The 72,089-nt window shown below is 43.7% G+C and overlaps 1 protein-coding gene across 2 annotated transcripts; it reads right to left on the bottom strand.

Moving 5' to 3' along the window:
• Positions 1-17,303: 17,303 nt before the first annotated feature.
• On the bottom strand, positions 17,304-52,427 carry PDPN (podoplanin). 2 transcript variants are annotated; one of them, XM_070384932.1, is made up of 6 exons: positions 52,086-52,421; positions 28,523-28,641; positions 26,729-26,897; positions 20,536-20,574; positions 19,884-19,992; positions 17,304-19,108 (listed from the first exon to the last, which is right to left on the bottom strand). In XM_070384932.1, the coding sequence occupies exons 1-6, from the start codon at positions 52,150-52,152 to the stop codon at positions 19,102-19,104; spliced, it is 510 nt and encodes a 169-aa protein (XP_070241033.1). In that variant the 5' UTR covers positions 52,153-52,421; the 3' UTR covers positions 17,304-19,101. The 2 variants fall into 2 exon arrangements, with proteins under 2 accessions (XP_070241033.1, XP_070241034.1); XM_070384933.1 differs by lacking the exon at positions 20,536-20,574 and having other exon boundaries at positions 52,086-52,427.
• Between the last annotated feature and the right edge of the window lie 19,662 nt (positions 52,428-72,089).

Here is a 72,089-nt window from a genome sequence, read left to right as displayed (position 1 = left end):
GTTCACCCAACTGTTTGTTACTAGCAGGAGCCTGTGGGTTTGGTCTGATGCCTAAATCTACAGATGCAGACAAAGAGGCCCAGAGCTGGTGCGATGCTGGCTTGTTTACTGAGTGGACTCAGACCACGGCTGGAGGGCTGAACAAGCTGTAACTCAGGCCTGTGTTGCTCTTCTGGTGACCCCCTGGGTTTCGTGTCCTCCACCCAGTTGCTCACCGTGGCTGCCTTTCATACCCCCCACCACCCCCTGAGATGGTGACCCAGGCTAGGCTGGGATTAGCTGGTAACTATTTTCAGGCCTTGGGTCACTGAGGTGGTCTGACCTGAGGGCCTAGAACTTTCTCCCTGTAGACGGTTTGCACATGGGGCCCCAGGGGAGAGGGACAGCAGGATGGTTAAAAGTTTGCATGTCATGCTAAAATGATCACATTTGGAGGCCCCTCTGGGGATTGGGGTGAGACTTCTCTGTCTGCAGCAGTGATCTAGTGAGTCAGGGGTGGAAGGTTAAGGGCATACCAAGATCGTTTGGGATACAAAAGGAAGGTTTGAGAACTCTTCTTTTTATTCAATCTGTCTCTTCAAAAAAAGAAAGAAGTGAATCCTTTCTAATGTTCGCTATGAAATCTGGTGGAGGTCCATGGTTGGCCAAAAGGTTTTATCCAGATTTTTAACATTTTATAAAAAAACCAGAACGAACTTTTTTGGCCAACCCAATGTATGGAATTTATAAACATATATTGGGTTACACAAAGGTATTGAACTTTTTTTTTTATCCTACAAAAATGACAGTTTTCATGTGAATGAATCTAATACTACACTGGGAGTGAGCACTCACATTTTTTACTACTACGGATCAAAAAGTTTTGACCACACTATCAAACCAGTACTGCTTTACCCTTTAATTGCTTCTCCAAATCAGATCTTAAGCCCTGGAGTTGGGACATGAAACTTTCAATGGCTCTAGTCTCTCTGGAACACCTAGCCTTGACCCCGTGTTAGTACAGCCAGGGGCAATGGAGAAGCTTGATTAGTTTGCATTTTGCTCCAGGCATGCCTCTTGGAGTGGGAAGTATGAGAATTGTAATTTGGGACATGGGGCTTTGCAGTGTGGAATTTGAGCCCAAACCTAGGAAAGTGAGATTTCCTTCCCAGAACCTTCTTCTCTACCTTTCCCCTCTCCCACTCCTATCCCCCACCTCCTCGATCAGGTCCTTCCCTGGAGGATGTTATTAGTCTCTCTGTTGTGTCTGACTCTTTGCAACCCCATGGATTATAGCCAGCCAGGCGTCCAAGGAGCCGTGGCTGCATGGGCACAGGAGGGCCTAGAGGAGCTATCCCACAGTGAAGGTCAGGAAGGGCAGCGGTGAGGAGATACCCCTCTTCCAAGGTAAGGAGCAGCGGCTGCGCTTTGCTGGAGCAGCCATGAAGAGATACCCCACGCCCAAGGTAAGAGAAACCTAGTAAGACCGTTGTGTTGCAAGAGGGCATCAGGGGCAGACACACTGAAACCACACTCACAGAAAACTAGTCAGTCTAATCACACTAGGACCACAGTCTTGTCTAACTCAATGAAACTAAGCCATGCCCGTGGGGCAACCCAAGACGGGTGGGTCATGGTCGAGAGATCTAACAGAATGTGGTCCACTGGAGAAGAGAATGGCAAACCACTTCAGTATTCTTGCCTTGGGAACCCCATGAACAGTATGAAAAGGCAAAATCATAAGATACTGAAAGAGGAACTCCCCAGGTCAGTAGGTGCCCAATATGCTACTGGAGATCAGTGGAGAAACAACTCCAGAAAGAATGAAGGGATGGAGTCAAAGCAAAAAGAATACCCAGCTGTGGATGTGACTGGTGACAGAAGCAAGGTCCGATGCTGTGAAGAGTAATATTGCATAGGAACCTGGAATGTCAGGTCCATGAATCAAGGAAAACTGGAAGTGGTCAAACAAGAGATGGCAAGAGTGAACGTCGACATTCTAGGAATCAGCAAACTGAAATGGACTGGAATGGGTGAATTTAACTCAGGTGACCATTATATCTACTACTGTGGGCAGGAATCCCTCAGAAGAAATGGAGTAGCCATCATGGTCAACAAAAGAGTCTGAAATGCAGTATTGGATGCAATCTCAAAAACGACAGAATGATCTCTGTTCGTTTCCAAGGCAAACCATTCAATATCACAGTAATCCAAGTCTATGCCCCAACCAGTAACGCTGAAGAAGCTGAAGTTGAATTGTTCTATTAAGACCCACAAGACCTTTTAGACCAACACCCAAAAAAGATGTCCTTTTCATTATAGGGGACTGGAATGCAAAAGTAGGAAGTCAAGAAATACCTGGAGTAACAGGCAAATTTGGCCTTGGAATACGGAATGAAGCAGGGCAAAGACTAATAGAGTTTTGCCAAGAAAATGCACTGGTCATAACAAACACCCTCTTTCAACAACACAAGAGAAGACTTTATACATGGACATCACCAGATGGTCAACACCGAAATCAGATTGATTATATTCTTTGCAGCCAAAGATGGACAAGCTCTATACAGTCAGCAAAAACAAGACCAGGAGCTGACTGTGGCTCAGACCATGAACTCCTTATTGCCAAATTCAGACTGAAATTGAAGAAAGTAGGGCAAACCACTAGACCATTCAGATACGACCTAAATCAAATCCCTTATGATTATACGGTGGAAGTGAGAAATAGATTTAAGGGCCTAGATCTGATAGATAGAGTGCCTGACGAACTATGGAATGAGGTTCGTGACATTGTACAGGAGACAGGGATCAAGACCATCCCCGTGGAAAAGAAATGCAAAAAAGCAAAACGGCTGTCTGAGGAGGCCTTACAAATAGCTGTGAAAAGAAGAGAAGTGAAAAGCAAAGGAGAAAAGGAAGGATATAAGCATCTGAATGCAGAGTTCCAAAGAATAGCAAGAAGAGATAAGAAAGCCTTCTTCAGCGATCAATGCAAAGAAATAGAGGAAAACAACAGAATGGGAAAGACTAGGGATCTCTTCAAGGAAATTAGAGATACCAAGGGGACATTTCATGCAAAGATGGGCTTGATAAAGGACAGAAATGATATGGACCTAACAGAAGAAGAAGATATTAAGAAGAGGTGGCAAGAATACACAGAACTGTACAAAAAAGATCTTCACGACCCAGATAATCACGATGGTGTGATCACTGACCTAGAGCCAGACATCCTGGAATGTGAAGTCAAGTGGGCCTTAGAAAGCATCACTACTAACAAAGCTAGTGGAGGTGATGGAATTCCAGTTGAGCTATTTCACATCCTGAAAGATGATGCTGTGAAAGTGCTGCACTCAATATGCCAGCAAATTTGGAAAACTCAGCAGTGGCCAGAGGACTGGAAAAGGTCAGTTTTCATTCCAATCCCAAAGAAAGGCAATGCCAAAGAATGCTCAAACTAACACACAATTGCACTCATCTCACACGCTAGCAAAGTAATGCTCAAAATTCTCCAAGCCAGGCTTCAGCAATACGTTAACCGTGAACTTCCTGATGTTCAAGCTGGTTTTAGAAAAGGCAGAGGAACCAGAGATCAAATTGCCAACATCCGCTGGATCGTGGAAAAAGCAAGAGAGTTCCAGAAAAACATCTGTTTCTGCTTTCTTGACTATGCCAAAGCCTTTGACTGTGTGGATCACAATAAACTGTGGAAAATTCTTCAAGAGATGGGAATACCAGGTCACCTGACCTGCCTCTTGAGAAACCTATATGCAGGTCAGGAAGCAACAGTTAGAACTGGACATGGAACAACAGACTGGTTCCAAATAGGAAAAGGATTCGTCAAGGCTGTATATTTATTTAACTGTAAGTTTATTTAACTGTAAGTTTATTTAACTTCTATGCAGAGTACATCATGAGAAGCGCTGGGCTGGAAGAAACACAAGCTGGAATCAACATTGCCGGGAGAAATATCAGTAACCTCAGATATGCAGATAACACCACCCTTATGGCAGAAAGTGGAGAGGAACTCAAAAGCCTCTTGATGAAAGTGAAAGTGGAGAGTGAAAAAGTTGGCTTAAAGCTCAACATTCAGAAAACGAAGATCATGGCATCTGGTCCCATCACTTCGTGGCAGGTAGATGGGAAAACAGTGGAAACAGTGTCAGACTTTATTTTTTTGGGCTCCAAGATCACTGCAGATGGTGACTGCAGCCATGAAATTAAAAGACGCTTACTCCTTGGAAGAAAAGTTATGACCAACCTAGATAGCATATTCAAAAGCAGAGACATTACCTTGCCAACAAAATTCGTCTAGTCAAGGCTATGGTTTTCCCTGTGGTCATGTATGGATGTGAGAGTTGGACTGTGAAGAAGGCTGAGCGCCGAAGAATTGATGATTTTGAACTGTGGTGTTGGAGAAGACTCTTGAGAGTCCCTTGGACTGCAAGGAAATCCAACCAGTCCATTCTGAAGGAGATCAGCCCTGGGATTTCTTTGGAAGGAATGATGCTAAAGCTGAAATTCCAGTACTTTGGCCACCTCATGCGAAGAGTTGACTCATTGGAAAAGAGTCTGATGCTGGGAGGGATTAGGGGCAGGAGGAGAAGGGGATGACAGAGAATGAGATGGCTGGATGGCATCACTGACTCGATGGACGTGAGTCTGGGTGAACTCCGGGAGTTGATGATGGACAGGGAGGCCTGGTGTGCTGCGATTCATGGGGTCGCAAAGAGTTGGACATGACTGAGCGAATGAACTGAACTGAACTGAGGCTCCTCTGTCCATGGAATTCTACAGGTAAGAATACTGGGGTGGGTTGGCGTTCCCTTCTGCTGGGTATCTTCCTGACACAGGGATTGAGCCCAGGTCTCCAGCATTGCAGGTGGATTCTTCACCACCTGAACTACTTGGAGGATGGGGTCATGTCAAAGGCATCCAGAGCTCCACTTGCCTCACACCTGAGTTCTGGGTGGCCCTCTGGGTGGGGTGTGAGTGCAGAATGTGCTCCTGCCATGGCTTCATGGCTGCAGAACTCACAGTAGCAATGATTTGACCTCCCTCAGCAGGAAAGGTGTCCCATGAGTTGGGTTACACCAAAGAGTAAGATTTTATGAAGCCAGATCCCAGGTCTGTGACATAAACATGGAGGAGTGTGCAGGAAGCAGGTGGTGGCTTCCATGGCATGACTTCAGGTACCCCAGCAGGGTCTCCATTCAGAAGATCTTTCATGTCGTGGTCCCTGTGTGGGTTAGAAAAAATTTTCCAGACATGAAGTGGAATGAGAAGAGAATAGAGTTTATTAGCACGTAAGACTCTATTAGAAGAGTGGGCTGGCTCAAGGGAGAGTAGACCCCTTTCACAGGCTAGTAGCCAATTTATAGCCTCACAAGAGAGAAAATTCCTACCAGAAGAGTGGCATTAGGTGATTGGTTAGGATGCTATAGGGTAGTGAATAGGGTCGGTATTTTACCTAACATGGGGTCAGGAACTGGCCAGTTTAGATCAGGAGGCTCATGGCAACAGTTGCTATGGGGCTGCGTTAATTTCAAAAATTTTGTCCTGTGACCTTGGTACAAGGCTCCACACTATGACCTTGGTATGGGGCTCCACATCTTACTCCCTGTCCCAGTGCCTAAGTTTCCACCATCAGTGTTACTCCTTCGATATTCCTAGATTTTGAAAACAATTTATTTGTCTAGATGAGACATAAATATTCATCTGAGTGAGCTTCTATAGATAAAATACCTTATACTGGAGCCCTATAGTGAAAAAGCCATGGATGTGGGGCTGCAGCTTCTTCACCGCTATGGCATGGCCTTGGGTAATTTCAATCATTCCAACTTTTGGCTTCCCCACCTAAAATAAAGTGTTAGTTGCTCAATCATGTCCAACTCTGCGACATCATGGACTGCAGCCCTGAGGCTCCTCTGTCTATGGAATTCTCCAGGCAAGAATACGGGAGTAGGTAGCCATTCCCTTCTCCAGGGGATCTTCCTGACCCAGGGATTGAAGCCAGGTCTTCCGCATTGCAGGCCGATTCTTTACTGTCTGAGCCACCAGAGAAGCCCTAAGAAAGGGCAACAGTGATACATGTCTCTATCATGTGCTTGGTTGCGAGGGTTGCCTAATAAATAACAACACGTTTGGCTGTTTTATATTGCTTTATAATTTATAAAACACTTCCACACATACTATTTTCCTCAGATGCAGTGTTATAAGCTGGGGTGGACTGTGTTATTTTAATTTTTACAGAGTAAACTGCAAATCTGATTTTTCCATCCTTTCTTTTTTTTAAGATTTTTTTTTTATGTGGACCACCTTTAAAGTCTTTATGAATTTGTTACAATATTGTTTCTGTTTCTGTTTGTTGTTTTTTTGGCCACTAGGGATGTGGGATCTCAGCTCCCTGACCAGGGATCAAACCCGAATCCCATGCATTGGAAGGCGAAGTCTTAACCTTTGGACAGCCGGGGAAGTCCCAGATTTTCCCATCCTTGACCTTGAAGATGGTTCTTTCTACTCTATTTTTTTCCTTTTAGGTGGATCTGTTAGTAGTCGACTGAGGACTGCTGCTGCTACTGCTGCTAAGTCGCTTCAGTCGTGTCCGACTCTGTGCGACCCCAAAGACGACAGCCCATCAGGCTCTACCTTCCCTGGGATTCTCCAGGCAAGAATACTGGAGTGGGTTGCCATTTCCTTCTCCAATGTATGAAAGTGAAAATTGAAAGTGAAGTCACTCAGTCTTCGACTTAGCGACCCCATGGACTGCGTGCAGCCTACCAGGCTCCTCTGTCCATGGGATTTTCCAGGCAAGAGTACTGGAGTGGGGTGCCTGCAGACCTATGGAAATGGAGGCAAGACTAGGAGCCTGGGGTGGGGGGAGGAGTAGGTAAAGAGGAGGGAGGTAAGTGGCACAGAGAAGTTCTTAATTTTGTCACAACCATCTCTGGTGTTGTGTAGCCACGTGACCACTGTTTGACAACAACCTGCGAAAACCATTGCCATTGTAAGTTGGAGGTCTATGACTGCAGAGAGCCTCTCAGACCCCAAACAGTTTCTCCTTTAGCCACCAGACCCAAAGGATTATTATTATTGGCACATTTGATGAGTCATTAGAATAATTCCATCTCCTTGTTAGCACCGATGGCAGTGCCTGACTCATAAAAGGTGCTGGGTGAATATCTGTTGAATGCTCACTCAGTAGACTTTGGGGTTTTATTGTCATTGAAGCCTTTCTGGGTTAGTCACCACAAAGGGTGGTGAGGTGAGTATGGCTGGACTCGCCTTTGTGTTCCACTCATCCTGCAGGGGTTGACTTTGCCTATTGTTTTAGGTCACATTTCTTTCACCATGGATTCTTCCAATCTGAGTGCAAAGTTGGAATGACAGTATGGGGAGGTTTAGTAACATCTGTCTGTCCCAGAGGAAGTGTAGTGGCTGCCAAACCATTGTTTGTTAGAATCAAGGGAATGGCTCAAGGTCAGAGTGGAAGAGGTGTGTGTCACTTTCCATCTGGGATGGGCTGGATGGGCAGAGGGGAGCTGCCCTTGCAGATGGGTTACTCGGCGGGGATGGTAGGGGGATGTTTTATATTTCCTAGGGCAGCTGTAACAAATGACCACAAACTGGGTGGCTTAAAACAACAGATATTTTTTTTCTCACAGTTTCAGAGGCCACAAGTCTCAAATGAAGGAGTCTGCAGGTGAATCTCACTCTGGAGGCTCGAGGGGAGATTTCCAGCCTCCTCCTACTTCTACGGGTCCCTGGTGTTGCCAGGCTGGTGGCTGCATCACTCTGACCTCTGCCTCCATCTTCCTATGGCCTCCCTTATGCTTTACCGCTTCTGTCTGGGTTTTCCTCTTCTTCTAAGAACACTTATTACTGGATTTAAGGCCCATCCAGTTAATCAGGAAGATCTCATCTTGAGATAGAGCTTTAAGTTAATTATGTCTGCAAAGACCCTTTTTTGAAGTGAGGTCCCCTGCACAGGGACTGAAGCCCAGGGCTTGGGCATATCTTTTGGGGCCACAGTTGAACCACTACAGGTGAGGCTGGAGCCTTACCTTCTTTTTTTAAGATTTTTTTTTTTTTGTAATGTGGACCATTTTAAAAGTTTTTATTGAATTTGTTACAATATTGCTTCTGTTCATGTTTTGATTTTCTGGCCCTGAGGCATGTGGGGCCAAAGCTGCATCCCCTGCACTGGAAGGCAAAGTCGTAACCGTTGGACAGCCAAGGAAGCCTCAACTTTCTGAAAATGGTACTGATAAAATGATATGTGGAGAAATTCTCAATCAACATCAACAACTCCTTACTTTTTCTTTAAAAGAGGGAAATGTTGGATTTAATTTTTGTGTGCATAGCAGTTCTTTTTCATTTCAGAGAAAATGTCTATTATGGAATCTTTTCATTTTTAACATGTGCTTCATAAATATTTCGGACTGTGGATCACCAGAAGGATTTTTCTCAGGAGCCAACTTCATGTTTTTAAATTATTTTTCTTCTGCCAGTTAGAAAATATCTTCCAACATCTGATATATCACTTTGTACTTAGAAAAAATGCTGACTCTGAATCTCACTGTTGTATTTTTATTAGAAGTAATTAACTAGCTCTAAAAATGTTTTCATGAAATGTAGGTGAAATATTTCTATCATTTTGAAAATAATAAATGTATTTCCTTTCAATATTTTCATATAGGAAAAAAATCAGACAGTCATTTGAAGGAAAATGGATGGGTAGAGACAAAGAATTATTGTAAAGTTATTGGCCACTAAATCCGATTAATTTAGACCTTCTTTCTATGAGTATCACATTCATAAGAAAGATGCCAAGTAATTCTTAGTCAAGTCTGTATATTTAAATATCCCCCAAATTAATTCATTGAGAAAATGCTAAGGTTTGCTAAAAATACAGAGAGTAATAACAAAGTCCCATATACCTACCACTCAGCTTCAGCAAACCCTAGCATTTTCTCATATTTATTACATAATTTTTTTTAGAAATAAAAATTTGTCAAGTATCCTCATGACATCAGTTTCTTCCTTCTTCTCTTCCCAGAAGGACCATTCTCCTGAATTGGGTGCGTTTCAATGGGAAATGTGTATATCTCTGTATTTTTCTGTATGTTTAAAATATTTCCAAATTAAAACAAAATAAGTTCTGTATTTTCCACTGGCTGAAGAAACTGTGTTTTCAAAATATACTACTGTTGAGCTGATAGAGAGGCACTGATTTTAAAATGTGGTCCTTGATAGCTCAGAATCTGCCTGCAATACAGGAGACCCTGGTTTGATTCCTGGATTGGGAAGATCCCCTGGAGAAGAGAAAGGCTACCCACTCCAGTATCTCGGCCTGAAGAATTCCACGAACTGTATAGTCCATGGGGTTGCAAAGAGTTAGACATGATGGAGTGACTTTCACTTTTACTTTAAACAGTGGAGGGCCAGAGACACCTGCTCACTGCTGATGATTCAGGCATTTTGTAACTCTATAATTTTAGGCAACTGTTTGAGCCTCAGTTTTGTCGTCTGTAAAATGGGGATAATCTCTGTCTTGCCTACTTCACAGGGATGTTGTGAGAGTAAATGAGGCTATGGTAATAGAAGTAAGAAGTGATCTTTGGAATAATTGCTGCTCATGATTGAGCAGTAGCTGTGTTTTCAGACAGGCACTAAACATTTATTATTTCCTTTAAGGCTGATAACAACTCTAGGATATAAGTATTATTTTTACATAAAAAACAGTAAAGCTCTGAAACATACGGTTTTCTCATGCTCTTTCTTCCAGAACCAACTTCTGCCAACAAGGAAGAGGCAATGACTAGGAGATGGAGGACCTACAGTGGTCTGTAACCCACCTGTGACCTGGCACGGGAAGTTCTGACCAACCAAGATAATGGTGAATAACCAGGCTGTGCAGATTTCCTTGGACATTATAGGTCTTGGAAATAGAGAGTGAATCAGACCATTAGTGGCAGGAATCAAAGCTGAGAGAACACACGGAGACAGGATGCCAAAGTAGGGGGAGGCAGGTGTGTTTAAGGGGACACCACTGGACCATATGTTACGTGAGTTGTGAGTCAGTGCAAGTTGTAAATAAGCAGAAGCCAGGAAGCATAGAATAGATGCCCAGAAGACAGAATTGGTTTGTTGGTTGGTAGTGACAGGGAAAATGAGGGGTTAAATCACCCTCATATTTGTACATTGACAAACTCTCATGTGGTTGGACCAGTCAAGGTCCCAGCTGGAAACATATGGTACCCTCAAAAGAAGGATGGATAAGAGCTGGATAAAGGGACAATTTACCAATGGTGACACAGAGTTAAGGAAACCAACAAGGAACAATGAGGCTCCTAGGATTAACAACCATGGGGGTCCCACAGTCCTAATTAGGCAAGAGGAGGAATTTGTTACTGGAACCTGGCCAGACCTATAGCTTTATTCAATAGGAGCTGTGGCTTTAAATTTTATTCATTTATTTATTTAATTTTTGGCCATGCCGTGTGGCATATGGGATCTTGGTTCTCCAACCAGGGATTGAACCTCTGTCCCCTGCATTGAAGAGCATGGAGTCTTAACCAGCGGACCACCAGGCAAGTCCCAGGAGCTGTGGCTTTTGGTAAAGAAACACAACTACCAGTAACATGTTGACCGGACAAGGAAGGGAGGAATAAATACACCAACCTGGGTCTTTTTTGGGGGTGATTTTCTTCCCAAATCACCTGTCAGTGCCTCCTGCTAGCCAAACCCAACCAGAACCTGGAAAGCAAGAGAATTGGTCCATTCAGGTCTGCCTTCCTGATCACAGAGCCAGGTGAGGAAAGAAGGAGAACAGACTCAGAGCGACAAATGAAAACTGTCCAGTGCAGTGATGGAAGTGTCCAGATAATTCAGAACCCAGCACTGTTGAGAACACTCTCACTTCCTTGTGGTTGAGCTTTGCTACTGCTTGGGGGTTCCCATTGGGTTTTTCACCCTTGTTTCCACGAGTAGCCATAGAATATGAAGCCATGCATGAAGACACCTGGGTGAGTCTCTGGTCCTTGTAATCAAAAGAGCCTAGACACATAAAAGTGTTAATGCATTTCCTCCACGGTGGAAATGGGAGAGCCTGAAACCAAAGCCACCAGAATCTGGTCTAAATTCAAGCTCTTTCTACTCCACAAAAGTGGCTGTACAAATGTGATAGTGGCTCCCTGAAAAAGTGTAGAAGCTCTGAATCTCAGGTTATTTTGTGGGAAGCCACTGGGACAGATCTTAGAATGTGGTGGTTAAATGTGCAAAAAGATGCCTTGGGAAGGTCCCACTCATGGAATACAGATCAGGTAAGAGCAGGGAGAGATGGAAAGCAGATGTTTAACTTTGCGATAATGATAAGGTTCTACTCAAGGATCTTGAGAAGGGTGGCGGTGTGTACGTAAAGGGGGACAGAATTGTTCACTTGCTACGTGTGAGGCACTGCTCCAGGGGCCAAGGACGTAGCAGAGAACCTAACAGACTCCTGCTCTCCTGGAGCTTCCGGTCACTGAAGCTGTGAGAGTAGATAAGCTTTCCAAGGGAGAAGCGAATAGTGAGCCTTAGATATGCCTGTGAGGAAGAGGATGAAAGAAAGACAAGAAAAGAACCAGTGGAGCAGCAAGCAGAGGGCCAGAGGAGCAACTGGCTTGGTAACATGGTGGGCCAACCAAAAGCAAGAAGGAGGTGCACAGGGCTGACTGCTGGGGCTTGTTGCCTAGGACAAGACCAAGTAGAGGCTGCTGGCATTGATAAATGGGGGAAGCTGGGTCAGAGCAAGTCAGTGGGGTGGGTGGAAGCTAGATTGTGGGAGGTTATGGAGGCATCATTACGGTTAAGACTTACAACAGAACTGCTGTGCAAGGAGGAGAGTTGGATGCCTGGGTGGAACGAATTGGGAGATTGGGATTGGATGTATACAAGAATCTGCCTGCCAATGCAGGAGACACGAGTTTGATCCCTGGGTTGGGAATATCCCCTGGAGTAGGAAATGGCAACCCACTCCAGGATTCTTGCCTGGGAAATCCCATGGAGAGAGGAGCCTGGTGGGCTACAGTCCATGGAGTTGCGAAGAGTTGGACACGACTAAGCACACATGCATGTTTAAAACAGATAACAATGAGAACTTACTGTATTAGCTCAGGGAACTCTACTCAGTGCTCTGCGTGACCTAAAGGAAAGGAGATCCAAAATAGAGGAGATAAATATATAGGTATAGCTGATTCACTTCTCTGTATAGCAGACACTGTCATAGCAGTGTAAAGCAACTCCATGGCAATAAAAATTAATTTAAAAAAAAAGAGAATTAGATGCCTTCATAGCACTGGTAACTTGATGTGGATATCATTCTCAAACAATCTGGTCCTCAGATTTATGATCCTGAAATCTTAATTGCATAAGAATGGAGCTGATCCTAGGGCTTAAGTCATGCCATTCAGATTCATTAAAACTGATTTATAACCCCACGTGCCAGGTTGGTAATTTTCAACGAGTGAGATTCTTTTTCAGTGTTGGGTGTATTTGTGTCCATTATCGAGAGCACCCCATCCCAGCATTAAGCTGCTTGGAAAACTGAATATACTCGTCAGAGGTTGTTCAATGGTATAAATGAGAACAAAGGGAAATAGCTAATCCTGAGGTGTATGTCGGGGCTTCTCAGGTGGCACTAGTGGTAAAGAACCCGCTTGCCAATGCAAGGAGATGTAAGAGATATGGGTTCGATCCCTGGGTTGGGAAGATCCCCCTGGAGGAGGGCATGACAACCCACTCCAGTATTCTTGCCTGGAGAATCCTATGGACAGAGGAGCCTAGCAGGCTACAGTCCACAGGGTCATAAAGAGTCAGACACAACTCAAGTGACTTAGCACACACATAGGCACGCGTGAGGTGTATGTCATCCAGGCAATGATGGAAGGCTCCTCTGGTAACCCGTCTGCCTACCCCTGACCTCTAAATCTTGGAGTCCATGAATGCTCTGATCTTCGACTTGTCTTTTTCCACTGATGCTATTGGTGGTCTCATCAGTATCACTGACATCATGTATTAACGACTCCCAAATTATGTCCCCAGCCAGATCTCTGGCTTAAGCTCCAAACTCATACAGCCAGGTGGCTGCTTGAGATACCCTTACTTGGATCTCTAACAGACATCTCAAATTCTGCATGTTCAACACAGAACTGCTCGCCTCTCCCAAACCTTTTGCATCCACAGCCTTCCCTGGTGAGTGATGGCAGCTCCATTTTCCAATTGCTCAGGTCAAAATCATTGGAGTTGTCTTGAGTTCTCTGTTTTTCTCATATCCCATGTCTGGTGCATCAGATAATCCTGCGGACTTTCTTCAAAATACAACCAGATCAGACCATCTCAAGATGCCGCCACTGCTATCATCTGGGTCTGAGCCACCATCATTAAAAAAAAAAATTTTTATTTGGTTTCAAGTCTCAGTTGTGACATGAGGGAACTTCACTGGGTCATGTGCTATCTTTCCTTGTGGTGCAGGGCTCTCTAGTTAAGGTACGTGGGCTTAGTTTCTCTGCAGCACGTAGGATCTTAGTTCCCTGACCAAGGATAGAACCCACATCCCCCACACTGCAAGGCAGATTCTTAACCAGTGAACCACCAGGGAAGCTGGTAAGACAGTATCAGCTCTTGCTTAGATGATCACACTGGCTTTTTATCTGGCCAGTTCCCAACCAGAAATAAGAATGTCTTGAAATATAATTCAGATTATGCCACTCCTTTGCTCGGGACCTTCCAATGGCTTCTGTTTAGATGGGCCCCACCACCTCTCTGGGCTCATCACCTACCATTCTCCTCTCTGTCATTCTGCTCTATCATTCTGAGCTTCTCTGCTTCCCCACCACCCCCCTAACATGCTCCTACCTTGGGCCATTGATGTTTCCTTTTTGCCTGGAATGCTTTCCTTTGGATGCCCACTTGGCATCCCTCTCTTGCCTCTTCTAGGGCTTTCCTCAAACCCCAGTGGGGTCTTCCTTGTGTAACCAAAGCAACGCTGTGGTCCCTCTGCCCTGCTCTTCCTCTTCCCTCCCCCTGCTGCTTTTCTCCATCGCCTCTTCCTCCCCCTAATTTTCTACACACACTATGGTTTATCTGTTTATTTTGAGAACTGTCAGTCTCCCATGCTAGAGCGAAAGGTCCAGCAGGTTGGGAATTTTGTTGATTTTACTCGCTATGTATCCCCAGGACCCAGAGCAGGGTCTGACAATATATGTTTATTGAATGAAGGGAATGAGCAGATTATTTCTGTCCCAAGAGGGTGTATCTCTCCAGCAGTCCCAAACACCCTGTTAACCCGTCAGTGTCCTTTGTCCCTGGGTCTTGCTGGGCAAACATCCACACCCCACAACCCCTGCCAACCAGCCCTGTACAATCCACAGCCTCAGTCTCATGCCCAGATGCTCTGTGGAAGGCTGGGAAGGAAAGGAAAAGGAAGGCTCAAGCTTTCCCTTCACTTGGAACATCTTTTGCCTTCCTGAGTTTACCCACAGGGCACTGTTGTGGTTTAAGTTGTATTCAAGCACTTATTTGAGACAACCTCTCAGGTAGCATCCGGAGGGTCACCATCCCTTCAGGAACATTCCCCTTTTGACTGGCAGGAGATTATTATTATTTTTTTTTAATTTTATTTTATTTTTAAACTTTACAATATTGTATTAGTTTTGCCAAATATCGAAATGAATCCACCACAGGTATACCCGCATTCCCCATCCTGAACCCTCCTCCCTCCTCCCTCCCCTACCCTCCCTCTGGGTCGTCCCAGTGCACCAGCCCCGTGCATCGAACCTGGACTGTTTTCTCAATCCCCTGCCATCTGTGGAAAATTAAAGGCGGTAGGAGGGAAAGGGGTAGGAAAGAACATGGGAGGAACAAGGTTTCAGGAAGATGCATGGGACTCTGTGTGGTGGCCTGCAGCACTTAGGTGCAGAAAAAGCATTGGGTGCTTTGCATCTGTGTCTGATAATATGACCCCCAGGGTGAAAAGTGCTGAGGATTAATCGTTGGTGAATCCAGGCTTGCATTTTGCCTGAATCATGTGTGCTGGGCCAATGGGCCAAAATCTCACATTCCTTACAGCAGCCTTATTCTTCTCCTCCAAGAGATTTTACATTTATCCTGCATATTGCCCATGAACTGTGGTTACATCCTGTGCGTTTATTAAATTAAAAGCCCATGGATCCACTATACATCCTAACCTGGCTTTCCCCCTCAATGTTATTGAAGTATAATTGAGAAGTAAAAATTGTATAAATTTAAGGTGTACAACATGTTTTGATTGAAGATGCTGGTCAAAGGATACAAACTTTCAGTTATGCAAGATGAATAAATTCTCAAGATCAAATGTGCATTATGGTGACTATAGTTAACATCATGGACTGTAGCTTGCCAGGCTCCTTCCTGTCTATGAAATTCTCCAGGCAATACTGGAGTGGGTTGCCATTTCCTACTTCAGAAGATCTTCCTAACTCGGGGATGGAATCCATGTCTCTCGGGTCTCCTGCATCGGCAGGTGGACTCTTTACCACTGTGCCATCTGGAAAGCCATAGTTAATAATACTGCACTGTATTCTTGAATTTACTAAGACAGTGAGTGTTCTCGCCACGCACACGAAAAAGTAACATGTGAGGTGATAGACGTTAAGATAGCTTGATTGTGGTAATCATGTTACAAGGTCTATTTACATCTAACCTAGCTTCAAGCTTTGAGGAAGAGCAAAGAGAAATGCTTGCTTTCAGGGAACGCCAAGTTCACTGATGCTCACAGGTAGATAACTGTGTGCTCCAACTGTATGTGCTAAGATCCAGCTCTGTTTCAGAGAAATTCTACTTCCACTGGACTTCAGATCAGCAAAGCTTTTATGTCAGAATATGCATTATGCCCCATCAAAGCACTTGTCAGGGGCAACCCTGGATACTAAATCAATATAAATTAAAGATGGAAAGAGTAAGAGGTTAAGTTACTCATTCTTTGTTCACTAAAGCAGAACTAAGTCTTGTTTTTGGTTTCAACCTGGTTCTCCCAGGTTGAAAGAAAAAAAAAAGGGTTAAGACGATGCTTTGTGTGTGTGTTAGTTGCTAAGTCATGTCCGACTCTTTGCAACCCCATAGACTATAGCCTGCCAGGCTCTTCTGTCTGTGGAATTCTCCAGGCAAGAATACTGGAGTGGGTAGCCATTCCCTTCTCCAGGGGATCTTCCTGACCCAGGGATCGAACCCAGGTATCCTGCATTGCAGGCAGATTCTTTACAATCCGAGCCAACAGGGAAGCCCAAACGATGCTTTGCTACCTCACAGTTAACTTCAGCACTGCTTGGTCCCCAGGCATCTCTAAGAGAAGAGAGGATGGAGTTGCTTCCTTAAAGTCCCAGTGCTCTTGGCAGTCTGTTTGGTCCCAGTAGTCTCCTGCGGGTGGCGTGTATAAATTGACACTTGACATAGCGGATGGCCTGGGAGTCTGTGGGACTTTGGTGGATGTGGTTAGTTTTCTGCTAGAAAATGCATAGTTTCAAGTCCTCTCCTGTTAGTTTCACCACTTAGAAACAGGCACTCAGGATTCCAGACATCTGGCAAATTCAACAACTCTGCCTTAACAAAAACTGAGTATTATGAGGAAGGTATGATGCTAAATCCAGCCTTTATGAATAGAGACAGGGTTGGAGGGGAGAGACACAGGTGTGGCATTAGTTCCATATGAGGCGTTGTGCGTGGGGGTGCGGAGTAGGTAGACTGACAGAGGGACAGAGGGCCTGGCTGCTCCAGTCTCTAGACTCTGCAGAGTGCTTGCACTGTGGGTCAAGAAGCAGTGAGATGTCCCAGGAACAGGAATTCTGCAGCGATTGCATCCCAGGCCATAGGCAGTTAGAAAAACTTCACAAGGGTTATTACCACCTTTTCTTAGGTGGTTAAGCCTTACCCACCTGAGGTCAGGTTCCCAGGTAGGCTGGCAGGAGCAAGGTATAACTGCTTCCCTTTCCTGGCTCCAGTCTCCAGGGCAGAGACATCAGGAGCCAGGCAAAACCTTGTTAACAATTTGTGACCAGAGTGAGCAAAACTAATCCCAAAGTGCCACTTTTCCTCCCATTCCTCCACTTGACCTTAACTTTCCTACTTTGCCAGAGCCCTGGGCAAAAGGTCCAGTTATATTTCTTCCCCATGGATGTACCTCCTATGACCATTTATAATTCACTCCCAATCAAGCCAAGAGGCAGATGTTTATATAACGTGTAATCTTATCTGGAGATGTACTCAGGGGTGATCCAACCTTGATGGAGATTCCCAATCACAGATCTGACTCACTGTTATACTCAATCATCTGTTTTATTTTAAAACATGTCTACACTGCATTGAGCACAACACAGATGTGACCAGGAAACCCATAGCCCTGTCCCAGCAGGTGATAGGTCCAGTGTACGACTTGGGGTTGACTATTATTTTTCACAGTAAGAAAAAAAAAAAGAGAATAAGAAAGAGGAAATTAGCATTATTTCCAACTCCTGTTCAGAAATCTGAGTGATGAAATGGAAGGGTATTTAAGAGATTCATAAAGCATTTCCAAAGCCCATTTTCTCCATCAGCTGATGTTCAAATATTGAACCTGGGATATTGGACTAGCTGGACTTGAGTGACACAAGGGCATACTGTTTCAAATTACATCCACCCATTACTGCAAAAGGTAGGGGGACAGGCCAGGCTTTCTACTTTTTCCTGTTTTATGGACCTGATGAATTCAGAGGCTATCAGAAATGTATAACCGCAACTGTGACACAGCATCTGCTCAGCGTAAAACCTTTTTGTGTAGGGGAAAGAATTCAGTTGGCCTACGGGAAGAAATGTCCTGGCTGGATGGTGCCCATACAGAATTGTCAATCATGACCCCACTGAAATATGTGGGATCTCGTGAAAATCAGAAACAGCTTCCATTTTAAGATAAAGTCTCAAAATCCAGTTGCCTTTTAAAAATTAGCAGTCCCATTTCCTTCCTCTGAAGCAGAAAGTAAATGCTAGGAAGCCGACAGGTTTTGTTTGTCACAAGCACACGCAGGGTTTGGGGACCACTGCGGCTCAGTCCCTGGAACACCTGAGCCCCTGGCATCACTGGGCCTCCGGGGCTGAGGTCCTCATACTCCAGAACAAAGAAGCCAATAGGGAGGACTTGGGTGATCGGGAAGTGAGAAGGCCACCCCATCAGGTCTGGATCTCTATCATCTGAGGAAAATGGAAGTAAAAAATTTATACTTGTGCACAAGTATGCTTGTGTACAAACAAACCTTTGACTCATCAAGTCATCGATGGAGAAGACAGTAGAGTACACTGAGACCCTTGGTGTGAGAAACAAAATGCTTTCCCCAAAGTAAGACTTCTATTTATGATCTAAAATAGATGTCTTTGAAATGCTTTACCTGGACCAGTGAAAGCCAGTTGCTAATTACATATTATACAAGTATAAATTTTCTACTTCATTATCCATACCAAATCAGGCTCTAAAAACGGACGCCATTGGACTGGAATGTTTTAACAGATCAGAAACTGCAAAGCACTTATGCCACTAACTGACATAGCTCTATCCCCAAGGACGCCCTTGGTATAAATATTTTCAGATTCCTTTGCATTTTAACAATAACAGAGGAGAGTCAAAACAAAGGCTAATTACAAAGACAAAAACAAAGACAATTACAGCTTCTGACATTCACTGATTGTGTTGGCCATAAAGTTTGTTCAGATTTTTCTGTAAGATCTTACGGTAAAAACCTTAACAAACTTTTTGGCCAACCCAATCTATTGTCTGTTTAGTTACAAATCAGGTTTAACACAGCTTTGCTCCATTTTCTATGCATTTTGCCTTTTAAATCACACACAAAATTTATATTAAAACAATAGTTTTTTTTTCAAAAGACAAAGGCTTAGAGGAGCACGTCTTATGAATACTCTTTCCTTCGGTTAGTTTTAACGAGTGGAGGGATCACCGTGGATTTTGAGTGTGGTGGTGAAGCAATTCCACGGGTCATCTTCTCCATGTGCTCAGGGACGTCGCGGGGAGGGGATGTCGGAAACTCTTTTTTTAAATGTACTGGCAGAACAGCACAATTCTTTAGCACTTTAGGGCCTGTGAAGACAAAGAGAAAGGTGACTGTCACTTCTTTTACTGGCATTGTGCCTACTAACCTGGTGAGTCATTGTTCTGATGGTCCTTCGTCCACATCTTCCAGTTCTGGGTCCTGGGGCTCTTCTCTCCCTGCTCATCCCTCCTCTAGGCCTGATTCTCAGGATCAAATTCAGGCCTGACCTAGGGTCAGGTTCCCGAGCGTTTCCAGACACATAAATCTGCAACTGTATTGCTGCTTATGTCCCTTGACCACCCCCTCCCCGAGTTGTATAACATTTATCCTCTCCCCATTCAGTCATATCTCCCCAACAGAACTAAGAAAATGTTTTCCTCTGGCTATGAATTTGAAATGTTCTGAATTCCTAGGAAATTTTAATGGAGAAATAATTCCTTTCCTTGGGTGCATGGGTGCATGCAGGTCAGGAGTGGAGGGAGGGGCCCCAGCACCAGCGGAATTCCTCATCAGAATAGGGTCCTTGCTCTGGCACTAATGTTCTTCTGAGAACCACCTACCTCTGATGACTGGTAGTAGGGTGATTGGGTATCGTTAAAACTTGGTTGGGTTTTCCTTCAAGTTCACTGAGTTGGAAAATTAAGAGGTCAAATTGTGTCAGATTGCAATGGAAATCAACTGAAGAGCCATCTGGGGTGCTCTCTTTGCTTAGGGAGGTTGGTGGCTTCTGCACATGATCTTTATTTAGAGTGTCTATTAGTTCAAAGGTTGGAAACCACTCCCTTCATTTACCTATCACAAGAGCCTAAGGTTTATACTTACGAGTATCTTCCCATTTTCCGAACAATCACAGAGATGATTCCACCAATGACTGCGATGCCTACTAAGACCCCAACAATGATTCCAACCAGGGTCCCCACTGACAAGCCACCTGAATGAGACAGAAAAAAAAAAAGCAGAGTCCCCAGATTAACAATACAGCACCAATAAGCCACGCCATAGGCCCACCGTAGATAACAAAGGATGCTCTACATTGTTTGTCCTCTATCTATCTAGTAGGTGACTTAGAAGGGGAGAAAAGCTGGGGTTAATCTAATCACGGAAAGATTTCTGGACCTCAAGATATATCAAGAAGCATACCACTCTGACTAAGTGGCTTCACTGTTAATTACTGGGTAGCTTTTGTGTACACACAGCTAATAAATCAGCTCCTATTTCCATTCTTAGGAACCATAAATTGTGATATGACACCATTCTCCACAGCTGTTGTGAAGACTCACTTGTGGTTTGCTTATTTTCAAATACAGGCAATTCCCTTTTCTCTCTTAAGAGATTTGAAACATTTTCAAAAGGTTTTCTGCTCCCAGTTGATTACAATCCAGGAAAGAATGTTAATTCATCACAAAGATTAAAGTTCAAAGAAACCTTCTTAAAAACTCCCGTAAGAATGTTTTGATAACAAAATCTAACCCACCTTTCTGAGTGCTTTTTGGTTTTTCTCCATCTGTTTTCCCTATAAAGAGAGAGTTGCAATGATATAGAATTATTAGGAGTTAATAACTATAATTTAACAATCGGCACAAGATGGATTTACTCTAAGTGGAAGGTAGCAAAACATAAGCAAAGAGGATACTTTCTTAAGTAAATCGGATCAGGGGACTTTTAAGCAGGCTTTGATGTGATCCTGTCTTTAAAACTATTATTTATTGAATTTATGAATGCTTCTTCACACCTATGAGTCCATAGTTTTTTGGTAAACGTTACTTTTTTCACCACCCACTGTAGAGAGCAGAGTCAAGGTAACTCGCCCAGGGAGATCTTAAATAAATGGTCAAAGATTTCAGAAGTTAGGGTAACAAAAGAATCCAAGGCTGTTGATCTTTGGTCCAAAGTCAAGATCATGAAAAACTCACCCGTTGGGAGGAGGTTTATTTTGAAGAAACATCATTTTGAGAGCAAAATGTTTTGAAAGTTGTGGTTAAGACTGCGATATCACCCATCTTATGATATCAATTTCCTTTTCTTTCATAGAAAATCCAGATCTTACAGGGCACTTAAGCTTAATGAGACTACATCCTTTGTGTTTTCAGTTCATTCAGTTCAGTTGCTCAGTCATGTCTGACTCTCTGTGACCCCATGGACTGCAGCACACCAGACTTCCCTGTCCATCACCAACTCCTGGAGCTTGCACAAACTCATGTCCATTGAGTTGGTGATACCATCCAACCATCTCATCCTCTGTTCCTTTCTCCTCCCACCTTCAATCTTTCCCAGCATCAGGGTCTTTTCCAATGAGTCAGTTCTTCGCATCAGGTGGTCAAAGTATTGGGGTTTCAGCTTCAGCATCAGTCCTTCCAATGAATATTCAGGACTGATTTACTTTAGGATTGACAGGTTTGATCTCCTTTCAGTCCGAGGGACTCTCAAGAGTCTTCTCTGACACCATAGCTCAAAAGCATCAATTCTTCAGTGCTCGCCGTTCTTTATACTCCAACTCTCACAACCATACATGACTACTGGAAAAACCATACCTATGACTAGACAGACTTTTGTTGACAAGGTAATATCTCTGCTTTTTAATATGCTATTTAGGTTGGTCATAGCTTTTCTTCCAAGGAGCAAGTGTCTTTTAATTTCATGGCTGCAGTCTTTTAATTTCATTTGCAGTGATTTTGGAGCCCCCCCAAAATAGTTGGAGAAGGTGATGGCACCCCACTCCAGTACTCTTGCCTGGAAAATCCCATGGATGGAGGAGCCTGGTGGGCTGCAGTCCATGGGGTCGCAAAGAGTCGGATACGACTAAGGGACTTCACTTTCACTTTTCACTTTCATGCATTGGAGAAGGAAATGGCAACCCACTCCAGTGTTCTTGCCTGGAAAATCCCAGGGAAGGGGGAGCCTGGTGGGCTGCCATCTCTGGGGTCGCACAGAGTCAGTCACTGAAGTGTCTTAGCAGCAGCCACAGCAAAAATAGAGTCTCTCACTATTTCCATTTGTTTCCCCATCTATTTGCCATGAAATGATGGAACCAGATGCCATGATCTTAGTGTTCTGAATGTTGAGTTTTAAGCCAACTTTTTCACCCTCTTCTTTCACTTTCATCAAGAGGCTCTTTAATTCTTTTTTGCTTTCTGCCATAAGGTTGGCATCATCTGCATATCTGAGGTTATTGATATTTCCCCCGGCAGTCTTGATTCCAGCTTGTGCTTCATCCAGGCTGGCATTTCTCATGATGTACTTTGCATATAAGTTTAATAAGCAGGGTGACAATATACAGCCTTGATGTACTCCTTTCCGTATTTGGAACCAGTCTGTTGTTTCATGTCTCGTTCTAACTGTTTCTTCTTGACCTGCATACAGATTTCTCAGGAGGTAGGTAAGGTGGTCTGGTATTCCCATCTCTTGAAGAATTTTCCACAGTTTATTGTGATCCACACAGTCAAAGGCTTTGGCATAGTCAATACAGCAGAAGTAGCTGTTTTTCTGGAACTCCCTTTGTATTTATGGCACTATTATTATAGGATTTCTATCTGCAGCTAACTCTAATTTAGTGGTTCAAATGTGAATATTCTTATTTACCTAGCATGTGGATATAAGTTGCTTAACTATGAATACCTCTCTGGAAGTAAGAAATAACATTGTTTTCTTCAGATAATTTTTACACAATTCTATTAAAAAATAAAGGCCTTTTGTTTCTCCCATCAACTTGTTGGTGTACTGAGCCCTTCACTCCTCTGGGTGGTAGTTGTTTATAAAGAAAAAGTCGAGAGGCATTAATTTAATGAGACAACAGAGAGATGTGATTTAATCAGGCTCACCCCTAGAATCTTAGCTCATGATTTGCAAAATATCAGATATCCAATACTCTCCTAATCAAAAGTGAAACCAGCCAACCATCAACTCTAAGATGGTTACTTTTTCTAATGGTTGATTTGGAAAGAAAAGAAGTTATCCACTCTGTATCAGGTCCATCTTCCAAAAAAAAAAGACATCCTTTCAAGATGGCCCCAGAGTTGTCATTGTTCAATAGCTAAGTTGTGTCTGATTCTTTAAGACCCCATGGACTGCAGCGTGCCAGTCTCCCCTGTCCTCCACTATCTCTAGGAATTTGCTCAAACTAATGTCCACTGAGTCAAGTGATGCCATCCAACCATCTCATCCTCTGTCGTCCCCTTCTCCTCCTGCCCTCAATCTTTCCTAGCATCAGGGTCTGTACCAAAGAGTCAGCTGTTTGCATCAGATGGTCAAAATACTGAAGCTTCAGCAATAGTCCTTCCAATGAATATTCAGGGTTGATATCCTTTAGGATTGACTAGTTTAATCTCTGTGCAGTCCAAGGGACTCTCAAAGTCTTCTCTAACACCACAGTTTGAAAGCATCAATTCTTCAGTTCTCAGCCCTCTTTGTGGTCCAACTCTCACATCCATACATGACTACTGGAAAGACCATAACTTTGACTGCTGCTGCTAAGTCACTTCAGTCGTGTCCGACTCTGTGCGACCTCATAGACGGCAGCCTACCAGGCTCCCCCGTCCCTGGGATTCTCCAGGCAAGAACACTGGACTACATGGATGTTTTTTGGCAAAGTGATATCTCTGCTTTTTAATGTACTGTCTAGGTTTGTTATAGTTTTCCTTCCAAGTAGCAAGTGTCTTTTAACTTCATGGCCCCAGAGTACAGGTCCTTGAACCCACCTCTTCCTGCATGAGCTGAACCCATGGCTCTAGAACATTTACATGAAGCTCAAGCTGATCACACCAACTCAAAAAAGCAGTTGGGAGACTTCTGGGTTTGAGGCCTGCCCAGAACAAAGGTGTCATCCTATCAACTCCCTGAATGTTATACCTGGCTGACAACTACCAGTAGAGGCAGGTCCAACATTTGTTTTTCATGTCTTAACATGGTAGCTCATGACACAACATACTGGGCTCATAACACAACATTATCACCATCAATGACACCATTTTCCACAAAATATATTACCAAAATAAAGTTTGTGGATGATTCATCACTAAATTAAAGTTTACTAGACTTATACTCCCTAAGCCTCTTCCCAATTACACTGACTGTGATCACTCGAATGTATCATGCACATGAACATCATCAAACTTGGGCGTTTGATGGTAAAGGCATTTGCAGTCCTAATAAAATTACCTCTTAAAAAGCCAAGTGTTTGTAATTACATTTTAACTCACATGTGAAAATTTCTTGGAACACTGATGCATGAAGTAGGAATGTGCCGTAAGTCACAGTGTTTGTGAAAGGGTGGGGAAGAAGACAGACAAGAAAGTAATCATGAGTATTTTCCAGGAAATTGAGACATTTTCTTTTTAAGGAATAGGAGAAATATTCTGGTATGATATAAAAAAAATACTCAACTTGGAATGCTCCATTTGCGGCTTGCCATGAATAAGCTGTCAGCTCTTGTTACAAACGATCAATGCTTCTCCAAAATTTTGAAATGTTTCCAATGACTAATTATATTGATTCTTTCCTTGTTTAACCCTATTTAGTTCGCTCTGGTGTTTAATGTCAAGCATTTCTTTAATATCTTAGAGTAACCTTTAGGGATCATTTTCTAAGCATATTATGAAACTTTTCTATCTTTGTAGTAACGTACGCATAATATAAACATTACTATCTTCACCATTTTTAAGTATACTCTTTGATGGTATTATGTACATTTACCTGGTGTGCAACCATCAGCCCCATCCATCTCCACAACTCTTTTTCACCTTGCAAAACTGATACTCTCTACCCATCTCCATTCCCTCCCCGCACCAACCTCTGGCAACCACCATTCTGCTTTCTGTAATTTTGACTACTCTATTTACCTCATCTAAGTGGAATCACAGAGTATTTGTCTTTTGGTGACTGGTTTATTCCATTTAGTCCTCAAGGTTCATCCATGTTATAGCATGTGTGAGAATTTTCTTCTTATTAAAGGCTAACTAATATTCCATTGCATGTATATGACACATTTTGTTTACCCAGTCATCTATTCGTGGACACTTGGGTTGCTTCCATGTTTCAGCTATGGTGTATAATGCTGCTGTGACCATAGGTGTACAAATACAAAGCATTTAAAAAATCTGCAGAAGTGCTTTAGAGTTTTAAAAACCAGATTGGTGATTGGGAATTGTATATCAAACAATAAGGAATAACTTTCTAGGTGTTCAGCTGTGCAACTGGTTTTAGGAATCTTGGGTTCAGGGGAGGTCCTTATGTTTACTTTAATTTAAAGATGAAAACACCTAACTAGGTACATATGATAGGAAATTGCTCAAGTTAGCAAGCATTCATTGCAGTTACTAGATTAGTTCCTTTTCTCTTCCACCCCTATCTACTACAAAAAAAGGCATATTTAAAAAATATCCCAAATAACTGAATTTCTTTCAAGAAAGCTCTGGAAATAGGAAGCTCTTCCTCTTACTAGGTTGTAATGGCAATCATCTTTCCTCACAATCATTAGTGATGGTCTAAACCTCATAATAGTGATGCAGACTCAAAGTTGTCCTTCAGAATTTCTCCCCAAGGTGCGCCTCCATCCACATTGCTGTATATACCAGCTGCAAAGTATAACCCCAAAGCCTGGTAAGACAGGCTTAGAATAGATTCTTGCATCATGTGTACAGATATGAACTCAATGTACAGTAAGATAGTAAATGTTAGCAATGTTATTGCTGTTCAGTTGCTAAGTTGTGTCCAGCTCTTTGTGATCCCATGGACTCCAGCACACCAGGCTCCTTGGTCCTCCACTATCTCCTGGAGTTTGCTCAAATTCACGTCCGTTGAGTTGGTGATCCTATCGAACCATATCATCCTCTCCTGCTCCCTTCTCCTTTTGCCTTCAATCTTTCCCAGCATCAGGGTCTCTTCCAATGAGTTAGCTCCCTGCATCAGGTATTGGGAGCTTCAGCTTCAGCATCAATCTTTCAAATGAATACTCAGGATTTATTTAGTGTTGACTGGTATGATCTCCTCGCAGTCCGAGGGAGTCTTCTCAAGGACCACAATTCAAAAGCATCAATTCTTTGGCATTCAGCCTTCTTTATGGTCTAACTCTCATATCCTTACATGACTACTGGAAAAACCATAGCTTTGACTATACAGACTTTTGTTTAATATGCTATCCAGGTTTGGCATAACTTTCTTTCCAAGGAGCAAGTGTCTTTTAATTTCACTGTAGTCACCATTCATAGTGATTTTGGAGCCTAAGAAAATAAAATCTGTTATTGCTTCCACTTTTCCCCCTTCTATTTGCCAGGAACTGATGGGACTGGATCAGTTTTTTGAATGTTGAGTTTCAATGTTAGGACAGAATCTACTAAGATATACATAGGTTGGCTAACTTTTACCCTCTTGGGCGTCAACACAAAGCTTTTTTGTGTAGCATTATATCAGCTTAGGGTCAGCAATATGACACTGGTAGCTATCTCATCTACTTTTGTGGGGGCATTATCACTACCTGTCATTCGAAGTAGAGAGCAGAATTCAACAACCCAGTAAATATGAACTCTGAACCTACTTCACAAAGCTTGGTTCAAAATTAGTGCTTACATTCCAGCGTGTGCCATATTGATGATTATATTTGTCCCTGGATTTTTGGGAATGCACTGATGGTTGTAAAGAAGATCAACCCATACTGGGGTGACTGCTTTTCTTACCCTGGGAGTGACTAGTCGCTGGTACACGGGTAAGGACTGTGGTTGTGCTCCTGGCAGGTGTGCTCCTGGCAGGCGTGCTCTTGGCTGTTGTGCCTTCGGCTGTTGTGCCTTCGGCAGTTGGCAGATCTTCTCTGTGATCATGTGATACATTCTCTGTTCCTGCTGGCATCTATTGGAGATGTAAAAGGAAAAACAGAAATAAAACTTAATATTGTAAAATATATATTCTATCTTATGTCAGAAATGGACTTAAAGGAGCATAAATGTATATGCTATATGATGACATAAATTTAAAGTGGAAACAAGATAACACACACAAGAAACAAGAGTGGAGACAGGAATAAAATCATGTCTACTCCAGAAATAAATCCCAAATGTTGAGCATGCTGACTTCCTGAGGTGTAACTTTTTAGAAAATACTGGGTCACTAGGCATTAATTCTTTTCCTCCCTTGAACGTGAATGGTACTTTTTTTCCTGTAACGTTTACTCAGCACATATTATGTTGTATTATTTTTAATGCTCTTTTTCGCCCAGAGCTTACCATTTGCCATGCCCTCTAAATACATCCTCATTAACACCACAAAAAAACCCTAAGAAGTAAGTTCTATTTTTTTTGTTTATAAGTTATTTTTGGCTGCTTTGGGTCTTCCTTGCTGGGTGTAGGCTTCTCTAGTTGTGACTCGAGGGCTCCAGAATGCGCAGGTTCAGTAGTTGCGGCACATGGGCTCAGTTGCCCCACAGCATGTGGGATCTTAGTTCCCCAACCAGAGACTGAACCCACATCCCCTGCATTGGAAAGCGGATTCTTAACCATTGGACCACCAGGGAAGTTTCAAGAAGTAAATTCTATTATTAGCCCTATTATATGAACAAGGCTTAGAGAGAGAAGATAATATGCCCAAGCTCACATAGCCAACAAGCAACAGAACAAGACTTGGAAATGGTTCTGTTGACTCTAAAGTTCATGTTAATATAGCATTCAACAAGCTAATGAGTACAGGCAAAAACAAAAACAAAAACAGATCAGTGGAATTACATCAAGCTTAAAAACTTAGTGCATCAAAGGACACAATCAGCAGAATGAAAAGGCGACCTACGGAATGGAAGAAAATACTCACAATCATCTTATCTGATAAAAGTATATAGAACTCCTATAAAGGAATAACAAAAAAATCTAATAACTTGATTTTAAAAATGGAAAAAGGACTTGAGTAAATCAATCTCCAAATATAGTACACAATGGCCAAAAAACATACAAAAGATACTCAATCACACTAATTATCAGAGAAAAACAAATCAAAAGCACAATGAGATTATCACCTCATACCAGTTAGGATGGCTACTATCAAAAGAACAGAAAATAAATTGGAGCCATTGTGCACTGTTGATGGGGTCGTAGAATGGTTGCAACGTTAGGGAAAACAGAATGGAGGTCCTTAGAAAAATTGAAAATAGAACTAGCATATGATCCAGCAATGCTACTTCTGAGTATAAGCCCAAAAGAATTAAAAGCAGGGTTTGGAAGCTATTTGCACGTCCATGTTCATAGCAGCATTATTCACAATAGGCAAGAGTTGGAAGCAATCCAAATGCATGAAGAAAATGTAATATATACTTACATACAGTGGAATATTATTCAACCTCCAAAGGGAAAATATTCTTACACACGCTACAACATGGATGAACACTGGGGGCATTATGCTCAAGCATACTGAAATAAGCCAGTCTCAAAATATCCCTGCATGTGATCACATGCCTATGAAGCAACTTCCTCTCTTCCTGCTACACTCACCGGAGTTGCCAAGGATTCTTTACTGGCAGCTGGGGTTGTCGTGTAATCTTCCACACCCAGGGTTGTCTTCTCACTTGTCACACCTGTAGTCACATCGTCTTCTGGCCGGACCGTGCTGGCTGAAAAGGGGAGATTGAGTCAGACCTCAAGGTGAAATCATATGGGCAGACCTAACTGGTCAGCTACAATCAGGTTTTTTTTTCATTTCTGTTGGGTATTTTTTCCTTTTTAGGGAGTTTTCATTCTGGCTTAACAAATCATTCTACATATACAGAACAGCCTGGTCATCTCCATTGTAAAAGAAAGGAAGATGGGACTCCAAAAAGGTGAAGCAGTCAGACCCTCACTGGTTCCCACTGAGGCGTGCTGGACAGTGCGGTGTGTGTGCGTGTGTGTGTGTTTACACCTTGACTTTTCTTTCAATAATGAACCTGATTCTTTCTGGTGCCATTTCATATAAAGAATTAATGCATTTAGGTTAATAGAATTTCATATAGACCCAGAAAAATTCTCAATTAGAGTCTGGAAAGATTTCTGAACATATTGATTAGTAGGCTCTCTGTTATAAAGAGTTAAGTAAGTTGGAAAGAGGAAAATAAATATCATATATTAACGCATATATATGGAATCCAGGAAAACGGTACTAATGAACCTATTTGTAGGCAACAGTAGAGACACAGGCATAGAAAACAAACTTGTGGACGTGGTGAGGGAAGGAGAGGATGGGGTGAATTGAGAGAGTAGCATTAACATATATACATTACCATGAAAGTGTCAAACTGTTAGTCACTCCGTGTCCAACTCTGACACGCCATCAACTAGCCTGTCAGGCTCCCCTGTCCGTGGAATTCTCCAAGCAATACTGGAGTGGGTTGCCATTCCCTTCTCCAGGGGATCTTCCCAACCCAGGGATCAAACCCAGGTCTCCTGCATTGCAGGCATTTACTGTCTGAATCACCTGGGAAGCCCCATCCATTACCACATGTATTAATAAAATAGATACCCAGTGGAAATTTTCTGTATGCCTCAGGGAGCTCAACCCAGTGCGCTGTGATAACCCAGAGGGTAGGATGGGGTGGGAGTTGAAAGGAAGGTTCAAGAGCAATGGGACATACGTATACCTATGGCTGATTGATTTTGATGTATGGCAGAAATCAACACAACATTGTAAAGCAATTATCCTCCAATTAAAAATAAATACATTAAAAAAAAAAACTTAAATGAAGTAAAATAAAGCTAGATAGTAAACTTAAAAAAAAAAGGTGATTAGTAGACTCTATCCCAAACCTACTAAATCAGAATGTCCAAAGGCGGGGGTTCCTTCTTGTTAACATCAACCTCGTACTCCATTGAATTTTGAGACTGCTGTCTGCTTGAATGATTAAACTCCCTGGCTCTAACTACAGATCTCATACACACAGACACAGAGATTGACATAGAGTTCAACCTCTTCTTTTACAGTTGGGATCATCATCTACAAGGGAGGATCAGTAAGATGAGAGTGCTGAGATAACTAACAGAACTTTTAGTGCACCCAGAGCTAATCTAAAGAGAGACCTGATGGCCCCTGGCCCTGGCTTTTCTGTATTACCACTGGACGAATGACCCTGTTGTGCCAATGAGAAAGGTTTCCAGAGGAGCAGGGAGTAGGTGGGGGTGGGACCGCAAGTTGAATTCCAGGACGCAGGGAGGACAACTTGAAGTGGGCTTTTCTTCACCCTCTACCACAATGATCGGAGTTTATCCTGACCGAGTAGGAATTCCATCTCAATTCATCAATAACCCTTTTCACAAGTTAAAACAAATCTGACTCATTGGTCATGGGTTCCCTCCCCAGACTCAGAGTGGCTCTGGAAGAAATTTCGTGACTAAATACAGCTGCAAAATAAGTAAGCACACACAGCTCAGGAGCAAGAGGGAGGGGGTGGTTGGAGACTTCTGTGCTTAATTAAAGAGCAGATGTCTGGCCCTTGCCTTAAAACTCCCTCTTTCTCTTGTGCTTAGATAGCTCAGCCAAAGGCACAGCTAATAAATATTTGATCACAGCTTCTTTGCTGATGCACAGAGGAAGGAAGCCTCTAGAGTAAATTCTCTTGTTTCATGAGCCTTCTCTTTGCATTGAGTACTACAGACCTGGTGCTGCCAATCAGTGCTTCCCAAGTGTGTGCATTTTTTTCTCATCTGGGGTGGGGAAAGGCTTTCATTAGTTAGCAACTAACTGATACCTCAGTGCCAGCAAATAGATTGCTCCCTTTCTGGCTGGCTGCTGGGGTGGGAATAGGGGTAGTGATCAGCTCTCATTAAGGATTTAAGATTATGATCTCAGCAAATGTTGAAAGTATTTATCAACTTCAAGGGGAAATATCCCTTTGCCAGGCAAGCAGTCTTTATTAAAAAACTTAGCATTCTATTTTCTTTTCTTCCACTCCAGGTTCAAATACACTTAACAAACCATCCATTTAAAAACATTTTCTGCAGTGTTCAGCAAAATCACTTACCATATGGCATCCTCTAGCTTTAAAAAGCAAAACCAAACCACCCTTGCTTAAAAAAAAATAAGTACAGGACTAAGTTAGTCAAAGTTGAATTCTTTTGTAGAAAGTTCAGTTCATTGAAAGCCTAATGAAAAAAATTCCTTCTTGCTCTTTTCTACCCTTGGCCCACAGAGCCAAGGACTAAAATCGCTCTGAATAGACAAAAGGGCATTTTATGAACGACACTCATGATGAAGAGGCATGTCTTTTGTCTCACCGCCCTGGCATTCTTTTTGCTCCCTGGGAAAGTTGATCTTTAACAAGGGATGTTCACTTGTCCCTCTCATTACTTTGGCTGAAGGCTTTGCGGATGAACTGCTGAGTGTCCAGCCAGCATTTGACATCCTTTTCTCTTGAATGGTGAAATTCAAATCATGTGTTGCTGTCTTTCCTCTCCAATCATTTTCTTCTTCCTAAGACACGTGTGCACATAGTCGACACACACAACTGCTTATGTAAATGCAGTGACGGACCTGCAATAACAGAGTCTGTTCTAGAGCGACGTCCCCTTGTGCTCACACGGAACACCTCCCTGCCACTCCCAGCCTCCCCCAGCCTGTGGGTCAGAACCCGTGGAAATTTTCAACTCTGTCTGTAAGCCATCCACGTGCTTTGGAGTTGGTGTGTACATGTTATTCTTTTAAAAACTACTACTTCTAAGAAGATGATGTGATAAATTGATTTGATCCTAAGGTGTTTAAGTTTGAGAGCCAATAAGCACTGAAGAGATGTTTATCAGGGATGAAGGTGCTAGTTATGAATCATTTTTTTGGTTGTTTTTTTTTTTAAATTATGAAAGTATGACAACACATTTACAGGAGATATGGAAAATACATAACAAAGCTACATTGTTCTGCATTTTCATATGTATTAAAATTACATATTACAATTATTTTTTAAGTAGATAAATTAAGATTTTTAGTTGGAGCTTCAATATCAAACTCTCAAAACTTAATAGAATGAATAGACAGAAAAGCAGAAGGATATAGTAGACCTGAAAACCACTATGAACCAATTCAACATAATTAAGAGTTATACAATTTTCACACAATAGCAGGATACAAATTCAAGTTCCCATAGACTATAAACCAGGAGACACTGGAAAATATCCAGGTGCATAAAACAAGATGCAAAAATGTCATGGCTTAAAGGTATTGGAATCATTCAGAGTCTGTTCTCTTATCACTGTGGAATTATTTTAGAAATCAGTATCAAAAGATATTTGAAAATAGCCCAGATATTTTCAAATGCAATGTGTCATTTACCAAGAGAGATCTTTGATTTAGCCATTGAAAGCCTCAATAAAGTTAAAACACTGAAAACACACAGGGTGATTACAGAGAAGGAACCATTAAATGATAACTATCAAACTTAGAAATTAACACCAAAGATACTTTAAAAACTTCATGTATTTGGAAATGAAATGTCCACTTTTAAATGATAGGTATATCTAAGAAACCATAATAAGGAAAATTAGAGAATATTTGTATCAGAATAAAAATGAAGTGAGAATTTATCAGAATTTGCTGCATGCAGCTGAAGCTGCTGGATATAACTAAATATTAACACAAGTGAATCATTTTTATCTTTGCATCAAAATCTAATAGCCCAAAGAAATCATTCTAGTTTCCATATATTTATGGGATGGCATTTCATTTACAATATTTAGAATTTGATGGAACATTAGTTACACTGTCACTGTGATTGTCTTACAACAGTCCCAAATTCTTGATTAAGCCTTTGGGTAAGTGTTTTTAATTTTTTGGTTTTGTTTACATTTCTCTGATTTGCAGTACTGAGTTGTTCCTTATGTTTGCTGGTTGATGGGAGTGTCTTCTCTTATGATCATTTTTCTTTTATGGTATTCATCTTTAAATAATTTTTAAGTCTTCTTTATGCCTTAAGAATATATTCTTGGATTTCCTTCCCATTTAGGTCACCACAGAGCATTGACTAGGGTTCCCTGTGCTATACTTTAGGTTCTCATTAGTTATCTATTTTATACATAGTAGTGGAGAATCCAGGGACGGGGGAGCCTGGTGGGCCGCCGTCTATGGGTCACACAGAGGCGGACACGACTGAAGCGACTTAGCAGCAGCAGCAGCAGCAGCCTCTTTCCACCTGGTGTCCATACATTTGTTCTATTCATCTGTGTCTCTATTTCTGCTTTGCAAATAGGTTCACCTGTACCATTTTCTAGATTTCACATGTACATGTTAATACGTATGTTTTCTCTTTCTGACTTACTTCACTCTGTATGACAGGGAACTAATATATAACCTTTTATGGCATCCAGTCAATATATTACATGGCTAACTGGTTCATAGCACTCGTCTGGCACCATTAAATTAATCCAGAGGGTGTGGTCTAGTGGTTAAGAATCTACCTGCCAACACAGAGGACTTTTGATCCCCGGTCTGGGAAGATTCCACACGCCGCAGAGCAACTAAGCCTGTGTGCCACGACTACTGAGCCTGCGCTCTACAGCCTGTGCTCCAAAACAAGAGAAGCCACCGCAGTAAGAAGCACACACACTGCAAGGTGAGAGTAGAGTAGCCCCTACTTGCCGCAGCTAGAGAAAGCCTTCACATACCAGTGAAGACTCAGTCCAGTCCAAAGTACATAAAAATAAATTAATTAATCCAGAGAACTGAAATATCAATAGGAAGAAGGAAATGAACAAATGCAACATAAGCTCAAGTCCCATTTTATTTAACAAAATCAGGAAATAAAGCTTATTTCTTTAAGTTTTCTGGGGTAGAATAGAGTGATAAAATTGAGAAAAATATATATTCTTTGGAATAGATGCTGCAATAATTTTTTTAATTAACTGGCATTTGCATATACCTTATAAGTGGCAAGGTCTGCCATTAGTCAAACTGATTAAGCTTGTTTTGTCTCTCTGAATATCATACTTACAAACTCTTTCTCAAGATTATGTAAATATTCATTTACATTTTCTGTAAGTTTTTGTTTTTACACTGAATCTATTTGTCCTGTGTTTATCTTGAAGCATGATGTAAAATGGGAATATAAATTAGATTTTCATCCAAAAATTAAGCTGGTGTGTTTGTCCCCACTTACCAGATGAGCAAAGTGAGGCTGACAGAGACCTTCCTTGACCAACCTTTGTTGAAACTCCTGAGCCCTCTTCTCAGTGAGGCCATGTCCTCAGGCTTCAGTGTTCATCATTACAGAGTCTAGTTTCAGCAAGAACCCTGCTAAGTCAGTTTATAGAGAATCACTTGATTCTCTCTAATCAAGTTCTCCATCTCCCACCTTTGATTTCTAAATCCCTGGCCTGCCTTTAGCAAGAATCCTGTTAGGCTAGTTTAGCAAGAATCCCCCTACCTTTGAGGTCTCTTCTTCACAATTTTCCATCCACTGCCCCTCTCTCTGCTTCTTGGCTATGAATCCTCAGCTGTCCCCGTTGTACTCAGAGTTGAACCCCATCTCTCTTCCCTGAGGCAATAGTCTTGAATAAAATCTCCCAACTGTTTGAACAAGTGCCAGAATAACTTTCTTTACAAGGTCAGAAGTTTAACGATTTTCTGAGTTGGCCTGGTCAGTAAGCAGATGCAAAGCCAAGTGTTTTAGACTGCTCATTGGCCCCTCAAACCCTTTTTTGTGCCTCTGGGGTAGCTGTTGCCTGGAAAATGCCCTTCCCTGGGTTCTGACATCCTTCCTTTTCACCCCCATCCTCACTCTCCCTTAAATTATAATCCTGGTTATAGAAAGCAGTTGCTTTCTTGAGCATCTCACCTCCCCTTATGAGACACCATCTGTTAGAATCCCTCAGTCTAATTATGTAGTGACCACAATTTCTATTTCCTCAAATGAGTTCCCTTGCTAGGACTGAGGTTTCAGAAGTGGCAGATTAGAAGACAGGCGTGGTCTGCCTTACAAAGGCTGTACTTCTCAGAGCCGAGGTACTCTTGGTTCTACAAAAAAAGGCAGCAGCAATGATGGGGTGGAGATTGGAGCCTTTCTGAGTTCACCTCTATTTCCCAGAATACTTATTGTACACCTACTACATGCTGGGGGCTTCCCTGATAGCTCAGTGGTAAAGAATCTGCCTGCCAGTGTAGGAGAGGTGAGTTCAATCACTGGGTCAGAAAGATCCCCTGGAATCTGGAGGAGGAAATGACAACCTACTCCAATATTCTTTTCTGGGAAATCCCATGGATGGAGGAGCCTGGTGGGCTATAGTCCACAGCGTTGCAAAAAGAGTTGGACTTGACTGAGTGACTAAACAATGATACCTGCATGTTGGGCCCCATTCTCGGCACTGGAAACAGAAAAGTGAACCAGGTGAGGTCTCCATTCTCATGGATTTGGGTACTGTTGGGGTGGGATAGGAGGAGGGACTCTCAACAGGCAGACAAGGAAAATTTCAAGCTGGTGCTCCTGCACCCACTTCAGATCTCTGCTTAAAGGGCATTTTCTCAGGAGGCTTCTTGACCACCCACTGAAATCATAACATACTATTTAGTGAATTAGTATATTCACTAACTGACTATCCCTCTAGAACACAAGCTCAGTAAACGCTGTTTCATCTTGATGTCCCCATTGTCTACGATACTGGCACAGAGTAGGCACTCAGTGAGTATTTGTCGAATGACTGAGTGATCTCCAGTTAAGTGAAAAGCTGGTCTCACTAACCCTGAAGCCCAGAATGCAGCACCACACACTTGAGAAGCAGGCTGATCAATGTGGCTGGACAGTGAGAGACAAGACCGGGGAGGGGTAGAGGGCCAGACTGGTGGAATTCTGTATGAAGGGCTTTTGATTTGAACTTAATTTTATAGCCAGAAGATGCTCTGAGTGTGGGAAGGACCTAACTCCAGCCCCAGGAGCCACTCTAGTGCCACAGAATAGATGTAGGTGTTGGGGAAGGTGCCAGCGTCAGACTGAAGCTGAGCATCACTTAGACTGTTGTCCAGGCAGAAGTGGGCAGTGCTTACACCAGGGCAGAGCAGCAGGAAGGGAAAGAACTGGACAGGTATTAACTGGAAAGCATCTAAAGTCACTATCCCAACAAACGGAAATAAGCATGAAACCTCAGAGGCGAGACTTTTACCGTCTGTTGCCATTCTGTGGATAACAACATTTAGAATATGAATGGATGAACTGAGTAAAGCAGGCTGTTCCCATACGGTGCTGAGTCCTTTACTAGATTTTACCTCGTGCTTTTTTTGGAGGGCGGTAAGAACTCAATCCTAAAGGAAATCAACCCTAAGTATTCATCAGGACTAATGCTGAAGCTGAAACTCCAATACTTTGGCCACGATGCAAGGAGCTGACTCATTGAAAAAGACCCTGATGCTGGGAAAGATTGAAGGCAGAGTGAGAAGGGGATGACAGAGGATAAGATGGTTGGATAGTATCACCGACTCAATGGATGTGAATTCGAGCAAACGCTGGGAGATGGCGAAGGACAAGGAAACCTAGCATGCTGCAGCCCATGGGGTCGCAAAGAGTTGGGCATGACTCAGCAACTGAACAACAATAACCAATTAACAATGTTGTGATAGTTTTGGGTGAACACCAAAGCAATTCAGCTATACATAAATGTGTCTTCACTCTCCTCCAAACTTCCTTCCTATCCAGGCTGCCACGTAACTTTGAGCAAATTTCCTTGTGCTACCCAGTAGGTCCATGTTGATTATCCATTTTAAATAGAGCAGTGTGTACCTGTCCATCCCCAATTCCCTAATTATCCCTTCCTGCCATCTTTCCCTCCGGCAACCACAAGCTCATTCTCTAAGTCTGGGATTCCACTGTGTCTTATGAGGACAGCCTCCCAAGTCTCCTTCCTTAAGTTTTGGCAAAGAGCGTCTGCCCACTTTCCATCTCCATGTGAGGGAGAAGTTCCCTGTGGTCCTTTCTGTTGACCTGAAGCTTCAGAATTGAGCAGCTGGAGAATAAAGTGGGAAAGTTGATTTTAAAAGAAGTCAAGCTGAGTTACCCTCAGGCTTTCAAAGAAAACTGGTAGATTAAGACATCTTTCATGCTGTCTAGATTTTCTAGCATCTTGAGCTGCTCCAGCATGTAAATGCACAAACAACCCTTTGAAGATGGATGATGGCATGGCCTTGGAATGACTTTTGTGGCCATAGAGAAGTAGAATGCTCTTTTTCTTTTCTTGCAACATCCTAGGAAGTTCTGGATTTTCCCTGTAGGAAAAACTGTAAGATAGCTTACAAACAAATAATTCCAATGAAGTTTGGGAGAACGTAATGTTTTTAGAGGGAGGTCAAAACATCTATGCAGAAAACAAAACCCAAAAGTCTGCTTCTCATCTTTTGCCCAGGCACAGGCTTTTACGTATTATTTTTCTATCATGTTTCGAAACTGTGCTCAGAAGCCTGAAAACAAACACACCCCAAACTGCAGGGAGGTGCCAATCTCCAATGTTTTCCAACTTTCTGCAGACCACCCACCGTGATCTCCAAGATAACTCAGATCTTTATACTATCTGTCATCTTCATTCAGAGCGTCCCAAATAGCTGTTTGATAGTGCTCCCTTAAATTACCATGAATTGGGTTTCTGCAACCGGAATAAAAGGTATTTGGACTTCGCTTTTATTTATCACATCTTGAGTGACCCCTCTGGTCTCACAGGCTGGCCCACATCCAGACCTTGTACAGCCAGCCTTTCTTGGGAATATTGAAAGCCATTTGCTAATCCAGGGCCCTACATCTGATCGTCAACTCCTGGCAGACCCAGGGTTGTGGTCAGTACAATCACTGATATGGTCAATGGGTTTCCCACCCACCTCCACCCCTTCCAAGGATCCTGGTAAATTGCTTAGTGGATCAAAGTTTGGACAAGGAAAATCTAGGCAACTCCAAGAGGGCTTGGCCCCACCACTCAGCATTCCACAGGGATGAACGCACTCTTAATTTTCCTCCAGGCAGTACAGTACTACTCACAGCACATACCATCCCCTTTTCCCCATGCCTGGCACCATAGGTTAAGTATTTAGTAGGGGTTTGTTGAGTGACTGACTGAACGAGTACACTTCTAACCAAACAGGAGATTTTCTTTGAGTTATCCCTTATAACATTCCTGCCATTGTCCCCTGTGCTTCACCCATGAGTTGTCAAACGCCTTCTCCTGATGAAAGAGACAGCAGGGCTGAAAATAGGATACTTTTCCTATAAGGATGAACTCTGCTGCTCTGCTCTTTGATTTTTAATGAGCAGCAGCCTGCCCACTAACTGTGTCCGGTCCTGTCAGTCCCTCCAACACAGGGCTGAGACTGCTCACTGCTGGCATCGGCAATGTGTTCCTCTCCCATAAAAATCAAGAGAAACATGTCAAGGCTGCAGAGATCAGACAAGTGTCACTAGTTCCTCTAGAGAAATCAGAAGAAACGCTACACATTAATATTTGGAGTAGCGACCATCCCCTGACTTCAGAGAAGGGGCTGTTGTGCTCAATGCCCCAAGGATGCCTTTCAGGGGGGAGCAGTTTTCTTTGGGCTGTGGGTGGGGTCACCCCTCTGGGTCACCTCCCAAAGTTGAAGGCAGTGTTCTGAAAGTCTCTGCAGCTGAGCACAGCAATAAAGAAAGGGGAGGGGCTGCCGATGGCTGGGGACTCCTGTTTCATTTCAGAAGGAAGGACTCACGCCAAGTCATTGGCAGGTGGAAGGTGCAGGCTCACAGCCCATAAGATATGTCTCCAACTACATCCATTCTTTCCCCTTCGATGGAGGGAAAGGAATTGAGACCTACTGCGTAAACTTTACCGATCTTCCCAGTTAATTCCCATGAGGAAATTAGTTTAATTTTTGTTGTTTAGTTGCTCAGTTGTGTCCGACTCTTTGTAGACCACCAGGCTCCTCTGTCCACGGGGTTTCCCAGGCAAGAATACTGGAGTGGGTTGCCATTCCATTCACCTGCCTGGGCAGGTGGATCCTTTACCACTGAGCCACCAGGGAAGCCCCACATATTTTAATAATGGTGACCAAACATTTATGCCAAGCACTCTCTTTTGATCTTCAAAAAAGCCTTGAAAACTAACATCATCCCTATTTTGTAAATGAGGATGGTGGGGCTGAGAGTAAGCTGCCCACGTAGTCAGCAAGGGGTGATGCAGGGGTTACACATCAGGATCTGTCAGACTCCAGAGAAATCCCCGGCTCTAACCACTGTGCAACACAGCCCTCATGCGTATTGGTCACTTTTCCACAGCTCCCACTCATTTTCCTCCCCAACTCAACTCCATCACTGCCCATCCAGACCCTACCTATGCTCCAGGTAAAACATCTCTTTCTTCAGAGACCGCTCGTTCCTCCCCAACACCCCCCACCAAGGTGTCAGGAGGAAGTACCCTCCTCTAAACTGGTGTTGCTATTGCTCAGTCGCTAAAAGTCATGTCTAACTCTGCAAGCTTAATTCATGTACACTCAATTCACTAGCGCCCTGTGTTATACAGCAACTTCCCACTAGCTATTTTTATTTTATCCAGACTGCAGCACGCCAGGCTCCTTTGTCCTTCACCATCTCCCGGAGTTTGCTCAAACACGTCCATTGAGTTGGTGATGCCATCCAACCATCTCATCCTCTGCTGCCCTCTTCTCCTTTTGCCTTCAGTCTTTCTTAGCACCAGGGTCTTGATAACTCTGCATTCAAGACTTTCTTCCTGCTAGCAGTCTCTGATAGCTGAATGAATGGATGAGTATTTACACTTTATAGGACTGAGGAGAATGAATCAGCTTATCCACCCACTCCAACTGCAAACAGGGCTCAGGACCCCTCTTCAAATGTTAAAACTAGAGGTTGTTGGTTACAACCTCAATCAAGATTACTCAACCTGAGGGAAGGTCTCTCTCTTAACCAAAAGCAGAATGTTCTCAGTAAAGGAGGAAATGAGTCCATAGTGCTGAAGACTGGAATGAACGCTCTTGTATAACTTTTCCGGAACCTGGCCAGGAGGCCACCTCTTAGGGAGAACTATTTAGTTATTAATACTTGAATAATCAAATGACTAAGGCAGGCTTTAGAAGTGCTGGCCTGGAACACAGCATCTCAACTGTGTTGGGAAACCCTCACCATCTGCTCGGAAACCGAGCTTCTGATTCATGCAGGGCTGTCAGCTGAGCAGGCCCTGATTTCGCAAGAGTGAAAAGAGAAGCCCCTTTGGCTCTGACCTCACCATCCACGCATACAGCTTGCACACAGCTCAGCTGTGAGCCCAGGAGGATGAGGCCCTCCAGGAATGTACAGGATGTAGCTGTGTTTCCACTGACTGCTCTTGGCCTTGGTCTGAAGCCTGGTTTGGGAGTTTGAAGTGTGCTTCGGTAAAATTTTTTAAAAACAATACTCTTCTGACCCTCTTTGCCATCTTTCTCCCCTTGTTCCGATGAATGGGGAATTCAGGCAGCAAAGTAGGGCTTATTATTTCTGTGCTGTTTTAGCTGAGTTTCTCCCCAGGAACCCATCAGTTACATCAGACTAGATGTCTTACTATTACCCCAAACTCACTGTGTCTATAAGAGAGTGCATAACTTACTGTTCTTTCTCATCAAATTGGTTCCTTATCTCTCATCCCTCCAATCTGATTTCTATCACCTGCCTTCTTGTCATTCCTGCCAAAAGGCTGGGTTTCTTCCCCTCTTCCTCGTGCCAAATGTTTTTACCAACCATATGTTCTTTTAAGTGCTGAATAAGATGGGTCCTCCTCTCATCTCTAAGGAGTGAGAGATATATATCAGACAGTTAAAGTACAGTGATAAGAACAGCCAGAGCGATTTGAAAAAGAATAAAGAGGAGGACTAACACTTCTCAATTTCAAAACTTACTACAAAGAGTAAGTACTACTACAGTAGTCAGGACCATGTGGTACTGGCATAAAGATAGATGTATAAGCCAATAGAATAGAATTGAGAGTCCAGAAATAAACCCACACATTTCTGGGAAAGTGACTGTTTAAATTTATTTTTAATTGGAGGATAATTGCTTTATAATGTTGTGTTGGCCTCTGCCATAGGACAATGTGAATCAGTCATAAGTATAGATTACGTCCCAACCTTCTTGATCTTCCCCCCCACCAACCCCCATCCCAACCCTCTGGGTTGTCAAAGAGCATTGGGTTAAGCCCCCATGTTATACAGCTACTTCCCACTAGCTACCTATTTTACATACAGCAATTACACGTTTCACTGCTACTCTCTCAATCTGTCCCATCCTCTCTTTCTCCTATTGTGTCTACAAGTCTATTCTCTATGTCTGCGTCTCCATCCCTGCCCTGCAAATAGGTTCATCAGTATCATTTTTCTAGATCTCATGCATATGCATTAATACATGATATTTGTTTTTCTCTGACTTATTTCACTCTGAATAATATGATTTAGGGTTATCCACCTCACCAGAACTGACTCAAATTCATTCCTTTTTTGTCTGAGTAATATTCCATCATATATATATATATACACTACAACTTCTTTATCCATTCATCTGTCGATGGACATCTAGGTTGCTTCCATGTCCTGGCTATTGTAAATAGTTCTGCAATGAACATTGGGGTACATGTGTCATGGGCAATCATTCTGACAAAGGTATCAGGATAATTCAGTGGAAAGAATCATCTTTTCAACCAAATGGTATTGGGACAACTAGTCCTCTTCATGCAAAAGAATGGAGTTGGACCTCTATTTCACACCACGATTACTTCATTAAAATTAATTTCAAATGAATCATAGACCTCAATGTAAGAGCTAAAACCATACAACTGTTGGAAGAATATATAAGAGTAAATCTTTGTGACCTTGGATTAGGCAATGGCTTCCTAGATAAAACACCAACAGTAGAGGCAACAAAAGAAAAAATAGATAAATTGGACTTCATCAGTTTTTAAAATTTGTGCTTCAGTGAATGCTATCAAGAGATTGAAAAGCCAACTCACAGAGTGGGAGGAATGCTGACAATTCCTAAGTCTGATAAAGGTCTAGTACCCAAAATATTAATACATACAGAATTAAATAATAAAAAATAACTATTCAATTTTAAAATGAGAAAACAAGATTAGATACTTCTTCAAAGAAGATATATAAATGGTCTTTAAGCACATGAAAAGCTGTACAATGTCACTGGACATTAGGGCCATGCAAATCAAAATTATAATTAGATACCACTTCATACCCATTAGGATATCTACAATTTTAAAAAAACAAACCAACCACTCAACCAAATGGGAAATAACAAGATTTGGCAAGGATATAGAGAAATTGGAACTTTTGCACTGTTGGTAGGAATGTAAAATGGAACCACTTTAGAAAACAGTTTGGCAGTTCCTCAAAAAGTTAATTGATAAGTGAAGAATTGATGCCTTAGAACTGTGGTGCTGAAGAAGACTCTTGGGAGTCCCTTGGCAGCAAGGAGATCAAACCAGTCAATTCTAAAGGAAATCAGGTCTGAATATTCATTGGAAGGACTGAAACTGAAGCTGAAGCTCCAATATTTTGGCCACCTGATGTGAAGAGCCGACTCATTAGAAGAGATGACGCTGGGAAAGATTGAAGGCAGAAGAGGACAACAGAGGATGAGATGGTTGGATAGCATCACCGATTCAATGGACACGAGTTTGAGCAAGTTCCGGGAGACGGTGTAGGACAGAGAAGCCTGGGGTGCTGCAGTTCATGGGGTTGCAAAGAGTCGGACGTGATTGAGCGACTGAACAACAACAAAAAGTTAAACAAAGAGCTACAGAGCGTGTGTGTGTGTGCATAGTCACTCAGTCGTGTCTGGCTCTTTGCAACCATTTGGACTGTAGCCTGTCAGGCTCCTCTGTCCATGGGATTTTCCAGGCAAGAATACTAGAGCTGCCATTTCCTCCTCCAGGGGATCTTCCAGATCCAGGGACCGAACCCATGTTTCCCGAATTGCAGGATTCTTTTACCACTGAGCCACCTGGAAAGCCTAGAGCTACCAAGTAAAAGTGAAAGTCGCTCAGTCATGTCCTACTCTTTGTGTCCCCATGGACTGTAGCCAGTCAGGCTGCTCTGTCCATGGAATTCTCCAGCCAAGAATACTGGAGTGGGTAGCCTATCTGTTCTCCAGGGAATCTTTCTGACCCAGGAATCAAACCGGGGTCTCCGGCATTGCAGGTGGATTCTTTACCAGTTGAGCTATCAGCCATCTGAACTACCAGGGAAGTCCCTGAGCTACCATATGACCCAGCAATTCTATTCCTAGATGTATCCTTGAGAGAAATGAAAACACATGTCCACACAAAGACTTGTACATGAATGTTTATAGCAGCATTATTCATAATAACCCCAAAGTGGAAACAACCCAAATGTCCATCCATGGATGAACAGATAAGAAAAATGCAGTATTAGCCACACCATGGAGTATTATTCAGCTACAAAAAGGAATGAAATTCAGACTCATGCTACAAATGCATGAACCTTGAAAACACCATGCTAAGTAAAAGAAACCAGACACAAAGCACCGTGTACTATATGATGACATTTATATGAAATATCTAAAATAAGCAAACTCATAAAGACAGAAAGCAGATTAGTGGTTGCTGGGGGAGATGGGGGGATATGGGGACAACTGCTAATGGTTTGGGGTTTTGGAGGAAGGGGTGATAAAAATATTCTAAAACTGACAGTGGTGATGGCTGCACAACTCTGAATATACTAAAACCCACTGGACTGTCTATTCTAAAGGGGTTAATTTTACAACATGAGAATTACATATCAATAAAAATTTTAATATAGTGATGAATGTTATAAGATGTGAATAAGAAATCGGGAAATGAGGAAAGAATAATAAGAAACCTGGAGGATCCTTGGTGGCAGAGAATAAGAATCCGCCTACCAGTGCGGGAGACATAGGTTTGATCCCTGGTCCGGGAAGATCCCGCAATGAGAAGCCTGTGCACTGCGACAAGGAGTCGCCCCCGCTCGACACAATTAGAGAAAGCCTGTGTGCAGCAAGGGAGCCCCAGCAAAGCCCAAAAAACAAACGAAAAAAGAAGCCTGGAAATACTGTGCTGTAAGTCTTGCTGGCTCTCATTCCCCCAAATCTGATCTCATTCTCCCGTGTGTTGTCATTACACTTAGTCTCTCTACCTCCTGATTCTCCCCTTCCCCCCAGACTAGTCCCCCATAAACTAGATTCAATCCCATGTGGTGCCCTTATCATTACATTTCCCCCCGACAGCCACTATTCATGGCCCACTCTGCTCCCATTTGACTATATTACAGGAAAAGGTTTAGCTCACACTCACCTTGGATTCAGCCTTCTCTCAACAGATTTCCTGCAATTCCCCAACTCGACACCCTTGACTCCAGCCAGCCTCCATGGCTTTTCCCTGCCCTGGACGCCCATACCTTTTCCCACACAAACTCCAGATTGTTCTAATTTCTGTGCATTTGCTTGAGCATTCCTTCCTGCCTAGAATGCCCTTCCCTACCACCCTGTCCAACCAACCCCACCATTTTTCACCACCAAGATCAAGTCCCATCCTCCCCCGAAGGGTTTTTCCAGTTCCCAAGGCCCACAAGAATCTCATCTCCAAACCTGCATCTGGTAATGCTGTGTGTCACACAGGACATGCCATTTTACACCACTTTTTCTGTTCTTATCTGTATATGCCACAGACATCTGCCTTGCTTCCCTGTGTGAACCGTAATCCCATGTATGACTCCTTTCTAACTCTTAAAGTTCTTATTAAGATATGTGCTCTATAAACTCTTACGGGGACAGGGATTATGTCCTTTAACTAGGTACCCCAATATAGGTCTAGTTCTTCAATCTGAATTATGTGTCTAGCAAATAACTGTGATGTTATGCTGTCAAAGTTGCTTGAAGAAATCAACTGGCTGACAACTCTGAGAGTCCTTGGCAGCCTCAATCTAAGAATAGCTGGCTGTTGTGCTGAATGTTTAGTGATATGGGTTCTGGGGTTGGACTGCCTGGAGTCAAGTCTCACCACTGTCATTTACTAGCTCTGGCTCTGTGTGTAAGTTACTGAATCTTTCTGAGCCTCTTTACCTATCTATAAAATACAAATAGTTCCTATCTTCAAGTTATGTTGGATGGATTAATCAAGTAGGGCTTGCAAAGTGCTTGACACTAAGCACTCACTTCCTAGGTGAGGCAGTGATAAAGAATCTGACTGGCAAGCATGAGACTCAAAAGAAGCGGGTGTGATCCCTGGGTCAGGAAGAACCCCTGGAGGAGGAAATGGCAACCCACACCAATATTCTTGCCTGGAAAATTCCATGAACAGAGAAGCCTGGCAGACTATAGTCCATGGAGTCCCAAAGAGTGGGACACAACTGAGCACAGGACACACACACACACACACACACACACACACACACACACAATGTTACACACACACACAATGTTATTATATTATAATAACATTATATTATATATTATATAGTTCCATACAGTTAGAACCCTGTATGGAACAACTGATTGGTTCAAGATTGAGAAAGAAGTAGGGCTGTCTGCTGTCACCCTGTTTGTTTAACCTATACGCTGAACACATCATGAGAAATGCTGGGCTGGATGAGTTACAAGCTGGAATTAAGAGAGGAGGGAGGAACATCAACAACCTCAGATATGCAGATAATACCACTCTAATGGCACAAAGTGAGGAGGAACTAAAGAGCTTCTTGATGAGGGTGAAGGAGGAGAATGAAAGAGCAGGCTTAAGACTAAATATATTATAAAACAAAACAAAACTAAGATCATGGCATCTGGCCCCATTATTGCATACGAAATAGAAGCAGGGAAGTAGTGACAGATTCCTCTTCTTGGGCTCCAAAATCACTGCAGACGGTGACTGCAGCCATGAAATCAGAAGACGGTTACTTTTGGGCAGGAAAGCGATGACCAACCTAGATGGTGTGTTGAAAAGCAGAGATGCTACTCTGCCAACAAAGATCTGTATAGTCAGGCTATAGTCTTCCCAGTGGTCACATAGGGTTGAGAACTGGTCAGTAAAGAAGGCAGAACACCAAGGAACTGATGTCTTCGAACTGTGTGCTGGAGAAGACTCCTGATAGTCCCTTGGACAGCAAGGACATCAAACCAGTCAATCTTAAGGAATATCAACCCTGAGTACTCACTGGAAGGACTGATGCTGAAGCTGAAGCTCCAGTATTTTGTTCATCTGATGCAAACAGCTGACTCATTGGAAAAGTCCCTGGATGCTGGGAAAGATCGAGGGTAGAAGGAGGAAAGGCTATCAGGGGATGAGATGGCTGGACAGTATCACCAATGCAATGAATACGGACTCGGGCAAACTCCTGAGATGTTGAGGGACAGGGAGGCCTGGTGTGCTACAGTCCATGGGGTCGCAAAGAGTCAGACACAACTGGGCAACTGAACAACAATAACATCCATTTACTGGGCTTCCCTGATGGCTCAGATGGTAAAGAATCTGCCTGCAATGCAGGGTTTGATCTCTTGAGTTTGATCTCTGGGTTGGAAAGATTCCCCTGGAGAAGGGAATGGCTACCCATTCCAGTAGTTTTGCCTGGGATATCCCATGGACAGAGGAGCTTAGTGGGCTCCAGTCCATGGGGTCACAAAGAGCCAGACGTGACTGAGCAACTAACAGTTTCACATTCCAATGCTAATATACAGTTAATGCTGTGAACACTGCACATCCAGAATCTAGTTCCTTTAGTTACACAGATTCAGAAATTTAATCTTATTATAGGGTGATCTAGATCACATGAAATCCTTTCTCCCTCAGTTCAGTTCAGTTGCTCAGTCGTGTCTGACTCTTTGCGACCCCATGAATCACAGCACACCAGGCCTCCCTGTCCATCACCAACTCCCAAAGTTTACTCAAACTCATGCCCATTGAGTCAGCGATGCCATCCAGCCATCTCATCCTCTGTTGTCCCCTTCTTCTCCTGCCCCCAATCCCTCCCAGCATCAGGGTTTTTTCCAATGAGTCAACTCTTCGCGTGAGGTGGCCAAAGTATTGGAGTTTCAACTTCAGCATCAGTCCTTCCAATGAACACCCAGGACTGATCTCCCTAGCCACGCTCTTATGAGTCCAGGAATTCAAATAGCTTATTGACAAAGGGAAATAGTTCTTCAGTGGTCTCTGCCCACATTTGTTATCCCAGGCATGCCCTTCTCAAGAGTGAAATACCTGAAATGCTGTCTGTTGCACACAGACTAAGGGCACGTAGGGGGAATACATCTCCAGACTGTGACAGAACAGTTCTAGGGGCACTTGGACTGAGACCAGAACCCTTCAGCCACCAGACAGGACACCTTACAGTAGCCGTTAGCAAGGATACCGTTTACCTTGCCTGACTCACAAAGAAGTTACTCAGTCAATATTTAACTAAACGCATTCCTCAGGCAGGACAAGTTTCACATCATCTAGTCCTTACTCCTTTCCCCTCCCTGTCTAGATTCTAGGCAGACAAACTCCTCCAGGCAGGATACCATTCACTGGATCACAATTTTGCTTAAGTAAGTCGTGTTTCAACACCCAGATGAAGACAGCGTGATAAATTACGGAAATACTCTCATTAGTAATGTTGACGCATCTTCTAGAGGCCCTTCCCTATCTGCTACAAATGTAACAGTGACAATCATTTCCATTCCCCCAGGGCTCAGTGACATTCTCTTTACTATCTGGAACACTGACCCTCTGGACAGAGGTCACCTTCCGGAAGGGTGATTATCCTATTGCTAAATTTGTTGTTTTTGTGTTTTGTGGGGTTCCCCGCCCCCATATAAAATTTAGTGTTGCCCTGACAATTTCAGTGTGCAGCTCCTCAGACAAGTAGGTATATGAAGTGGCCAGATCTACAAATTTCCCTCAGAGGAGTAAACCCATCTCCTCCGAGCAGTTCCTGAGGCAAAGGCACTGGGCCAGGTGAAAAATCGGGAAAACCCATCCGTCCCCACCCATTGAAGCTCCAGGGAACGCTTGCCCTGGACTGGCCGCCAGGAGCAGGCGGGCTGGTGGGCACTGGGGTGAGTCTCGAGGGAAGGAAAACAGTCACCTCAGTTTCCTGCCTTGGATGAAGGTGGCAGAATTCCAGTTGCTCCCTAACCTGGCTCCATCTCATAACCCTCAGATAAAATGCCCCATCACTTCCCTTTCCCCCAAGGTTTTAGGAAATCAGTAGGGAAAGGATTCAGAACTCCAATCAAAAGGTGCTTTTAGGGCTTTCCTGGTGGCTCAGTGGTAATGAATCAGCTTGCTAATGCAGAAGACATGGGTTCAATCCCTGATCTGGGAAGGTCCCACATGCCGCAGAGCAACTAAGCCCATGCACCACAACTGTTGAGCACGGGGACTGCAACACTGAGCCTGCTCACCTTACAGCCCGTGTCCGCAACAAGAGAAGCCACTGCAGTGAGGAGCCTGTGCACCGTGACTAGAGGGTAGCCCTTGGCTTGCCTCAACTAGAGAAAAGCATAGTCCAGCAATTAGGGTCCAGCAATGGACCCAGCGCAGCCAAAAAGAAATACTTAATTTTTTTTAAAGGTGTTTTATCTCTTTTGCTTACCCCTGTGGGAATCCCAAGATTTATCTCTGTAGCCCACCCGATGACCCCACTCATTTGATTCTCTTCCAACAAAACACTCTCACTGAGTATTTCTTTGGAATACCCAAGGAGTGGGAGGGTCCTTAGAGAGCCTTACAGGAGTTGATTTAACTTCTTCAAGTCTCACAAAGGTACTGCCAGCTATATGAGCCTCTCCTCTCTCAACATCCTCCCCCATAATATTTCCACAAGCTGTAACCTGGCACGCCTGTTCTTGGAAGCCAGAAATATGACAAATATTCAGATAAGCCAGTGGAATTTAAAGCACACGTTCATCGTTTTGCTGGTAAGGACTCAAGTGCAATGCTTTACGTTAGGTGTGCCTTCCTCAAAAGTGCTTAGAATTTCATATCCAGCATATCAGGAGATGCTGAGTTTCTATTTGGGGAAAGCATGAACAAATCCTATTTTAATGTACCGTGACATTTTCATTCTAGAAGGAATATTACGGTAAGTATCAAATGTAAAGAACTTTATATACCTTGAAAATTTTTTGTTTTCATGTTTAAGGAGTTTAAAGCAAGGTTAACCTTTAATTTCAAGTTCAACCTTTTTTTCCCCCCTCAATGTGTAATGCAGGTTAAAAAAAAAAAAGCTTGAGGTTTGGAGTTAGGCCTGTTTTTGGAATCTGGCATATTCTGAAGATAATAATGTATAATTTAAGGATGCATGATGATTTAATGAGGGAACCATGACATTCCTGGCATGTGGTGGGGGATGGGCATTGGAGAGAGGTGGTGTCCCTCCTGCTCGGTCACACCATCCACCTTCATGCCAAGGTTGGGGGTCCTTGTAATTCTCAGTATAGACTTACTCACTGGTTACTCACTTCAAAGGCCAGAGGAAGCGGGGCAGGCCGCTGTGTACCTCTGATCAGCCTGGGTTCCTCCCTCTTGCCATGTCCCAGTTTAGCCTTCTCAAGCGAGGATACTTTTTAGAAACGTGCTTTCATATATTAAATGCTATCTTGGATCTCACATGCCAGTGTCATCAGAGCCTCCCTCGAGAAGGCTCTAACAGACCTGAGATACCTTAAGTGCAACAAAACTCTTAGCAACTCGTGAAGATTTCCAAGCCTCCGAAACTGGCAAGAGTTTTGGGGAAAGCACAGGGAAATGTGTTCATCGCATGATTAATCCTGGGTGGACTGGTCCGGGAAAAAGCACATGTGAGTTTTCAGCAAGCAGCAGCCTGCAGAATTTCACAAAATAAACGATCTTACGGAGCGACCTGTGTACGTGTCTTGGATGAAAGTTCAGAGTGAAGGTGGGGCCTGACAGTGGAGGAAAATGCCAGATGTGTGGACCACTGAGCTCCTTTAAATCCACTAATATCTCATGAGACCCAGAGGACATCTCAACCCAGAGGACCAGATTGTACTACTGAACCAGATTATAATTTTAGAAGAGGGAAGCCCAGTAGGGAGTAGACTCCTAAGAGAAGGATAATAAAATTCATCACCATAATTACCCCTAGCTCAACTCCCCGACAAGAGCCCACAATGGCTCAGCTCAAAGAAGTTATTCATCCATATTCAAGTTGCCTCGCTCATTATCCTCAGACAAAACCCCTCCTGGGCCTCAACTCTTAGCCAGCAGCCCAGTAACTCTGCATTGACACACAGCCCCCGGGGACAGGGCCAGGGTGCTTCAGTCTTTCCCAATTGAGTTGCTATTACCAGAAGTGGCTGGTTTTTCAGCCACAACTATTTTTTTTTAAATTATTACTTCTTTTTAGGAGTACCTTTGATATTCAGAATTGGCTTAAAGATAATTACAGCTAAACTCTTCCCTGGGGCAAGGGGGTTGCAGGGGAGTCGGCGGGGGGTGGGGAGGCTAGGGGAGGGGAGAGGATGCCACCCAGTGGCCCTCTTTCCTGAGCAGAGCTGGGACGAGGCTCAATTTGGGGGCCTCCCACATCTTGCCCTGCTGAGCACAAAATGGTGTCATTTGCAGTCTGGCCAAAAATGAAATGTAACTGAAATGCAGAGCCATGTATGTTGCTCTGGAGAGAGAAGTTCCAAAGACAGGACCACCATGAATAGCTCACCACCCAGCAAAAAGAGGGCTTCCCACCCAGATGGCACAGGGGTAAAGAACCCGCCTGCCATTGCAGGAGATACAGGAGACTCGGGTTCAATCCCTGGGTCCGGAAGATCCCCTGAGGAGGAAATGGCAACCTGCTCCAGTATTCTTGCCTGGGAAATCCCACGGACAGAGGAGCCTGCTGGGCTACAGTCCATGGGCTGACAGAACAGTTGGACACAACTGAGCACACATGCACAGCACAGAGAGCACCTCAGTCTCCAAGCAGCGCACACAGGGAAACACACCCTGAATCACTCACTGGCTGGAGCTGGTATTATTGTCTTTGTGTGGAGGCCTCCTTCGAGCCCCTCCCTTCAAGCAGGATTCCTCTGGCTCCGGGGCTACCTCCATCCTCAATTTGCAAAATGTAAAAGAGTTTCATTTCCTCAAGCTTCAACTGCAAAGATCCCTAGTTAGCTTACAATGCCTTCAACCAACATTCAGTGAGCAACTACTAAGGGCCGGATATTGTTTGGCCCTGGAGATAAGGTGAAGACACAGCTGTGTCCACAGGAGCTTATATTCTACAGTGGAAACAGATCAAAATAAAAACCCAAGAAAAAGAAAACACTGACCAATGTGACTGGAGGCTACCAACACAGCAGCAAGGGGCAAGAGGAGGAGACGTAAGAAGAGGGAAGAAGGAGAAGATAATGAGAGTGATGGGCAAGCAGTGTCCTCATTCTCAGCTCTAGAGAAGTGAAGGTCTAAGGAGTCACCAACACGCGGTCATTGACACTGTTGGCCAAGTTCCACACGTGGCCCCAAAGGAACTTAAACATCAGCGTTAATAATGGGCCACTCCCTCATGCACTCAGGACCCTCCAGTTCAGTTCTTACGCCCACACACTACCCTCTCCACAGAGGATAACGAATCCCCCCTGACCGGGCCCTGAGTGTGTCCAAAGTGCTGTCTTAAAGACTGGCAGCCCCCAGAGGGAGGCCGTCGCTGCACAGGGATATCCCACCCTCATCCCCAACCCTCACAGTTTTAAGGGGCCAGTACTTCTGAGGCCATGAGCATGTCTCCAATACACAGCCCTGAGAAAATCCCATCACCGCCAGTGGAAGGCGCCTGGCTGCTAGCCTTCTGTCTCTCGGGAGCCAGGAAGGGTTGGCAGGAGGTGGGTCGCCCCCGAGGGACCCTCTGCTCCCCACCTGCTACCTGTGGACTCGGGGTCTTTCCCTGGCACCCCGCTCAGCTCTTTGCCTGGGACCTGGCACCGGCTAAGCCGCCGTCTCTCCTTCTCCCGGGGCCTCCAGACCCCGGCGCGCACACTGCTCCCCCGGGCAACCTCACATTCCAGGCCCCGGCAACCCGCAAGTCCCGGCTCGCTCGTCCCCACCAGTTAGCTGCTCGGGGAGCTCCGCCCGCTGGCCTTACCTCCTTCTGCCAAGACCCAGAACGATGCACTTCCCAAAATGAAGAACAGAACTGGCACCTTCCACATTTTTCTTAGCTGACTTGTTCTTTGGGGTGGGGGGGTCGAGCAGCTAGTTTCTGGGCTGGGGAAAGATGAAAAAGCTCCGTAGCCAGGGGCCTTCCCTTGATGGAGCGCGCGAGACGTGGGGCCTGGAAAACGGAGTCCCAGCGAGGGAGGGAATCCCCAAGTTACTTAGCTCGCAACAGCTGCCGGAGAAGCAAACTTTGCAGTTGGGAACTTTCGGATCGGAGTCAGCATTTATCTCTCCAACGAGGGCGAGGGCGGGGTGAGTCCGCGCGCTAAGGTGGTCCCAGTCTCGGGTTCGCTAGGACCGCCCCCTGCCTGTGTTTGGCCAGCGCGAAAACGATGACCTCAGGCCAGGTTTAAAGTTACAAGGCCACAGCTGCGGGGGCTGCTAGGACCCGCCGATGGGTCCCGGCAAAGTTGGATTCTATTTGTTCCTCGACAAGAGGGAAAGGGGGCGCATGCAATAAGCGATTTTGGGGGGTAATTTTTAAACTGTATTTATTATTCTCTCTCTCTCTTTTTAAGAGTAAGGCACAAGCTTGGGTTTTTCTTCTTATAAGAAGTAAACTGTTTCCTGTGTGGCCAGTCATTTTAGCACCAAACATGGGATTGTTCTTGTAAATATTGAATTTGATGGCATTAAAAAAAAAATGCGGCCGTCCTCCTGCTGTCGGTGGGCCAGAGGCGGTTCCCACTGGTAAATTGCGCCCTTGTCTGGGGGCTGGGAGCGGGCGGGCTCTGGCTGGCGTAGGGGGTCGGGGGTGCATCCCTAGAGAGCTGGCTGGGAGCTTGGCAGGCTCGTGGGATTCGGCAGTTGGGGGGGAAAATGCTGAGCGTTCAATCCAACCTCTCCCTACTTCGGTTTCAGCGCTGCGGGGCGCGGGCCCACCCGCGCATTCAGTCGGTGGGGCGCCACAGCCCAAGGGTGTCAAAAGGACCCACCAGGTCACCAACCTGTGGGCACTTCCAGCTGGGGCTCGTCCCTTCTAATCCCGGACCTTGACCCCCTAATCCCCATTTTACTGGTTCTGATCTCAGGTACTGGATGTTAGCAACAAGAAGAGAATTTGTTTTATTTCCTTTCGAACTCTTGGAATTAAATATTTTTCTCTTAAGGGTAGGCGTTGGAAAGGTGGTCCAGTCCCAAATGCCATAAGTTCCATTCAACAAAAAGAGCCAGAAGATGAATGCCCCAAAGCTCCATCCTGGGGTGAAAATTGGTTTTTTTTTTTCGGATCCTAAGGAGAAGGTGAACCCCTAGATTCCAAATTTACTTTGTCGTAAGAATCATATGGGGAGATTGTAATCAGACCCTCAGGGAATTCCTAAGGCAGAAACCCCAAGAATATTTAGTAAACAGAGCCCCGGGCAGCCCTTCTCAAACACCCGTGACCCAGTCAATCACTTTTAGAATGTTGTAAAGCTTCCTGGGGAAATTCTGAATTTCTAACAATCTCCCAGGTGAAGTCTTGTCCTGGGGCTCTCAGATAGGCACTGACACCTGAAATAAGGAGAGGAAGAGACCCTGGAGAGTGCAGGGGTTGGAAACATAAAGAGAAAACTGTAGATAGGGTAATCTGAACTTACTTCCCCATCACGTTCATGCATTTTATTGGTGTCATTGCATTCATTTCAGTTCAGTCACTCAGTCGTGTCCAACCCTGTGACCCCATGGACTGCAGCACTCCGGGCTTCCCTGTCCATCACCACCTCTCGGAGCTTGCTCAAACTAATGGCCATCGAGTCGGTGATGCCATCCAACCATCTCATCCTCTGTCCTCCCCTTCTGCCCTCACTCTTTCCCAGCATCAGGGTCTTTTCCAGTGAGTTGGCTCTTTGAATCAGGTGGCCAAAGTATTGGAGTTTCAGCTTCAGCATCAGTCCTTCCAATTAATATTCATATTCAGGACTGATTTCCTTTAGGATTGACTGATTTGATCTCCTTACAGTCAAGGGACTCAAGCGTCTTCTCCAACACTACAGTTCAAAAGCATCAATTCTTCAGTGCTCAGCTTTCTTTATAGTCCAACTCTCACATCCATACATGACTACTGGAAAAACCATAGCTTTGACTGGATAGACCTTTGTCAGCAAAGTAATATCTCTGCTTTTTAATATGCTGTCTAGGTTGGTCATAGCTTTTCTTCCAAGGAGCAAGCGTCTTTTAATTTCATGGTTGTAGCGCATATCTGAGGTTATTGATATTTCTCCCGGCAATCTTGATTCCAGCTTATGCTTCTTCCAACCCAGCATTTCTCATGATGTACTCTGCATATAAGTTAAATAAGCAGGGTGACAATATGTATAGCCTTGACATACTCCTTTTCCTATTTGGATCCAGTCTGTTGTTCCATGTCCAGTTCTAACTGTTGCTTCCTGACCTGCATACAAATTTCTCAAGAGGCAGATCAGGTGGTCTGATATTCCCATTTCTTTCAGAATTTTCCACAGTTTATTGTGATCCACACAGTCAAAGGCTTTGGCATAGTCAATAAAGCAGAAATAGATGTTTTTCTGGAACTCTCTTGCTTTTTCTATGATCCCACCCTTATGGCAGAAAGTGAAGAGGAACTAAAAAGCTTCTTGATGAAGGGGAAAGAGGAGAGTGAAAAAGTTGGCTTAAAACTCAACATTCAGAAAACAAAGATCATGGCATCTGTCCCATCACTTCATGGGAAATAGATGGGGAAACAGGGGAAACAGTGTCAGACTTTATTTTTTTTGGGTCCAAAATCACTGCAAATGGCGACTGCAGCCATGAAATTAAAAGACGCTTACTCCTTGGAAAAAAGTTATGACCAACCTAGATAGCATATTCAAAAGCAGAGACATTACTTTGCCAACAAAAGTCTGTCTAGTCAAGGCTATGGTTTTTCCTGTGGTCATGTATGGATGTGAGAGTTGGACTGTGAAGAAAGCTGAGCGCCGAAGAATTGATGCTTTTGAACTGTGGTGTTGGAGAAGACTCGAGAATCCCTTGGACTGCAAGGAGATCCAACCAGTCCATTCTGAAGGAGATCAGCCCTGGGATTTCTTTGGAAGGAATGATGCTAAAGCTGAAACTCCAGTCCTTTGGCCACCTCATGCAAAGAGTTGACTCATTGGAAAAGACTCTGATGCTGGGAGGGATTGGGGGCAGGAGGAGAAGGGGACGACAGAGGATGAGATGGCTGGATGGCATCACTGACTGGATGGACGTGAGTCTGAGTGAACTTTGGGAGCTGGTGATAGACAGGGAGGCCTGGTGTGCTGCAATTCATGGGGTCGCAAAGAGTCAGACACAACTGAGCAACTGAACTGAACGGAACTGAGTCACCATCTGCACTGATTTTGGAGCCCCCCAAAATAAAATCTGTCACTGTTTCCATTGTTTCCCCATCTATTTGCCATGAAGTGATGGGACCATATGCCATGATCTTAGTTTTTTGAATGTTGAGTTTTAAGCCTGCTTTTTCACTCTCTTCTTTCACTTTCATCAGGAGGCTCTTTTTAGTTCTTCGCTCTCTGCCATAGTGTGGTGTCATCTGCACATCTGAGGTTATTAATAGTTCTCCCAGCTATCCTGATTCCAGCTTGTGCTTCATCCAGCCTGGCATTTCACATGATGTACTCTGCATAGAACCTAAATAAGCAGAGTGACAATATACAGCCTTGACGTTGTTTTGAACCAATTTTGAACCAGCCTGCCTGGATCTTCCTGGATCAGGGATCAAATAAATCCATGTCTCCTGCATTGGCAGGCAGATTCTTTACCACTGAGCCACCAGGAAAGCCCCAGATTTCTACATTCTTGTGAAACAGCTTGAGCTCTTAGAGGGGTAACTGGCGAGATAACAGTGACATTTAACCAGGAACTCTGGGACCTTAGGAATTATCTCTTTTAACCTCAAGATATCCTTTGCACTAAAAACACTGATAATACCCATTTTACATCCAAGGAAACAGATTTTCAAAGTAGTATGGTTTCCCAAGGGGCTTCCAAAGCCAGTGTGCATCAGATGTGCCTGGTTAAGATTAAGATGCTGGAAAAGAAATTAAGACCCTGAGAGCTGGACCCCACTCTAAGAGTTTCTGACCCACAGATTGGGGTTGTACCTAAGAATTTGCCTTTCTAACAAGTTCTCAGGCCCCACTTGGAGATTCATTCATTTAGAGACCACACAGATTTTCCTGCTCTCCTGGAATGACAGGTGGAGCCACAATCCCTCTGTTGCAGGACTTGAACCTGTTGGGTAGTGTGCTCTCTTGCTTAAGGATCTGGAAAGAGAGGTCTGTAAGTCACTTCTAAGAAGTGGGATCCTCTCCTGCACCCTCAGGTGGGGGCCCAAGATGCAGGAGGAGCAGAGTCAGAACCCTCAGCCTGGGACCCTCCTCCCTGAAGGATGCTGGAGAATGAGTGTTAGGATCACTGCTGTGCCCTGTGTTCCCTGAGGCCTCTACACAGTCTCGGGGCAGCAGGCAGAGCTTCCCCGGGAAGACTTCTCAGCATCTTCTCTTGCTTCTCAACACAAAGGGCTCCAGAGCTGAGATATAAATGATATTAAAGGCACCTCTGTGACTCAGGGATAAATGCTGGACTTAGGTGAGTGAGTTGGGTTCAAAATGTATCTAGCAGGAGTGTGGGATGAAGATGAGAGTAGGGATGGTGGGGGTGGGGGTGGGGTGGGGGTGGGGAGTTGTGCTGGGGCTGAAGGAACCCACTTTACTAGAAAAAGCCTCACTGTTTAGGAATCACAATTCAGCTCCACCTTGGTCTCAGTCAACCTGAGCCTCAGTTTCTGCTTCTTTGAAATGGTGAGCTATTCCCACTTTGGAGGGTTCTATGCACAGTTCAGAGTAGAACTGCTACGGTTGCAGTTGATTGCTGTGGTTGCAGTTGGTTGCTTTGTTGGTCTTTCTGCCAGGCCTAACCTGGTTCTCAGCCTCTCATGTCTTCCAGTAACCATCTATGCCCTTGAACCCTCAGCCAGGCCTAGCCTCCAGGGGAGAGGTTCTTTTTCTTATGTGGACCATTTTCAAAGTCTTTACTGAATGTGCCACAACATTGCTTCTGTTCCATGTTTTGGCTTTTCGGCTGTGAGGCACATGTGATCTAGCTCCCCAACCAGGAATAGACCTTGTACCCCCTGCATTGGAAGGTGAAGTTCCAACCGCTGGACTCCTGGGGAAGTCCCCAGGGATGTCCATTGACATGGAGTCTATGGAACTGGTTCCTTTTGGCCTAAGGAAACCCAGATGAACAGGAACTCAGCATGAACACATCCCCTGCTAGTCCAACCCTCACTTCGAGTCTGCTTCCTGAGTCTCTTGGATCCCCGTCTGGCTCCCTGAGCCCAGGGTCCCTTCTGGAAAACCTGATTATCTCCCAGTTCTACTCAGGAACCAGTGTTCCACATCGAGACCCCACCAGGTGGCTGGTTCCTGCCATCCCACTACTGGGGAACTGGCATGGCTTTCTAACCCACTGGATTACCTCTATTTGCCAGAGTACCCCGTTTCTCTCCAGGAGTCGCCTCAATGCTGAGTACCCCTCCTACTGTCCGAGTCAAATTGTCATACGCCCTGTTTCAATGGGCAGCACACAATTTTGCTTGACTCCCTAAAACTTTTTTGAAAAACCAGGTACCAACTCTCTTTTCATCATAGAATTAAATAAGTATATTTTTAATGGGAAGTAGGGCTACCCAGGTGGCTCAGTGGTAAAGAATCCTCCTGCCAGTTCAGGAGATTCAGGAGACACAAGTTCAATCCCTGGGTCAGGAAGATGCCCTGGAGGAGGAAATGGCAACCCACTCCAGTATTCTTGCTTGGGAAATCCCATGGACAGAGGAGCCAGGCAGGTTACAGTCCATGGGGTTACAAAGAGTTGGACATGACTGAGATAGTTAGCTTAGAAACCCCATGAGGGAATTGTAGATAGAGATGGAACTTTAGAGGACTTTGGGAGACTACAATGAGATTAATGATCACTGAAGAAAGTAATGGGAAAATTCTGAAACAGTGTGGGCTTGCTTGACTTGTGCGTGTGTACATGCTCAGTCACATCGGTCCAACTCTTTGCGACCCCGTGGACTGTACCCTGCCAGGCTCCTTTTCCATGTGATTCTCCGGTCAAGAATACTGAAAGTGAGTTGCTAAGTCTTCCTCCAGGGAATCTTCCAGACCCAGGGATCCAATCCACATCTCTTACATCTCCTGCACTGGCAAGCAAGTTCACCTGGCAAGCCCTTGCTTGACTTATAAAACAGAACAAATCACTTGCATCAAAGCCAGATTGGCTTGCTTAACAGTGGAATCAAGCTACCTTGCTTAGCAACTAAATTACCATGCAACAGAAGCACGAGACATGCCCCCAAACAATAAAACAATGGTGGCATGAAACCTACACCCTGCCTAGTGAGCTCAGTGAGTTAGTGAACCCCAAGCATGCTGTTTGGCTTGTAAGACATGTTCTTTGCACAATACTCACCCCCTCAACGGAGAAGGCGATGGCACCCTATTCCAGTACTCTTGCCTGGCAAATCCCATGGACAGAGGAGCCTGGTAGGCTGCAGTCCATGGGATCGCTAAGAGTCGGACACGACTGAGCGACTTCACTTTCACTTTTCACTTTCATGCATTTGAGAAGGAAATGGCAACCCACTCCAGTGTTCTTGCCTGGAGAATCTCAGGGACGGGGGAGCCTGGTGGGCTGCCGTTTATGGGGTCACACAGAGTCGGACACGACTGAAGTGACTTGGCAGCAGCAGCAGCACCCCCCCCAAAAAATAAAACAATAGTAGAGAATAAGGCTTACAATCTGCCCATTGGTGTCATCAAGTTAATTATCCCTAGGACATGCTCTCTGCACACATAAAAAACAATAATTTGTGGACCTAATTTGACCACGTAGGGACAAGAAAATACCCCTGCTCAACCTTGAGGAGGAGCTAATACGGAAGCATGATATCTACTTAAGGAAGACAAAGAAGTTCTTCCCCACCTCCCAATTTTTCCATTGACTATAGAACTGTAGTTCAATAAGTTCTTGGGGTGTGGCAACCCCTCACCCACCCACAGGTAAACTGAACAAGTGTCCTATTTTAACAAATCATTTCTTATCTATCACTTTTGTCTCTCCCTGAGTTCTGCTCTGTACTGAGACATGAAGGACTATTTATCAGAACTCCTTGGAGCCCCCCCTAATGATACCCAAACTATTTCAGTAGAACATAACAAACATATCATAAAGAGAAATAAGATGAAGTCTGACTGTAATTGGAAAAAAAAATCATGTTGCAACTTGATGACATAATGAATAAGCGCACTGATCATGAAAAAATTAAATAAAAATTTTACCTATGAAATTTTACCCATACATCTTGATGTTTTTTGATACAAAACCTGGAAAATTGTCCAGTTATATGTCAAAGGGTCAGCATCACTCACAAATTTTTTAAATGGTGCGCATGTATTAATTTTTATTATGAAAATATACATTCATAAAACAAATATAGAAAATAGGAATATAGAAAAATCATCATATGCTCAGATTTCCTTGTATGTTTGCAACTTTTTCTTTTGACATAATTTCAAATTTACAGTAAAGCTGGAACAGTTCAAGAACTCCCATATACACTTGACTTAGATTCATGAATTTGTCCTTTACTCCATTTGCACCATCAGTTATCTCTGTGTTTACAAATATTTGCATATTGGCTTCATTATCAAGTCCTCTAGCCCTAAATGTTTGGGAGTGGATTTCCTAAGGACAAAGATCTTCTCTTTTGTAAACACAGTAGGATTAGCAAAATCATAAAATTTTATATTGAAACAGCACTAAGGTCTAATCCACAGTCCATATTCAAATGCTAACAATTGTACCAATAATGTCCTTTATGGATTTTTTTTTTCAGGATCTAATACAGGACCTCATATTGCACTCGTCTTCAGATCTCAGAACTCTGATTCAGCCTCTTTTTATCTTTCCTGATGCTTCTTGAAGACGACAGGCTACTTACCTCGTAGACTGTCCTTCAGTTTGGGTTTGTCTGATCTGTACTCGTGTTTAGATTCAGGTGTGCATTTTTGGCTGGATGAACACAGACCATTGCATTTTCTCAGTGTGTCACCAGCGGAGCCCCTGATGTCATCTCACAATGTCAACACTTGAGTGTTAACTCATTCCTTGTTAAGGACCCCTATCCTAAATTCAGAACACCCCAACCCGAGCCAAACCCCACTCTTAACAGCAGGTACACAAACAAGGCAAGACATTGGTTGTTGTTATCTAGTCACTCAGGCAGTCATGTCTGACTCTTCGGTGACCCCGTGATGTAGCCTGCCAGGTTCCTCTGTCCATAGGATTTCCCAGGCAAGAATACTGGAGTAGGTTGTCATTTCCTCCTCCAGGGGATCTTCCTGACCCAGATATGGAACCTGAATCTCTTGCATTGGCAGGCAGATTCCTTACCACTAAGCCAACTGGAAAGTCCAGTTCAGTCAATTATTAGTACTAATTATATAACTTTATCAAAATTTGTTTTCAAAAATTCCTCATAAAAGATGTTTCTTTAAAGTGAAAGTTTATTTGCTATTAAAATACTACACAGGTTTTTGACAATAAAACCAGTATAAATTTTTAAAATATTTAATAAAGAGCATATGTTTCCACTAAGGATTCAGAGCAGAAAGAATATTAATCCAAGAATGCATGTGTGCTCATTTGTGTCTGACTCTTTGCAATCCCGTGGACTGTAGCCCACCAGGGTGCTTTGTCCATGGAATTTTCCAGGCAAGAATACTGGAGTGGGTTGCCATTTCCTACTCCAGGGGCTCTTCCTGATCCAAATATCAAACCCGTGTCTCCTGTGTCTCCTACAATGGTAGGCAGAATTCTTTACCACCGAACCACCTGGGAAGCCCCTGATGTAAGAGTAACGGCTGCCTGATGAAGTTTCAATTTAATTTTTAAAGTCCATTAATATCACACCCAAAGGACATTATAATGATGACCAAAAACCTCCTTTTGCTAAGCAGAGGATCAAGACTATGTTCAAGCATGTGCTAAATTTTCATGTTTTATTTAAGAATTATTTTCCTCCTAAGAGGTTTATTCCTTTATAAATAGTATCTATCAGACTAGAAACTAGTGATTAACATTGTGGCGTAAGTTAAAATAAAGAAAATAGGTCACCATAAAAATTGATCTTCTTCATAGTTTATAGTTAAAATTATGTAAGAGGGAAAGAAAAATGCCCAGCAAAGATTTACTGAGTATAGAACCACTTGAATTCACTTATAAGTGAGAAAGTACAAAAAATAAGAAAAGACAGTTTATCACACTGGTGATAGAGATTTTTTTCATCCCAGAAAAATGCTCCATAAACAAAATTCAGGATGGATAGGGAGCTGCTGTTCTTCTGCAAGTGGCGAAGGGTTATCACAATGGCATCACTTTTCCCCAGAAGTTTTAGAGGAAAACTTATGAACCTTGAGAATTTGAGGACTCCATCCCTTGCTGGCACGCCCCCAAGGAAAGCTGTGTGCATCCACAATTTGAAGACCCTACCCTGTCCCCTTGCTTGGCTGGATCTCCTCCCAGCATTAGGGTCACCTCATCTCACTCAGGGCTTCCCTTGTGGCTCAGCAGTAAAGAATCCACCTGCCAATGCAGGAGACGTGAGTTCCATCCCTGGCTTGGGAAGGTCCCCTGGAGAAGGAAATGGCAATGCACTCCAGTATGCTTGCCTAGGAAATCCCACGGACAGAGGAGCCTGGCAGGCTATGGTCCACGGGGTCGCTGCAAAGAGTTGGGCATGTCTTAGTGACTAAACAGCAGCAGAGGATATCCTGAGCTCCCTGCAGTCAGGAGCTTGCTGATACATTCGTCTTCCTCTGGCATGTTCTCCTTCAGTATTTGTGAAGGGAGACTTGTGATTTTGTTGGACCTGCTAGAAGATCCTCACCATTGAGGAATCCCAGCCCAACGCAGCCAGGAGGGTGAGTCAACAGCACGTGATAAACCTCCAGTCAGCCTGATGATACAAAGACAAAATGAGCAGGTGATTTATAAGGTTTCTGGGATGCTTGAAAAGCCCTGGGGGCACCTCTCCAAATCTCAGTGCATACCTTTGTCTCCTTGCAAACTGCCTGAGAGCTGAAAGTTCCATAAACAGTATTCACTTCTTAGCTTACATTCCTAGAAACCTGATTCCTTTGAGAATGCAAGTCTACGTACAAAGATGGCATGTAGCACTATCAGTTTGGCAGAGTTTGCTGTGAATGGCTTTCTCTCCTTTTCCCAAGAGCAGGTTTTGATAAGATGTCAAGGAGATTAGAGGGCTTCCTGCGTTGGCTCAGAAGTAAATAACCTGCATGCCTGTGCAGGAGACACAGGTTCGATTCCTGGGTTGGGAAGATCCCCTGAAGGAGGAAATGGCAATCTACTCCAGTATGCTTGCCTGGGAAATCCCATGGACAGAGGAACCTGGAGGGCTACAGTCCATGGGGTTGCAAAAGAGTCAGATACAACTGAGCGGCTAACGACGAGACTAATTTCTTGGATATTGCCAAGACGAAGACGGCGCACAAAAATAAAAAGCTCTGGGATGCCAAAGACACATTAGAGCCATTTCATAATTTCATTTGGTCTCACAGTGGCTCAGGATTTATGCTGTCATTCATTCATTCACTCTTGTAACTCATTAATTGGCTCATTCAGGACCTACTGCTTGCCCAACAGCGAAGATGTGAGGTTTGCCTGGACCTGGCTGTCCCCTAGCTGTCCTTACCATTAATCTCACCTCACATACCATCAACCTCTCCACTCTTATCCCTCATCTTGGTAGAGAAAAGTTGAGTCTTTGTCATTCATGCAGGGCCCTACAGCTGTCTTGGGCCGAGGAACGATTTTCAGTTTTTCCCTAGTCTGAGGCTTCCTTAGTGGCTCAGATGGTAAAGAATCTGCCTGCAATGTAGGAGACCAGGGTTTGATCCCTGGGTTGGGAAGATCTTCTGGAGGAGGAAATGGGGGAAAAAACCACTCCAGTTTTCTTGCCTGGAAAATCCCATGGACAGAGGAGCCTACAGGGCTACAGGTCCTGTGGTCACAATGAGTCGGACACAACTAAGTGACTTCCACTTCACTTCCCTTCACTTCACAGTTTTCCCCTAGTTTATTAAAAGCATGGTGCTTTTGCTTGAAGCAATAAGGAAAACATTCAGCTCTGTGGATCAATAGGCTCCTGTGAATTTTGTTGTCCTGTGGGGGAGGTGGGGTGGGGGCGGCCTTGGGCTTCTCTGCTAGACACAGAGAGGGATCCACACACTCCAGGAGAACAGAGAGCTCTGACCAGGCCTGGCCTGGGTGTGAACATCCCCTTCCCCCGGGAGATGAAATGCCCCATTTGACGTACTCAGAATCTGATGTTGGCTCCACACTGCACCAAAGAAATGAAAAAACAATATACACAGGCCCCTGGAAACTTTTTCTTTTCACAACAACAAATTGCTTATTTATGTACAACCCTTCCTCTATCCTCCACCCAAAAGAAAAAGCTGACTGACTCCACCAATGGGTTTGAATTCAGATATATTGGATGGTTCTGAGACAAGGGTTGCTGATTCCTTTAATGGGTTGAGAGCAGAGAGTCCATTTTTTGTTTGTTTTGTTTTATTTTGTCGGCTTGTTCTTTTTTTTTTCCTGATCAATACTGAGTTTTTAACGGACAGACAAGCATTGGGGCAGAAGGACGTTTTTATAATTCAGACCAGTATACACAGAAAGCTCCTTTCATTGGTGTGTTCAGAGGGCTCTTCATTATGGAGACTCAACACTGCTTGGCAAACAGTCTGAATGAATGCATCTCAGTATGGGAGGCTGGGAAGTCGAATTGGGACAGGGCTGGAGGCTGGTGTTTATCTTACTGCTCTCTTGAAGGGTGGTGGCCTTGAAGACATCAATCCTGGTCTTTCTCTCTCTCAGCTTCCCTGAATGGAAAGTGGGCTTGTGAAAATGCTGGTGGGCAAGGCTGCTGTGAGTCAGTGAAAAAAACAGCAGCTTCACTCATTTTCCTGCCAGCTCCTGCACACATGCCTGGTAATGACAGCAGCCCCACCGCAAACCTTGTGCTATGCCAGCCTGGAATCCCCTGCCCAGAGGAGACGGTGCGGTCGCCGGAGATGAGGCCAAGAGACGCACCGGACGAGACCCCACCCCACCTCCTCCATGGGGCACAGTTTCTTTGGAATAGTCTGGATATTGTTGGTAGTTTGAAATCTCTTTTGTTGAGGTCCCAAATCTGTTTTAATCACTGTTCAGGAATCTAATTCAAAAATTTGGATTTTAGTGTCTGCCAAGAGTTGGGTTTGGCCATGATGGGAAAACAGGAAAAGGCTTAGAAGTTAATAAAGCTGGAAGCAAACAGCTTTTATGTTAGCAGTGCAATAGTCAGAGCCTCTGAGCCCCCATTCGTGTCCCCAGCTTCAGAGAGGGCAAGGACTATCCTTACATTGGAGCAGCATGTTCACAGGGTTTGGGAGTCGGGTAAGTGGCACAGGGGAGTTTCTAGGAGATTTAACTGTTTTCCTTGGAAGAGCTAGGGAGTCTGGTCACCTTTTTATTACTAGCGCTGACAGCAGGGAGCTATAAGACACACGATTTATTCTTTCATTCAGTAAGATCTGTTGAACATCCAAGTGTGTACCAGGCAGTGTTCCAGGCTCCAGGGACATGGCAGGGAGCAAGGCATCCAGATGGATGTTTCTGAACCTCTTCCATGTTGTAGTGTTATTCGCTCAGTCATGTCTGACTCTTTGCCACTCCATGGACTGTAGCCCACCAGGCTCCTCTCTCCATGGAATTTCCCAGGCAAGAATTCTGCAGTGGGTTGCCATTCCCCTCTCCAGGGGATCTTCCCAACTCAGGGATTGAACCTGGGTCTCCTATATTGCAGGTGGATTCTTTACAGTCTGAGCCACCAGAGAAGCTGAGGAGAAACAGATAATAGACAAGGAAATAAATAAGGTATGCAAAGGTTGTGCTGAGGGTTATGAAAGAAAAAAAAAGTCCATGGAGCAGAGTAGCAGTCTTCCAAGTGGGGAAGCCCAACGCTGGGGGTGGCAATGGCCAAGGGGACACACGCAGACAAGAAAGTTTAAAGGGTATCAGTTTCCAGCTTCCCAATGAACATGTGCTCTGTTTGCTAACATGCATCTACGCCTCTTCCACAACTGTTTTTCTTCTCTTTTGCTGTGGGAAGACAAGCCTCTTAGTCCTCCTTCATCCTTCAAAGATGCATTGCCTAAGGGATGGAAAACCCCCTAAGGGCTTCCCAGGTGGCTCAGCGGTAAAGAATTCACCTGCCAATGCAGGAGACATGGGTTAGATCCCTGAGATGGGAAGATCCCCTGGAGACGGAAATGGCAACCCACTCCAGTATTCATGCTGGGAAATTTCACAGACAGAGGAGACCAGGGGTGGGGGTGGGGGTGCTACAGTCCATAGGGTCACGAAGAGACTGAGCAACTAAACAGCAACAGACAAAGACAAGTGAGGGACAGTTTGAGATGGTGTCTGAATAACCTCCTATGGGCAAAACACCGTAAACCCAAGTGCTCACTTTGGCAGCACATATACTAAAACACAATAAACCCACCAAAGAGTTTATGTTTTTTCTTGTTGTAAGGATATTTCTATGAAGGGTGAAGTCTAGCTTTAGAATTGGGGTATTTTGACCCCAGTTAGGTTATTCTGAATTTGTATTGGGCAGTGTTAAGTGTTAGTGTCGGATGGTTGGATGGCATCACCAACTTGATGGACATGAGTTTGAGCAAGCTCTGGGAATTGGTGATGGACAGGGAAGCCTGACATGGAAGCCTGGTGTGCTGTAGTCCATGGGGTGGCAAAGAGTCGGACACAACTGGTCAACTGAACTGAACTGAAGCATTAGTGTTAGTCACTCAGTCATGGCTGACTCTTTGCAACCCCATGGACTGTAGCCTGCCAGCTCCTCTGTCCATGGAATTCTCCAGGCAAGAATACTGGAGTGGGTTGCCATACCCTTTTCCAGGGAATCTTCCCGACCCAGGGACCGAACTTGGGTCTCCTGGCCAGAGTGATGACTGATTCAATTTTATGACCTGGCCTCTTCTATGCTCTGGCTCTTGACCCAGATTCATGGCTCTGAAGGAGAGCCCTGAGAGACAAAAGCAAAGGGAAGATGAAGAGAAGCAAGGACTCCTTGTTTCAAACAGGAGCCAAACTCATGGACAAGACTCCCGCCAGATCCATAAATCCATGTCAGAATTAGAATTCAGAAGAATCAGAATTCTCAAGAAGATGTGTAATAGTTCATCATTTTGAACTGAAATAAAGTTAGACTCCTGACAGAAGAAAAGTCTGGTTTGATAAAGAGCTGGTATTAATAATTAAGTTTCCTGGCAGAGATTTCCCATTAATTCAATGAACATAGTTCACAGCACTGTGGGGTTTTGTGAAAATATATGAAAAGTATGTGATCAGATTAAATCAATCTATTTAACTACATTGGCAAAGGAGTCTTGAAATAAGAAATATTTTTATTTTCCAAATTGTTTTTTGAGTACATCCAACCTGGTGGCTCAGATGGTAAAGAATCTGCCTGCAATGCAGGAGACCTGGGTCTGATCCCAGGGTCTGATCCCAGGGTTGGGAAGATCCCCTGAAGAAGAGAATGGCAACCCACTCCAGTATTCTTGCCTGGAGAATTCCAGGGACAGAGGAGCCTGCATGTTACAGTCCATGGGGTCACAAAGAATTGGACATGACTGAGTGACTAACACTTTCACTTGTAACTAAACAAAGTGAAAGAATAACGGGCGAATTAGTAGTTGTTTAATACATGTTGTTTAATAAGAATGTTCAAACTACAGTACAGTCGCACTCATTTCACATGCTAGTAAGGTTATGCTCAAAATCCTTCAAGCTAGGCTTCAGCAGTGTGTGAGCTGAGAGCTCTCAAATGTACAAGCTGGGTTTTGAAGAGGCAGAGGAATCAGAGATCAAATTGCTGACATTTGTTGGATCATGGAGAAAGCCAGGGAATTCCAGAAAAACATCTACTTCTGCTTCATTGACTACACAAAAGACTGACTGTGTGGATCACAACCAACTGTGGAAAATTCTCAAAGAGATGGGACTAGCAGACCATCTAACTTGTCTTGTGATAAACCTGTGTTGACTAAAAAAAAAAAGATGTACAACTTGAGAGTTGTGAGTTAAGTTAAAATTTTTCCCCAAATAAAAACTTAACTCACAACTATCAACCGAGGAAGCGACCCAGAGTGGACTTCCTTCCTTCGACTGGACTCCACCAGGAATCAGAGCTTTGGTACCAGCAGCAGCCCCTTGCACCCATCAGCCTCCTCCGGGAGTGCAGACGAATTTGGGTAAGTCTTTCCTGGTTCTTGAATCTCCTGTATTGGTTGAGATTCTGAGTTTTATTTGGCAATGGAGCAGGTTAACTTCCTCCTACTGGTAGGAAAGATATACTGGCGGGGGCGGTGGTGGCGGGGTGGGGGTGGTGGCGGTGGAGGGGGGGCAGGTGAAACATCCGGGGCATACCCAGTCATGGTCTAGACACTGAGTGGGACTTGGTTGAACGATACTGAGAAATTCCCACCTGATCAAAAGATACTGGGTGGGGGGCTGGCTAAAAGATGCCAGGAGAATTGCCCACCCAGTGGAAAGTTACTGGGTTAGGGGGGGCTCAATTGGAAAAAAAATCGAGGAATACCCGGGGCTCAGCTGAAAGATGCTGAGATCGCTCCATTGTAGGGGACTGAATGGTCTTGGCTGAGTGGTTAAGTAAACGGCTGATCTGACACTTTTCCTCAATTTGACTGCCATTATGGAATTTGTCAGGATAAAAGTGAAAAAAATAAATGAGAGCTTTGCTCTGAAGAAAAGGGACAAGACTCCTCCCGGCCGGTTTCGGTTTTCTCAGATGACTGAGAAATTTACGGGAGTGTTGGAGGCCTAGTCCTCACACCGTGCAGTGGTCCCATAGGAAAACCCACTCATTAATTAAAATACTTGCTCGTCCAGGGGTTGCACATAAGAACTGGCCATCAGCGACCTGAGCCGCCATGGTGGTCTTACATTGCCGGAGGCAGAGTTCGAGACACGTAAGACGAGCTGAAATGACTCTGGGGTGACTCCTGGAGGAGTTAAGCACACAGGGAGCACGTGGGCCTACTACACAAGTCCACTAGTGACTTTTATCCCTGACAAATTCAGCTTAAAATGGGAAACAGAGGGACAATCCTTGCTGGGACCAATCTGCCCTTGCTATCAGGGCCAAGTAGAGCACTAGCAGGTCTAAATTTTGGCTATAAAACTATGGTCACACACACACCAGAAAAATACAATTTTTGACAATGTGGTCACAATATTCTTTAGACTCCAGAGGAAGCTTGAAGAAAAAAATGATCTCTTTAAGAATTCTTGCCCTGAGGCAAAAACTCCTCCTATAGGTGATGGACAGTGAGGCGTGGTGTGCTGTGGGCTACGGGGTAACAAAGAGTCAAACACAACTGAGTGACTGAACTGAACTGATACCTGTAGACCAGAGCTCTTTGGATCACTTATCTAGACCATATCTAATTTCTGAAACCAAAAGCAAAAAAATAAAGGGGAACAAAGCCTTTTAAAATCTTATTCCAACCGTTTTTATTCGTAACTAAGTTTGGAAAATGAAGCTATAGGATCTCTTGTGTCTATATGGATGTATGTATGTCTCAGTGTGTGTCTGTTTTTTTTTTCTTTTAATTATATTGCTGATTGCTGAGATCAGTTTGTAAATGAGCTCTAATCTAATTGGACTTAAAAAAAGAAAGTAAGCTCTTACAAATCAAATAATTCTAAATACAAGAGAAATTAACCTAAATGAATTTCAGATTCATGTGAACTGAGAAATATTCAGTGTTACATACCTGGTATTAATGTTTATTTGTTGATTTAAATAATGTAGACATGTCTAAGAGTAATTAACATTAAGCAGAATATTTTCATTGTACCTAGATTTAATATAAGTTAAATATTATTATATCTGTTACAATTTTGTCAGCAAGGAAATTACCTCTAGTGAAGAAACTTCTAAAAAATGTAAATGACAGATATTTTTTGTACAGTTCTTCTGTGTATTCTTGCCATCTCTTCTTAATATCTTCTGCTTCTGTTAGGTCCATACCATTTCTGTCCTTTATTGAGCCCATCTTTGCATGAAATATTCCTTTGCTATCTCTGATTTTCTTGAAGAGATCCCTAGTCTTTCCCATTCTGTTGTTTTCCTCTATTTCTTTGCATTGATTGCTGAAGAAGGCTTTCTTATCCCTTCTTGCCATTCCTTGGAACTCTGCATTCAGATGTTTATATCTTTCCTTTTCTCCTTTGCTTTTCGCTTCTCTTCTTTTCACAGCTATTTGTAAGGCCTCCCCAGACAGCCATTTTGCTTTTTTGCATTTCTTTTCCATGGGGATGGTCTTGATCCCTGTCTCCTATACAATGTCACGAACCTTCACTTACTTTGGCTAAGTGAATAGTATTGCTTCACAATGGCCTATAATCCTATCTGACTGAGTGTTCTAAAACTTTTTGACATTTATTGACAAAGCTTCTTAAATCACTCTAATGAAGAAGATTTCTAGCTAACTTTGGGATGCTTCAGAGGGCCCCTGAAACATCCCAAAGAGAGATATTACACTAATGATGTTTGTTTTGTATATAGAATTACATGGGAAATATTGTCAAGTGAGTAGTAAGTCTTGGGTTATATTGTATGGTAAATGTTACTAATATAGATATCCTAGAAACTGTATGGAGTTCCTAAAATTCTGATATGTTTGGGTAAAGTGTTATCAGGCATAATTCTAGTTACTATCTCAAAATATTGTCATAGCACTAACCAAGTTTCACCTTCAAGAAGGTTCATCTTCAAGAAGATTTATAGAAAGGACTTTTGGATAAATACCAGCTTCTGAACTGGGTAAGGATTCTAACAGAAAACCTGATGATTTCACAAAGGTTAACAAAAGGACTGAATGAACTGGTGAATATGCTTAACTTTTATGGTTTCTATCTGAAAAATTACTGATTTGAATCTGTGTTTTCTAAGTGTAAGAAAAAAAAAACAAAACCCTTCCCATCAAACTAATTATAACAGTAATTTGGTAAAATTATATTTTATAAACAAATTGAAACATTTATCTTTTCTCTCTCTCTGAACCCTCCAGAGATTGGAAGCTTCCACTAACTTTATAAGTTAGGAAAGTGAAAGTGAAGTCGCTCAGTCGTGTCTGACTCTTTGCGACCCTGTGGACGGTAGCCTACAAGCTCCTCTGTCCATAGGATTTTCCAGGCAAGAGTACTGGAGTGGGTTGCCATTTCCTTCTCCAGGGTATCTTCCCAACCCAGGGATCGAACCCAGGTCTCCCACATTATAAGTGAGGAAAGTTATCTCAATAACAGATATAGAAATCTCAAGGAATTTTGGAGACCTTGAGAAGGGAGGAGTTTACTTAGATCTGTTGGGCAAAATCTGTAATAAGCCTTTGGTATGACTTTCCTAGCCCTGAAAGGTTTGTTTTAAAAATTCAGTCTGAGACTATAAATTCTCAGCAAAGTAAAAAAGTCTATGATCAATTATGGTTATATAAACCATCAGGCCAAGTTTATTGAGACCAGACCTATATTACAAACAGGTCTTAATTAGGTTATATTTGGTAAAAATGATGGTGATTTTAGGGAGAAAGAGATGTTTCAATGAATGTTAAATTCCAATTTGTTAATGGAGGTCTATATCTACTAAGACTCGTTTCCTGGATAGTTCTTTGCTGTCAGGGTATATTAATATAAAATTTAATTGATTATTAAAGGACACTCTAAGGTTGTTTCTGAAGCTTATCTCAATAATCTACCTTTGGATGACGATCAGATGCCTCATACATGACCTTCAATCAAGACTGGAAGAAGACCTAATTTAAGGAACTGTCTCCAACCTGGATGGAAGGACTTTTCTATCAGGTACTCTTAACTAGCTCATGACCAGTGGAATTGAAATTGACTCAGGTTAACTCCCCACTTCCAAAGGCCCCTAAGCTGGACTGGTCCATAGACAGGCCTGCTGACCTCAAACTCACCTTAAAACAATGCTCAAACAGAGGAAACTACACTACACTGGGACAAGAAGAAGATGACATCAGAAGTAGACAGCCTTCCCAAGATGCTTATCTAACTTTTATGATCATTTATAAGGTTTTCTTGATTCCTTGGACCTATGTCTATCAATCACATGTTTTCTATCATGGACACAATTCTATGCTAGTTTAAAACTCAATCCAATTGTTGGGTTGTGGCCAATTACCTGTGCCTAGTACTTCTGGGTTACCTGTTCTCTAGGTGGATTTCTGTTCTCTAGAGCACTGATTGGATACCCCCTAGGAAATTTATTTTAGAAGAATGTTCAGTCTTGTTCTATCTATTCATGCTATTACTAGATGGGATCCTCTCACCTGGCCAATTAATGATATCTGCTCTGATGCTGGCCATAGATTTAAGTTTTCTCTTTAGTTCAGCTCAGTTCAGTCACTCAGTCGTGTCCGACTCTTTGAGACCCCATGAATTGCAGCATGCCAGGCCTCCCTGTCCATCACCAACTCCTGGAGTTCATCCAAACCCATGTCCATTGAGTCGGTGATGCCATCCAGCCATCTCATCCTCTCGTCCCCTTCTCCTCCTGCCCCCAATCCCTCCCAGCATCACAGTCTTTTCCAATGAGTCAACTCTTCACATGAGGTGGCCAAAGTATTGGAGGGTCATTCAAACTCAATTGGAGTGATGAGCTAAGTCTCTAAAAAATTAACTTCTCATCTATTAAAAGGAAAACTCCCACAATTATGGGGAGGATCTACATGGTTAA

Source organism: Bos mutus, chromosome 16 (assembly GCF_027580195.1).
Source record: "Bos mutus isolate GX-2022 chromosome 16, NWIPB_WYAK_1.1, whole genome shotgun sequence".
Lineage (NCBI taxonomy): Eukaryota > Metazoa > Chordata > Mammalia > Artiodactyla > Bovidae > Bos > Bos mutus.
Note: the sequence above shows the minus strand (reverse complement) of the source record. Positions and strands in the feature narration are given on the sequence as shown.

Coding starts and splice junctions, on each gene's coding strand:
- PDPN (XM_070384932.1), bottom strand. CDS start 52,152: ATGTGGAAGGTGCCAGTTCTGTTCTTCATTTTGGGAAGTGCATCGTTC. Junction 20,575..26,728: donor AGCGACTAGTCACTCCCAGG/GTAAGAAAAGCA, acceptor CTCTCTTTATAG/GGAAAACAGATGGAGAAAAA. Junction 19,993..20,535: donor ACCAAAAAGCACTCAGAAAG/GTGGGTTAGATT, acceptor TGTCTCATTCAG/GTGGCTTGTCAGTGGGGACC.